At 44.2% G+C, this 72,089-nt stretch overlaps 1 protein-coding gene across 3 annotated transcripts; it reads right to left on the bottom strand.

The window, feature by feature from the left end:
• Positions 1 to 42,621: 42,621 nt before the first annotated feature.
• Positions 42,622 to 67,047, bottom strand: LOC125634711 (L-threonine 3-dehydrogenase, mitochondrial). 3 transcript variants are annotated; one of them, XM_048845794.2, is made up of 9 exons: positions 66,926 to 67,047; positions 56,678 to 56,880; positions 56,165 to 56,207; positions 52,252 to 52,322; positions 49,985 to 50,134; positions 49,699 to 49,871; positions 48,733 to 48,823; positions 47,501 to 47,770; positions 42,622 to 47,212 (listed from the first exon to the last, which is right to left on the bottom strand). In XM_048845794.2, exons 2-9 carry the CDS (start codon positions 56,859 to 56,861, stop codon positions 47,073 to 47,075), a joined length of 1,122 nt encoding a protein of 373 aa, XP_048701751.2. In that variant the 5' UTR covers positions 56,862 to 56,880; positions 66,926 to 67,047; the 3' UTR covers positions 42,622 to 47,072. The 3 variants fall into 3 exon arrangements, with proteins under 3 accessions (XP_048701751.2, XP_048701752.2, XP_074982438.1); XM_048845795.2 differs by lacking the exon at positions 66,926 to 67,047 and adding an exon at positions 66,765 to 66,895; XM_075126337.1 differs by lacking the exon at positions 66,926 to 67,047 and adding an exon at positions 60,327 to 60,647.
• Positions 67,048 to 72,089: the final 5,042 nt, after the last annotated feature.

The raw sequence follows: 72,089 nt of genomic DNA, 5'->3' as shown, positions 1-72,089 counted from the left end.
CTACCATATCCCCCTTAGTCATCTCTTTTCCAATCTGAAAAGTCCCAGTCTTATTCATCTCTCCTCATACAGAAGCCGTTCTATACTCCTAACATTTTTGTTGTCCTTTTCTGAACCTTTTCCAATTCCAATATATCTTTTTTGAGATGGGGCGACCACTGCACGCAGTATTCAAGATGTGGGCGTACCATGGATTTATACAGGGGCAATATGATATTTTCTGTCTTATTATCTATCCCTTTCTTAATGATTTCCAACATTCTGTTCACTTTTTTGGCAGTCGTTGCACATTGAGTGGATGTTTTCAGAGAAAATCTACAATGACTCCAAGATCTCTTTCTTGAGTGGTCACAGCTAATTTAGACCCCATCATTTTATATGTATAGTTGGGATTTATGTTTTCTAATGTGCATTACTTTGCATTTATCAACATTGAATTTCATCGCCCATTTTGTTGCCCAGTCACCCAGTTTTGAGAGATCCTTTTGTAGCTCTTCACAGTCTGCCTGGGACTTAACTATCTTGAGTAGTTTTGTTTCATCTGCAAATTTTGCCACCTCACTATTTACCCCTTTTTCCAAATCATTTATGAATATGTTGAATAGGACCGGACCCAGTACAGACCCCTGGGGGACACCACTATTTACCTCTCTCCATTTTGAAAACTGACCATTTATTCCCACCCTTTGTTTCCTATCTTGTAACCTGTTACCAATCCATGAGAGAATCTTCCCTCTTATCCCATGACAGCTTACTTTGCTTAAGAGCCTTTGGTGAGGGGCCTTGTCAAAGGCTTTCTGAAAATCTAAATACACTATATCCATGGGATCCCCCTTGTCCACATGCTTGTTGACCCAATCAAAGAATTCTAGTAGATTGGTGAGTCATGACTTCCCTTTACAAAAACCATGTTGACTATTCCCCACCAAATTATGTTCATCTATGTGTCTGACAGTTTTGTTCTTTGCAATAGTTTCAACCAGTTTGCCTGGTACTGAAGTCAGGCTTACCGCCCTGTAATTGCCGGGGTCCTCTGGAGCCCTTTTTAAAAATTGGCGTCACATTAGCTATCCTCCAGTCATTTGGTACAGAAGCTGATTTAAATGATAGGTTACAGACTACAGTTAGGAGTCCTGCAATTTCACATTTGAGTTCCTTCAGAACTCTTGGGTGAATACCATCAGGTCCTGGGGACTTATTACTGTTTAGTTTATCAATTTGTTCCAAGACCTCCTCTCAGGACACCTCAATCTGGGACAGTTTCTCAGATTTGTCACCTAAAAAGAATGGCTTCCTGCTTCTGATGTACTTAAAATCTTTTTTTGCTATTACTTTTTGAGTCTTTGGCTAGCTGTTCTTCAAATTCTTTTCTGGCCTTCCTAATTATATTTTTACACTTCATTTGCAGAAGTGAAGCTAATCAAATAAAAGGGGGGTAGGCCACAGCAGTCAGGCTACTCAGTCTAGGCAAGCAAGTGTCATGGTGGCTGTGTTATCTTAAGGATGGCGGCGGGAAGGTGAAGTCATCTCCGGGAGGCACTCCCGAAAGAGGTAACATTTTAGGAGAGCTCTTCATAAGGCCAGGGTAGTGGCTTGGGTGTGGGCAGATCGTTCTGTGTGTAGGGGTCAGCATGGATGAAAGCAGGAATGGGAATGGGAGAAGGAAGCCAAGGGGCCATGTACATTCCAACTCATCTGCAACTTTGTTAGCACTTTAAATTCAAAATCCCTGCTGTAGATTGGAGTGGGTTGGACCATTCTCCTACAGAGAAATTCACAGCAAGCCAATTCCTAGAAACACTCCTGTCTTTCGGCAAACTCGTAGATGTTTAGTACAGCCTCCTACATGTTCTTGTCTATCTCGGAGATCCCAGCTGCTCTGTGTGGTGGGCTGGGACTCACCTGCTTTGCTCAGTGCACAGTAACAGGTTAAGCTTGTTGCCAGCCAGAAGTCAGATGCGGCTCTAGCCAGCTGCCAGCACCTCTTCTTGCCCTGCCATGGCTGAACTAATTTCATCTCAATTCCAAAAATAATTGGGCGGGTTGGACTCTGCCAAAGTAAACTTGGTCACTGTGAGAGTTCATCAGCCATTTGCATCTCGCACTGAAGGGGTGCAAACTTTTCAAACAAACCGTTCTTTTTCGGGGGAAGAGAAGAGTTTTAAAAAGAGCCTTTTTTTCAAAGTTGTAAATTTTCACCCCAAGAATTAAAAAAAAAAAATGTTTTCTTTTTAGTAAAAATTATAAAAAATGGAAAAATTTAGTTGCTTTGTTTGGTTTATTGTTTTTCCCTTCCTTCCTTCTGGCTCCTTTTTTCAGTGGCAAACTAGAGAAAGCAGGTGGGTAATTGGGCACAGTGCGGGAAAAGGGAAGCCAAAGGGAGGTAGGAAAAATTCAAAAATGCATATTTTTTATTTAAAAACTGCATTCCCATTTTGGAATAAACACAAATGTGTTCCTTTTCTAAACCTGCGGAATGAAAATACCATCAATCCCCTCCTTGATCCCATCTAATCAAACAGTTCTTGGATCCCAGGGTGAAGAGCTTCTCTATAGAAGACCCTGAGCAGAAACCACGGATTGAACATTTCATCAAAATTTGAAAACCGTTGATCCGCTGTATGTGTGGGGTTATAATGTAATCCCAGTATTTACAAACGGCCAGCACTACCCCGCACATTCAAAAATCACGAGTCATCGTGCCCCCAATATCATGAGATTTTAAAAAATAATAAATTTGGGTTTCTTTTTATTTGCCTTCAGATATTTGAGCATTTAGGGTTTATAATTGTTTTTCCATCTTTTCTCTGCAATGATGGGGGTTGAAACCTTACTAAAAAAAAAAAGAAAGTCAAGATTCTCACATAATCACGAGACTCCAGCAGCTGGGACTTTAAGACAAACACCAGATCCCCCATGACTTCCATAAAAGTTGGCAACATTGATTATGCTATCAGAAATGTTGGTGAGTAGAGAAATGTTGACAGTTTGCTGGGACCTTGGCTGTTCCTCTCCTCTGATAAGGAATCTCCTAGTTTGTGCCATCCAGGACATTATTATTAATCAGGTTTATTAATCTAGGACCCAACCAAGATCAGGGCCCCACTGTGCTCAGCACTGTACAAACACAGGGGAGGAAGTCTCTGCCCAAAGAGCCTATGACATGCAGCAAGGCTCATCTCTGGCCCAAAATGATTAGCTGGCCAGGGACTTGTTTGCAATTTTTGCCTCTCATAGAGGTGAGCTCCATTTCCCCAGTCAGAAATCCAACCTTGAGATTCCTTTTCTGATGGAAAGTGACATAAAAGGATTCCTGGAACTCCTGCAACTGCCAGTCTGCCACTTGGGTCCACGAGACAATTCCCCGTGCTGTATTGATTTTGACAGGGAGACAGGCCCGTACATTCAGGCCTGCCAGGAGACCTAGACTGGAGGTGTGTGCTGCTGGAAACTCAGGTTTCAGAGGAACAGCCGTGTTAGTCTGTATTCGCAAAAAGAAAAGGAGTACTTGTGGCACCTTAGAGACTAACCAATTTATTTGAGCATGAGCTTTCGTGAGCTACAGCTCACTTCATCAGATGTATACCGTGGAAACTGCAGCAGACTTTATATACACACAGAGAATATGAAACAATACCTCCTCCCACCCCACTGTCCTGCTGGTAATAGCTTATCTAAAGTGATCAACAGGTGGGCCATTTCCAGCACAAATCCAGGTTTTCTCACCCTCCACCCCCCCACACAAATTCACTCTCCTGCTGGTGCTAGCCCATGACTGGAAACTCAGTCATTCATGCTTCCCAGAGTGAACTGCGGGCCTGGGAGGGACACTGTGCTGCTCTGCATGGCGAGAGGTAGAAGTGAAAGGGGGTGGGAATGGCAGGAGTGGAAGCAAAAAAACATTTCCCCATGCTCTGGGGGGGTCCCATGAAACTTGTCATCCCCTGGCACTCTGTGTGATTAGGATGCAGTGGCTCCTTCCCAGAAGCATGCATCAGCCACCCCGACCAGCACACTCCTCTCTGAAAGCATTGGTGACAGCAGGGGAATTCTTGCCGAAGGGGTGAATAGTGCAAGAGCAGCCAATAGGGGCCCAGGTCAGGCAATCCCCTCCCTTTGGGGGGGGGGGGGAAGGGGGCTGTCCTTCCCCACAGATCCCTGGGATCCCCAAGGGAGGGCAGGGTTGGGAGTCAACACCCCTGGTCCTCCATTCCTGAATCCTTTCCTCCCAAAGGCCAATGCGCGGGTGCTGTTTCCCATGCACAGAAGAGCAAGCCATGCGCCTCACATGGCTTTTCTTGTAGATTCAGGAAGAGAAAGAATGGAAGTCGAGCCTGCAGGAGACAGCGCGGGGCACATGTCACTTCTACCAACAATGAGGCTGCTGTTTCTGTAGCCGGGCAGTATTCTTAGAAACGTTTACAGGTGCAGCAGACAGAAAACAAAAGCATCAGAATTTCATAGCTCCCTTCATCGCGATGGAGAGCTCTGCAAAGGAAGCCTTGCGGAGTTTCTCTATCCATCTAAGATACTGAAGGCCACTTTCCAAGTCCTTCCTCCTCCACCCTATGGGACGTAAGAGAATGGCTGTATATCCCAGCTCCAGAATGATTAAAAAACCTATCAGACACCACACACTACTTTATCTCACAGGATGCTGTGGAATTTCAACAGAATGCTACCGGATTCATCCCTATTCAAATTCTATAGGTCTTTTCCTGTAAGGATTCTGCAGGAGAGTTAATCAACGGATGCAACGTGCTTTGAGATCCTCCAATGAAAGGCACCAGGGAAGATCTATGTATTATTGTATCTGTCCAAAAGGAGAGTCCTGGCAGGGAAAATGCTTTTGGCTGCCAAACCAGCCACAAGAGGCCACCTGGATCAAGGAGCGTTCTCTGGTCAGAGGATGAAAGAACTAGCACTGGAGAGGGGGGGTTGTGGTTACTCAGTGATCTCTGGATCATCAAGCTACATGGCGCGCGCTCTGAAGGCATGGCGCACTCCTCACCACCTTCGCTATTCCTGAACCAGCTCGGATGATCCCACATGCGGGGGTAGAGTGCCCCTTAGTGGTCACTCCCATAAGAGATCCCATAAGAGATGAAACCAAACAATTACGGGTTAAAACTGCTGCACTGAGATGGGTCTAACAGATCTTTAAGGCAAAAGACTCAGCAAGTGTTGATCAGTTACTTACAAGTAGGAAGCTCATCAGGATGATCTCATCGCAGTCGCCTCCAGCACCGGACAAGGCAGCTTCTACCTCCTTTTGTTACACACACTTAGTGATAACTTTTTAATCTTTTCATATATGTACGTTGGTCTTTCATTTCCCTGTTAACTCTCCTCCGTCAGGACAGATTTAATGTTAATTCAGACTGGTCTTTTCTAGCTTTTTAGTTACATCATCTTCTCTTTTCCTCACAAACATGATACTCAGCAATTTCTGATGCATGCGCAGTCCTACTTATGTTTACGCTGTTAAACGTTATCAGAACAGACTCTAAAACTTCAGAGCAGGTGTCTATGGGCCCTCAATATGCCTTTGCTCCCAGCTCCCCACCATAAAGCCATAGGATCCTTTCTAAAGTTCATGGATGCCTGTATGTCATGTACATCTCTTGTCTTTCCCACTGCCTTGCCAAGCTCCTAACCTTCCAAATCAATGCACTTACCACTATTAGTATGGCTTGCACAATTACAAAGCCCACTGATATCATGCATAGCCAGGGATGTTCCCCAATATTGTACACTAACCCCCACCAGGAGCATTTCCCATTGTATTTAGGTCACGTTGAGTATTTTGACTCTCCTGTTTTAAGGTCAACAAATGTTCTGGGTGTCTGCTCATTAAAGCCTGCACATTTAAATGCAATGGTGGCATGACTCAGCTTAGCTGTCCCACAGAGTCTTGGGCAGTGCCAGTGAGAAATGCATCAACTAATACACTGTGGATCACATGCTGGGGAATTGGAAAAATTACCTCATCCCCTATTTGGATAACCGTGCTTAGAACTAAACAGAACATTGGTCAGTCACAATTGCATGTTTGCGTCCCATATTGGAAGTGTCCGATCCATGAGGTTACCCAATATTTGCCTTCTCCAGCCTTTGCAGCTTTGGTTTGACTTTGTCCCCATTGCCTCAGCCGTACTGTGCAATTTTGGGTTTTATTCATCCAAGGTGAACCCACATGCCAGTAATGCACTTTGCAGCAGTCACAATGACGTAGCCAGGTGCCATGCCTCTTGGACCAACATGAAGTATCTGGGGCTCTCCAGACATTCCCCCTCTCCCCACCCCCATCCTTACCATGATCGGAGGATGAGTGACACATTCCTTTAAAATATAACCCATGATGCTAGGGTCCAACATGCCTGGATACTATACACTCTCATTGCCCCACTTAGTCCTGGTACTGCTAGGAAGGATCCATATTTCATCAAGCTTGCACCTTTTACCAGCATAATAGAGCCATGAGTAGTGCCCTGCACCAATCTACTCTTATTTTTGTCCATTGTCCAAGCATCTTATTGGTTATGAATCCAGGCATTTCCCTGCCTTGAATTTCCTTTAGTCCTACCAGTAGCTTCTGAATCAGGAAGCTGCCATACCACAAACAGGTAATTCACCTTTGCTATATTAGTGTAACACTTCAGCCAGGTGGAGCCAGGGTGGAGCTAGCAGCAACAAGGGCCGGGTTCAGTATCTAGGGTTCCTTTTCAACAATACAACACAAAACCAGCTCAAGCCCCAACCAGTGACTTGGGACAATTACACACCACTCCCTGGGTGCTTCTGAGAGGCAATACTTCCCCTCTGGCAAGCACAGAGTCTGAGTGTAGCAACACCTTTTAACAAAAGGAGGGAAGTAACTCAGCATTAATTTGGGAAAACACCGCAACTAGGGTTCATAAACACAAACCATGAGCAAAAGACCCACCCCCAAGTAAGTTGGGCGGTGTCCTTTCCCCCTCAGGTTCTTAAGTCCAGTAACCCAAAAGTCCCTTTAACGTGCCTGTCCCTTCTCTGTACTCACAGTTGCTGTCCTTGGTTAGTGCAGCCCCAGAGTTCAGAGGTTCATCCGCAGAGTTCACCTCCCACCCTGTGTGGAGGAACCTTACATGCTGCACTGCTGGGGCACTCGCTCGTCACCCCAAAGGCTGATTACCACACCTCTGTGGGGCTCAGCTCTGGCCCTCTCCACCAGCTTCTCTGCTGGCCACTTGCCATGCCTCTCCACCAGCCACCCTGCTGGCCACTTGTCATGCCTCTCCGCCAGCCATCCTGCTGGCCATTTGCTGTGCCTTTCTGCCAGGTGGCCACTCGCCAAGATGTCTTCAGGCCCCCCACACTTAATACAGCTCTCCATGATTGCAGCTGTTAGTGGAGGAGCCTCACTGCTGGTGCACACTGGGCAGTCTCTTGTAATAGAGACACTGTCCCAAAGTAGGTCTAAGTATTAGGTATCCGTGATTTCAGCTCTGCAGCATGTAACAAGACTCTCAGTTGAGTCTAAACTAGTTTTTTTATTATACCATGGAGAAAGGAAGGGTCAAATGGTGTCTAAGACCCTTAATCCAGTCCCATCCCACACCACCAGGTACAAGTACCTATCCACACCCGCTCTCAACCCATATCCCCTGCCTAGCAAGTCCATTCGGTTGAGGGTGAGTCCCTCCATCGGGGTATGCAAGGTACCATTCTGCTGCCCTTGGTTCACACAACAAGGATAACCACCCTTTACTACTCCTGCCCCAGTAACATGGAGACTGGGGATCCAACACCAGCCACAAGTGATCATTTGGGCAAGCAATCCCATCATGCTGAGCACCTAGGCAGGGTGGGTGTGTCCATGCAAACAAGATCAGCTTTTGAAGTCTTTTTCCACAGCTCACCACTAGATGTCAGTGGAGAGCTCATTCAGATTCTGCTTACATTAGGATTGTTCATGAGTTTTCCCATTTCATTGATTCCCTACACAGCTGTTTTGTTATCCTCTCATCCTGAACACCCTTTAAAACCTCTCCTATATCCTCATTCTGTTGCTTATTTAACTTTGTTAACAAGTTCCATAATTGATTTCTCATTTTTTTGGTTTTCCTCCCACAATACTGTGACATCCATATGATTCCATGCTGATGTTCCCAACACCCCAACTAGTACTGTTCCTACATCTCTTTTATCTCTCTTTCCCTTACTCTTTCCCTTCTCAGGCCACCAAATTTCCTCCAATTTGACCCCACCTACTGATTGTCTGAACTTCTGCACCACTTTTGCTAACATTTGCATATAGAAATGCACACATTTTGCAAGACAGAGCAGCTGCGGTAATGTAAAACTGGTTAAATTCACTACTACAGGTATCATTTTGGCCCTATACATTATTATACATAAACTGACATTCACAATTTATCACTAGTCCATTGTCAGGTCCTGCTTCCATTTCTTGGCATGGTTCATCATCTTGCTTCAATTCTGGAGCAGGAGGCATCATAGCTCCAATATGTTCAGGAGTGGGGGTACTCTGCCAGTCCTTAATTGCATTTAGAGAGAAGGTCCAAGTCTCAGGCACTTTCCTGGCATGATAGGTGGACTCATGGGCAATAGCTCAATGATATTCTAAAGTAATTGTAATATTTCCCTTGCTTTTATTTCATTTGACTGAATCTGACTTGTTATGCTTTGACTTATAATCACTTAAAATCTATCTTTGTAGTTAATAAATCTGTTTGTTTCTTCTACCTGAAGCAGTGCATTTGGTTTGAAGCATGACAGAGACTCCCCTTGGGATAACAAGCCCAGTACATATCAATTTTTTTGTTAAATTGACAAACTCATATAAGCTTGCAGTGTCCAGCGGGCATAATTGGACACTGCAAGATGAAGGTTCCTAGGGTTGTGTCTGGGACCGGAGATATTGACTAGTGCCATTTGGTTGCACAATCCAAGGAGCAGCTTACATGCCAGAGGCTGTGCGTGAACGGGCCGGGAGTGGGGGTTCTCTCTCACAGCAGAGCAGGGTAAGGCTGGCTCCCAGAGTCAAGGATTGGAGTGACCTAGCAGATCGCTGGTCCAGATAACACCAGAGGAATGTCACACCCTAAACTAAGCTGTGGGGGAGATTTAGGTTAGATATTAGGAAAAACTTTTTCACTAGGAGGGTGGTGAAACACTGGAATGCGTTACCTAGGGAGGTGGTGGAATCTCCTTCCTTAGAAGTTATTAAGGTCAGGCTTGACAAAGCCCTGGCTGGGATGATTTAATTGGGGATCGGTCCTGCTTTGAGCAGGGGGTTGGACTAGATGACCTCCTGAGGTCCCTTCCAACCCTGATATTCTATGATTCTAAGCTGCAATTTTATGTTCTATTTCAGCTCTGAATACATTTTTCACAGGTGAGAATTTATCTTATCTTATCTTATCTGATTGATTGCCTGGGCTCTGTTATATGCTGTATTTTAGCCATATTCCATGTTGCTGCTGCTTTCATTTCTTCATTCTTTTCTGAGGCCTGGTCTATACTACAAACGTAGGTCTACAAAAGCCACCTTAAGTTGGCCTAATAATGTACACTACTTTTCGCTGACCTAAGCTGCCTGTAACGTCGACTCCTGTACTCCACCTCTATGAGAGGTGTAGTGCTTAATTCAATGTTGATGGGTCAACATAGAGGTAGTGTAGATGCAGCATTGTGTAATTTGACTTAATTGGCCTCCCAGAGGTGTCCCACAGTGCTCCACTGTGACCGCTCTGGAGATTGTTTTGCAACCTTGTACACCAGAAACAGCCCCTCCTCTGATAAAGCCCCAGGAATGTTTGAATTCCCATTTCCTGTTTGATCTACGTGGGGAGCTCACCAACACAGCTGATCATGGAAAAAATCCCTGCTTGCAGCTTTCTGAACAGACCTGTGTTCCTAAAGATGTGATCATCATGCACCTTTCCTGACCATCCCTTGTTGATGTCAGTGAATTGCCCCCTGTGATCCACCAGAGCTTGAAAAGTAATACTTATAGTTTATGTTGATAAATGTAAAGTAATGTACATTGGAAAACATAATCCCAACTATACATATAAAATTGTGGGGTCTAAATGTTACCACTCAAGAAAGAGATCTTGGAGTCATTGTGGATAGTTCTCTGAAAACATCCACTCAGTGTGCAGCAGCAGTCAAAAAAGTAAACAGAATGTTGGGAATCATTAGGAAAGGAATAGATAATAAGACAGAAAATATCTTATTGCCTCTATATAAATCCATGGTATACCCATATCTTGAATACTGTGTGCAGATGTGGTCACCCCATCTCAAAAAAGATATATTGGAACAGATACAGAAAAGGGCAACAAAAATAAAAGGGATATGGAACAGCTTCCATATGAGGATGCTGGGCTAGATGGACCTTTGGTCTGACCCAGTCTGGCCGTTCTTATGTTCTTATGTCCCTTTGGGGCAGCCTTTATCCCCAGTATTGTCAAAGAGGCCAAGCTGGGGCTCTGTATCTCACAGGCTCTGACAAGCAGTAAAAAGGACTGTCCATTCCTTAGGGTCAAGTCATGACTGTATGTCATAGCACAGTTGAAACCTCATCAGAAACAAAGACTTTTTCCTCTCCAACTAATGTCCTAATTTCTCCCTCCACTAGAAGAACAAATTCCCGGGTAGATTGTCAGTGCAGTGGCTTGAAGTTTGAAGGTTTGAGTGTGGGACTCTGGATGTGTGTAACCAGGTTGAAGGACAGGATCCCCCTCCCCAGTAACAGCACCCTTACCCTAGAGAGGCAGTGGATGAGATAGATCTGTGTGGTTACTGACAGCCTGAGACAACAAAAAGCAGCTGTCCTTAACAGGTTGTATCTGGAGTACAGCTTTTACAGACCAGCTATGAAATGTGCTAAGCTGAAAAATGAGTATAAACGTCACAGAGATCAGCTTAAAGCTGCTGAGAACTGTGCCACTCTGGGCGAAAAAAGTTTATAATCTCAGAATTTAGTAGCTAGGGAGGCCTTGGGAACAGTCCTATTTGACTATGAAAAACAGAATGTGAGTGACGTAAGGCTAAGGAATGTGAAGTTAAAAGTAGTTTTGCACAGACTAAGGGTATGTCTACACTATGAAATTAGGTCAAATTTATAGAGGTTGGTTTTGTAGAAAGCATTTTTATACAGTTGATTGTGTGTGTCCCCACACAAATGCTCTAAGTGCATGTAGTCGGCGGAGTGTGTCCACAGTACTGAGGCAACCGTCGACTTCCGGAGTGTTGCACTGTGGGTGGCTATCCCACAGTTCCCGCAGTCTCCGCTGCCCATTTGAATTCTGGGTAGAAATCCTAGTGCCTGATGGGGCTAAAACATTGTTGCGGGTGGTTCTGGGTACATATCGTCAGGCCCCCGTTTCCTCCCTCCCTCCATGAAAGCAAGGGCAGACAATCATTTTGCACCTTTTTTCTTGAGTTACCTGTGCAGATGCCATACCAAGGCAAGCATGGAGCCCGCTCAGCTCACCATCACCGTATGTCTCCTGGGTGCTGGCAGACGTGGTACTGCATTGCTACACAGCAGCAGTTAATTGCCTTTTGGCAGAGGACAGTGCAGTATAACTGGTAGCTGTCATCAACGTAGTCCTGGGCGCTCTTTTAACCGGGAGCCTGGGCAAACATGGGAGTGACTCAGCCAGGTCATTTCTCTTGTTTCGTCTTGTGGCGATTCAGGCCTACCGGCAGTGCACTGTCTTTTAACCTGCAGCTAGCAGAAGATGATGGCTAGTCGTCATACTGCACTGTCTTCTGCTGATCACCCAGGTGTTGACGATGGCTAGCGGTCGTACTGCACAGTCTGCTGCCAGCAAGATGTATAAAGATAGATGAAGTGGCTCAAAACAAGAAATAGACCAGATTTGTTTTGCATTCATTTTCTCCTCCCTCCCTCCCTCTGTGAAATCAACGGCCTGCTAAACCCAGTTTTGAGTTCTATCCTTAAGGTTTTGAGTTCTATCCTTGAGGGGGCCATTCAGTTTCTCGCAAGCCACCCCCTTTGTTGATTTTAATTCCCTGTAAGCCAACCCTGTAAGCCATGTCGTCAGTCGCCCCTCCCTCCATCAGGGCAACGGCAGACAATCGTTCTGCACCTTTTTTCTGTGCAGACACAGTACCACGGCAAGCACGGAGCCCGCTCAGCTCACTTTGGCAATTAGGAGCACATTAAACACCACGCGCATTATCCAGCAGTATATGCAGCACCAGAACCTGGCAGAGCGATACCGGGCGAGTAGGCGACGTCAGCACGGTGACAAGAGTGATGAGGACATGGACACAGACTTCTCTCAAAGCACGGGCCCTGGCAATGTGGGAATCATGGTGCTAATGGGGCAGGTTCATGCGGTGGAACTCCAATTCTGGGGTCGGGAAACCAAACACAGACTGGTGGGACTGCATAGTGTTGCAGGTCTGGGACGATTCCCAGTGGCTGCGAAACTTTCGCATGCGTAAGGGCACTTTCATGGAACTTTGTGACTTGCTTTCCCCTGCCCTGAGGAGCAAGAATACCAAGATGAGAGCAGCCCTCACAGTTGAGAAGCGAGTGGCAATAGCCCTGTGGAAGCTTGCAACGCCAGACAGCTACCGGTCAGTCGGGAATCAATTTGGAGTGGGCAAATCTACTGTTGGGGCTGCTGTGATGCAAGTAGCCAACGCAATCAAAGATCTGCTGATAACAAGGGTAGTGACCCTAGGAAATGTGCAGGTCATAGTGGATGGCTTTGCTGCAATGGGATTCCCTAACTGTGGTGGGGCCATAGATGGAACCCATATCCCTATCTTGGCACCAGAGCACCAAGCCGGTGAGTACATAAACTGCAAGGGGTACTTTTCAATAGTGCTGCAAGCACAAGGGACGTTTCGCCAACATCAACGTGGGATGGACAGGAAAGGTACATGACGCTCGCATCTTCAGGAACTCTGGTCTGTTTCAAAAGCTGCAGGAAGGGACTTTATTCCCAGACCAGAAAATAACCGCTGGGGATGTTGAAATGCCTATAGTTATCCTTGGGGACTCAGCCTACCCCTTAATACCATGGCTCATGAAGCTATACACAGGCAGCCTGGACAGTGGTCAGGAGCTGTTCAACTACAGGCTGAGCAAGTGCAGAATGGTGGTAGAATGTGCATTTGGATGTTTAAAAGCACGCTGGTGCAGTTTACTGACTCGGTTAGACCTCAGCGAAACCAACATTCCCACTGTTATTACTGCTTGCTGTGCACTCCACAATATCTGTTAGAGTAAGGGGGAGACGTTTATGGTGGGGTGGGAGGTTGAGGCAAATCGCCTGGCTGCTGTTTACGCACAGCCAGACACCAGGGCAGTTAAAGAGCACAGGAGGGTGCAGTGCACATCAGAGAAGCTTTGAAAACCAGTTTCATGACTGGACAGGCTACGGTGTGAACCTTCTGTTTGTTTCTCCTTGATGAAACCCCATGCCCCTTGGTTCACTCTACTTCCCTGTAAGCTAACCACCCTCCCCTCCTCCCTTCGATCACCACTTGCAGAGGCAATAAAGTCATTGTTGTTTCACATTCATGCATTCTTTATTCATTCATCACACAAATAGAGGGATAACTACCAAGGTAGCCCAGGAAGGGTGGTGGAGGAGCGAAGGACAAGGCCACACAGCACTTTAAAAGTTTAAAAGTTTAAAACTTATTGAATGCCAGTCTTCTGTTGCTTGGGCAATCCTCTGGGGTGGAGTGGCTGGGTGGCCGGAGGCTCCCCCCACCGCGTTCTTGGGTGTCTGGGTGAGGAGGCTATGGAACTTGGGGAGGAGGGCGGTTGGTTACACAGGGGCTGTAGCGGTGGTCTGTGCTCCTGCTGCCTTTCCTGCAGCTCAGCCATACACTGGAGCATATTGGTTTGATCCTCCAGCAGCCTCAGCATTGAATCCTGCCTCCTGTCATCATGCTGCCACCACCTTTCAGCTTCAACCCTCTCTTCAGCCCGCCACTTACTCTCTTCAACCCAGCACCTCTTCTCCCAGTCATTTTGTGCTTTCCTGCACTCTGACATTGTCTGCCTCCACGTATTCATCTGTGCTCTGTCCGTGTGGGAGGACAGCAGGAGCTCCGGGAACATTTCATCACGAGTGCATTTTTTTTGCTTTCTAATCTTTGCTAGCCTCTGGGAAGGAGAAGATCCTGTGATCCTTGAAACACATGCAGCTGGTGGAGAGAAAAAAAGGGACAGCGGTATTTAAAAAGACACATGTCTACACTACAAAGCTAAGTCAACTTCATGTAAGTCGACATCAAGCCTCTGCATTAATTAAGTCCATCGTATGTGTCCACACTACATTCATTTTCCTCACTAGCAGTGCTTGCATCAATGCACAGAGCAGTGCACCATGGGTAGCTATCCCACAGTGCCATTATCCTCAGGGTGTTTTGGGACGGGCTTGCAATGCCTCATGGGACCAAAACATTGTTGCAGGCAGGAATGGGAACATGGCTTTGGCCTCCCATGGTGCATTTTCCTCCCTCCCTCCCCAATATCAATGGCAAATAACCCATCGTTTTTTGGCACCTTTTTTCAAAAGTCTGGCTTAGCCACGCATCCACCCGAGAAGCCTGGACCCTGCTCAGCTGTGCACTCTTGTTGTGAGCATTACAAACACCACACGCCTTCTCCTGCGGTTTTCCCAGAGCTGAGACAGGAGCTGCGGCGCGGAACATTGCGATGTCATGCAAGCAGCCCTGCTGCAAGCCACAGAACGAAGCTACTCCCGGTTGCTGCTGGGAGTCGCGCATCAGCTGAACGCAGTGGAGTGCTGTTTCTGGTCCTGGGAAACAAGCACTGATGGGTGGGACCGCACCATCATGCATCTGTGGGCTGAAGAGCCGTGGTTGCAGACCTTTCGAATGCAGAAGACCACTTTCCAGGAACTTTGTGCAGAGCTTTCCCCAGCACTGAGGCGCAGCAACACTAAAATGAAAGCTGCTCTGACAGTGGAGAAGTGAGTGACGATCGCTCTCTGGAAGCTTGCAAAGGCAGACTGTTACCGGTCAGTGGGGAATCAATTCAGACTTGGTAAATACACTGTGGGAGCTGTTGTGTGCAGGGCCATTAATCGACTACTGCTAAGAAGGGCAATGACACTGGAAAACGTGCAGGACATAGTGGATGGTTTTGCCACAATGGGGTTCCCTCACTGTGGTGGGGCGAGAGATGGCATGCATATCCCTATCTTGGCACCAGACCACCTTGCCAAAGAGTACATAAGAATGGCCATACTGGGTCAGACCATAGGTCCATTTAGCCCAGCATCCTGTAGCTCACGAAAGCTTATGCTCAAATAAATTGGTTAGTCTCTAAGGTGCCACAAGTCCTCCTGTTCTTTTTGTGGATACAGACTAACACAGCTGCTACTCTGAAACCTGTCTTCTGACAGTGGCCAATGCCAGGTCCCTCAGAGGGAATGAACAGAACACGTAATCATCAGGTGATCCATCCCCTGTTGCCCATTCCCAGCTTCTAGAAAACAGAGGTTAGGGACACCATCCCTGCCCATCCTGGCTAGTAGCCATTGATGGACCTATCCTCCATGAACTTATCTAGTTCTTTTTTGAACCCTGTTATAGTCTTGGCCTTCACAACATCCTCTGGCAAAAAGTTCCACAGGTTGACTCTGTGTTGTATGAAGAAATACTTCCTTTTGTTTGGTTAGAACCTGCTGCCTATTCATTTCATTTGGTGACCCCTAGTTCTTGTGTTATGACAAAGAGTAAATAAGACTTCCCTATTTCCTTTCTCCACACCACTCATGATTTTATAGACCTCTATCATATCCCCCCTTCGTCGTCTCTTTTCCAAGCTGAAAAGTCCCATTCTTATTCATCTCTCCTCATACAGAAGCCATTCTATACCCCTAATCATTTTTGTTGTCCTTTTCTGAACCTTTTCCAATTCCAATATATCTTTTTTGAGATGGTGCGACCACATCTGCATGCAGTATTCAAGATGTGGGCGTACCATGGATTTATACAGAGGCAACGTGATAGTTTCTGTCTTATTATCGATCCCTTTCTTAATGATTCCCAACATTCTGTTCGCTGCTCAAGAGATGTGGGCCACAAATGCTAACGCAAGGTCCCCAGCCCGTAGAGGTCACAGGAGCAGGCTATGGAAGAGGGCAAAGCCTCAGTGAGAAAATCTAACCCTGTGGTGCCTAGCATGTGTTATTTGGCCTCAGCACAGCTGTCTGATTTAAAAGCAATTTGTCTCCACTTAATTTTTCTCTGTACCATATTCTCTTTAATAGCTGTGCAGAGACACTGAAATGGCAGAGATGAGCCAGAGCACCCTGACCAAAGATAATGTGACTTCCAGAGCATCTTACGGGCCTGTACCACAGGGATTATGTTTACATCGCCCTGTCAATAGTATACACAGAGAAGCCCCTTGTCTGGGAAATCCATTCCTCTATAAGTCTGGCTGCTGTAAAACACACATGTGGTGCATGGCCACTTGGAATTTCACAGCGAACAGCAGGGCTAGAACTCAGATCAGATTCTCATGCTACAGTAACAAGTTGGCAAAAGGAGAATCACTGTGTGCAGTGTAGATCCTATGACACACAGCTGAGCAGACTGCATTGTCCCTGAGATCAAGGCACCAGCAGAGGGGATTGCATACAGATGTTCTGTTGATAGCTAGATCACCAAATAAATGCCAGAACGAACTGGTCAGTGTAGTCAGAGGGTGAGCACATGGCCAGGGTCTCCAGCCTGTGGATTTGCTTGCACTGATGAGATCTATGAAATGCTCAGCTGTGGCATTCATGTAAAATCCCCCTTGTAACAACACTCCGCCTTTCACAGTAATGAGACACCGGTGCTGTGGCTTCCTCCTGGAAAGCCCTGCTGACAACAAGCCATTCGGAGCTCTCAGTGAGACACTGATGGGCAGCTGGGTGTCTCGGCTCGTGTGTGTTTCATGTTCCAGGTCAGGAGGGGCATTGAAGAGCTGTGGGAGGTGAGGGAGGTCAGGAATCGAGCGGGGCTGCTGCCACAGCACAGGAATGGGATAGTTACCCAACCGCGGAACTGTCCTCAAATCGGAATGCTTTCCCCATCGGGCTGTGCTACTGGCAGACATGCTGTTTCCATCTTGGGCCCCACTATTTCGTTCGGATCTGGAAAAGAATCTAAGCAGCATTCACTAATCAGCTTTTACTCTGCAGGGCGTGCAAACAACACTTTGCCCAGGGGGTTTCAGACAAACAACATGAGAATAAAAACAGCCAAAACTGCCAACCCTGAGCTGATGGGCCCGGTGTCAAATAAAGGAGCAGTCTGACCCACCTTGCAAACATCTCTGCTCCGAGCTCCTTTTCTGAAAATAAAAACATCTCCAAGGGAAAATGTGCCTTAGGGGATTGCAAAGTCTCTGCAGAAAGACTAAACTCTGCAAATTGCACAGGGTTAATGGATGCATAGCAGCCCAGGTCCCAGCCTGATGGGCTCTCTTTAATAGCTCAGGAGGTGAATCACTGAAGGAGTAGGAATTAGGTGGGCTGGAAAGGGTGAAAAGTTTGCTGTCACCAGCCACATATTTCCCCCAAATCTGTCTGTAATCAACTCCCCGTGAAAGCCTCAGCTGTTTCCTGACCAGTTGTGGTGACAGAGAGTGTCATTCAAAAGCCAGTGACCTGGGGACATGTGTGCCTCTAAAGCTTGTCTCTCTCACCAACAGAAGTCGGTCCAATAAAAGACATTACCTCACCCACCTTGTCTCTTTCATATCCTGGGACCAATATGGCTACAACAACACTGCATAGACTGGGACAGTCTTTCGTAGCTTGACAGTAGTCCCTTGAGAGGTTACAAGCTGCCATACTTTGGCTACAAGGATGGTAAGAGTAGTAGTTAATAGTCAGTTTTAAACCTTAATTAGCTGGTCAATCTGCTGTAAGTTTGTGATTTTTGGAAGGACCTCATGTGTAATCAAGGAAGTGTAGATAAGAGACACATTCCAGGGCCAAAGGAGAGTAAAATAGCACCACCCAGCCTCTTCCCATTCCCAAAGTAACTCTTGGACGAGCCCTTTAAAGTTATCAATATAGCAAAGAATGAGCCCAAGTTTACAGAGATCAGCCGACTGATTGTCATGGCCACCTCCATATCAAACTTATGCTGATGTCATCTCTGAAAGGTGTGTGAAAAAAGAGGTGAAAGTTACTGCCACCAGCAGAGATGCAGAGCTCTTTTGCTGACTCACCCTGACAAACAATTCTAGAATCACACATACAGATGCAAGAGCTCTTCTCTTGGTGATCTTCGGATTTCCTACATCACCCATCACCCTAGCATCTCAGCCCTGTGCTAGACTAGGTAGCTCCTATTATCTCCAGGAATACATAAGGGGCTTAAGTGTCTGTCTAAAGCAGAGTTGAACTAGAGGGAAAATTGGGGGCCTGTAAACAAAAACTCAAGCAATGGCCAGGCGTAGATGAAATCTTAGTGAAAGGCTTCTGCTTTGTTATTTAATTAAGGCAAAGGGATAAGCTTGGACCATATCCAGAGTGTGTGATGGTAAGCTGTGTTGAGGGCAGGATTTGAATGGCACCTGTTTGCAAACTACTTTATAACACCTCTGATCTACATTCTGTCTTTCCACACACTACATTTGAAATGTGTGAGATAAAACTCAAGCTGTTCTGATCACTGACAGAAATGCTGAAAATATTTTTCCACCATCCTCTTGGCAGGAGTCTCTTAAATAGCACTGGATGTACTAGTACATTATGAAATTAAACTGTACGTGCAATCATCTTAAACATGATCTATGCTTATGATTTAATGCATGCAGATGGAGGAAATAGTTTTGAAAGGATCCATTTCAAGTTATGATATGATATGAATGTGCTAAGTCAGAAGCAGAAAAGGCCACTGTATAACAGGCATAAAAACAGTTACCTAGAAATTGATCAAATGGGTTGGATATTTGTTCCTCCAAGCTCATGTGATTTTTTTTTTAGAACCAATAATGCCCATGACTCCAGCTCCATCTGCAGTGACTTGTAAATATGCACCTTTCACAAAGAAACAGAGGAGTTCTGAAAGGATTATGGAGAAATGGCAGGGACACAAGAGTAGGCAGTCACGGGTCAGCCAGCTGAGCCTTATGTCCATGTATAACTGAGGCCCAACATGAACCCTGCAGCATGTGTGAGGGATTACCACCAGGTGGCTTAAGGGAAGGTCACCTAGATTGTTAGAATCTACCTGTAAGCATTTTGGGGGCAGGAGCTGTCCTTTTGTTCTGTGTTTGTACAGCACCTTGCACAATGGGGCCCTGATCCACGACTAGGGCTCCTAGGCACCTTGATAATACAAATAGTAAACAAAGTACTATAAATGTTATTTGGCTTGACTCTGTTCCCATTAACAGAGGAGGAGTTAGCCCCACTTCAATATCTATGGTATTTTTCACTTCCTGCCCTCAACTGCCAGATGACGTTGCAGTGCCCCATTCAATCCAAAAGGTTGGCTGGGCTTCAGCAGCCAAACACCACAGGAAAAGCCTCATCCCCAGAAGTTAACTGACATCCTGCTAAGAAAACCATTATAATTTTGTATTATGTCAGACGTTGTCAGTAGTTTAACCACCACATCTTTACTCATCATACACATTTTGACAGGTTTCCACACCCCCTTTTTATCCCACCCTACATTTTCTGTTTTGGGCATGTACACTTTTGGCGCAGTGGCCATTTTGAAAAAAAACTTTTTTTTTCATTACGGGGTGATGTAGACCTGCTTGTGTGTATGTTTTTACATGTTAAGGGAAGATTTTCAGAAGAAAACAGGTTTTTACACAGTTTGAATAAAGTTTAGTAAAGAGAGCTTAGGCCCTTTTAAAATTTACAAAAGAAAGGAAAAAAAGAGAGAAAGAGAAAGGTTTAAAAGAGCAGACAAGCCTCCCAGCTTGTTACAGAAAGTGAGAGAGAAAGGTTTAAAGGAGCAAAAAAGGAAAAAAGCACCTCACTCCAAGGGCTGTCCCAGGCAAATGCCAGAAAGTCCAGGGGGCTATAGGGGGAAGAGGTAGCCTCAGGCAAGCTGCGCCTCTTGGCTGAGCCAATCAGAAGAGGTTTTATAAAGCCATTGCCATGCATAGCTCTGTGCCAGGACCCAGCATTATGCTAAATCCCTGATCAGTCAGCCGTTTTCAAACAGCACCCCCGACCCCCTGTGTTAGAACTGGAGCGCTATACCTCAGTAACATTTTCTTTAAACAAGGGCTGTTTAGTAGCAATAGAGCTCTTTAAAGTATTGCCAGGGTGCAAAAGCAACCCCAAACTGCTCCAAAGTCTAACTTATGTAAAAGAGGTGATAACCCCTTTTACCAGAGATAAGAACCTGCTTTTTTTAAACAAAGTTTTTGACAAAAAAAACTTTTGAAACAGAGCATGGAAGCAGTTTTGCAGCTTTTAAAGGTACACTCCACATTTTACTTGTAGTGAAATAAAAACGTTTAAGATACACCACCCTCTCCTTAAAAAATAGTGTTTGCTTCTTTTTAAAGTGCCAAACAAAGGCTGCTCTACTTGGAAATTGTAAAGGAAGATTTAACATGTGGGGTACAGTGTAAAATCCCCAACTGATGGATTTTACAATAAAAACAGTAGAAATGTTAAAAAACAAAAGTCAGAGCTTTGCAACTGCATGAAGTTCAGAGAAGCCTCTGACACAGTTCTCTGCAGAAACAGCCTCACACACCCACTCAAGCTGACCACACCCTGCTCCTTTCGTGACTTTTTTTTTTAATTTAAAATTGTTACCTGCTTTCGCTGAAGAAATACACTTTTAAAAGTTGATCATGTAAAACAGGACATGGGGAAAAGAGAGCAGTCCTGCATTTTAGGGGAATATTGATCAATCTTTTTTGCTTGAGAAGGGGCAAGCATTTGTTATACAGAAACTTTACGAGGCATTACTTCCCAACAATCTAAGGAATAATACATAAATAAAACTAACAAAAATGTGGGAGGAATACATGCTTGGAGATATTTTGTACCAGTACCTGCAAAGCAACAATTACATTTTTGCTTTGTGTTTATTATTACATCCAAGGGCCCCTAAAGAATTATTATTTTGTTTCATACCTCAGTAAATAAGTTTTTATTGTCTTTGAATAAGGGCTATTTTGTAGAAATAAAGCTTTACCCAGGGTACAAAAGTAACCCCAAACTGCTCTGAAGACTAATTGCTGTAAAAGGAGCTGATAACATTTTTTTTTTACCAAAAATAAGACACTGCCTTTTAAAAAAAAAAAGCCTTGCTTCAAAGGTAAAATAACTAAAATGAATGATTTAGGACTAGAATAAAGAAATAAAATAAATAAAAAATAATGAATAAAAAAATGACATTTGTAAATTATGGAGAAAGAAAAGCCTTTTGCTAAAGCAGTGGTCCCTCGGCCCGCGCCGCTTCCCGCAGCTCCCACGAGCCTGGAGCAGCGAACTGCGGCCACTGGCAGCCGCAATCGGCCGAACCCGCGGACGCAGCAGGTAAACAAACCGGCCCGGCCCGCCAGGGGCTTTCCCTGCAGAAGCGGCGGAACAAGTTTGGGAACCACTGTGCTAAAGAATTTAACTTCAGTGAAGGAAACACAGTTCCTATATGAAGAAATATAATCCCTGCATGCCTCCCGTCTTTTAAAAAAAACTGTTATTGTCTGCAACAAAAGAATTCGTAATTACAGAATTGAAATGTAAAAAGCCTGTAAAATATAACATGAAAAAACAGCATTGATCATTTCTGACTGAGATGTAACATTACAAAAAGTTCTGTCTTAGGGTTGTTTTGTAGTGGTTTAATTAAATAAAACTGTTTAAGCTACACTATCCTATCCTTTCCCAATTGCATTAACTAGTTTGTAAAGTACCAAACAAAAACTGTTTTACTTATAATATGTAAAGAATGCCCGAGTGTAACATAAAAAATCCTCAGTGGATGGGGTGGACAATACAATTTTATTTAAAGCGAAGGGGGAAATGTCATGATTTACATATGTATTTTTTAAAAGAAATTAAAGTTTAAAGAGCAAAAGCCATGTGTCAGCATGAAGATTTGAGCAACTGCATGAAGGAGGGAAATGATGTAATGAAGCAGCGTGTTTCCTCACGCCCTGTCCTGCTTTTTAAAAAGCTGTTAACTTTGCAGTGAAATAATTTTAATCACAGGATTAAAATGAAATACGATTAAAAGCTATACTATCACAATTTTTTTAAAAAAATAATGTACATCCTGAAGAAATGCCAAGAACAGAAAATGTCTAAGTCAATTTCCATAACTAAATAATTATCTCTGTGACACTTAAATAAACATTTTAGTATTTTTTGTCTAAATGACTATATAGTAAGAAAAACTGTCAAAATACTTTACAGGAATGTAAACTGTGAAGAAATAAGTTCCCGAGGAACAGCAATATTACACAAAACCCTTCTGTAAAGAAGGGTTTTACAATAAAAAAAATGTAAAGACATGTCACAGCTTTCTAAATGTTTAAAGGAGCTCTTCAAAAAATAGGCTTAGTTTGCTTTTTTTAAGAGTTTTGCCTAAATGAATTGACACGAATACCAAACAAACAAGGAAACAAAACTGCTCTATTTATAAATTGTAAAGGAAGTTGTAAAATGTAGGGTACAGTAGAAAACCCACTATTGATGGGTTTTTATAATTAAAAAAAAATGGAAAATAAGTGACAAAGGCCATAGTTTTGTGAAGTTCAGAGAAACCTCTGACATGGTTATCTGAAGAAACTGCTCCAAGCCTAACCGCCAGCCTCTCTACCATTCCTACTTTCCTGACTTTTGGCAATTTAAAACTGATATAATCTTGTGCTAAACATATAATTTTTAATCATATCAAACTATCTTTTAAAAATTTAGCATGTAAAATAGAACATGGGGATTGTCCTGGGCGTTATGGCAAATGGTAGGTAGCCATTTGTTATTCGTTTTCATCCTTTAGCAGGAGCAAGCGTTATGAGGCATTATTTTCCCCTTACTAAATAGATATTCCCTAAAATGCAGGACCGCTAAATAAAACCAAGATTAACAAAAGCAATCTACCTAAACCAACATTTAGGGTGAGAATTTGCTACTAGTAACAAGTTTCTTTAGTATATTAAGCTTAGATTCATAGATTCATAGATATTTAGGCCAGAAGGGACCATTATGATCATCTAGTCTGACCTCCTGCACAATGCAGGCCACAGAATTTCACCCACCACTCCTAAAAAAGACCTCACACCTATATCTGTGCTATTGAAGTCCTCAAATTGTAGTTTGAAGACCTCAAGGAGCAGAGAATCCTCCAGCAAGTGACCCGTGCCCCATGCTACAGAGGAAGGCGAAAAACCTCCAGGGCCTTCCAATCTGCCCTGGAGGAAAATTCCTTCCCGACCCCAAATATGGCGATCAGCTAAACCCTGAGCATATGGGCAAGATTCATCAGCCAGATACTACAGAAAATTCTTTCCCGGGTAACTTGGATCTTACCCCATCTAAAAACCCATCACAGGCCATTGGGCCTATTTACCATGAATATTTAATTACCAAAACCATGTTATCCCATCATACCATCTCCTCCATAAACTTATCGAGTTTAATCTTAAAGCAAGATAGATCTTTTGCCCCCACTACTTCCCTCGGAAGGCTATTCCAAAACTTCACTCCTCTGATGGTTAGAAACCTTCGTCTAATTTCTAATCTAAATTTCCTAGTGGCCAGTTTATATCCATTTGTTCTTGTGTCCACATTGGTACTGAGTTTAAATAATTCCTCTCCCTCTCTGATATTTATCCCTCTGATATATTTATAGAGAGCAATCATATCTCCCCTCAACCTTCTTTTAGTTAGGCTAAACAAGCCAAGCTCCCTGAGTCTCCTTTCATAAGACAAGTTTTCCATTCCTCGGATCATCCCAGTAGCCCTTCTCTGTACCTGTTCCAGTTTGAATTCATCCTTCTTAAACATGGGAGACCAGAACTGCACACAGTATTCCAGGTGAGGTCTCACCAGTGCCTTATATAACGGTACTAAAACCTCCTTATCCCTACTGGAAATACCTCTCCTGATGCATCCCAAGATGACATTAGCTTTTTTCACAGCCATATCACATTGGCAGCTCATAGTCATCCTATGATCAACCAATACTCCAAGGTCCTTTTCCTCCTCCGTTACTTCTAGTTGATGTGTCCCTAGCTTATAACTAAAATTCTTGTTATTAATCCCTAAATGCATGACCTTACACTTCTCACTATTAAATTTCATCCTATTCCTATTACTCCAGTTTACAAGGTCATCCAGATCCTCCTGTTGGGTATCCCTGTCCTTCTCTAAATTAGCAATACCTCCCAGCTTTGTATCATCTGCAAACTTTATTAGCACACTCCCACTTTTTGTGCCCAGGTCAGTAATAAAAAGATTAAATAAGATTGGTCCCAAAACTGATCCTTGAGGAACTCCACTGGTAACCTCCCTCCAACTTGACAGTTCACCTTTCAGTAGGACCCGTTGTAGTCTCCCCTTTAACCAATTCCCTATCCACCTTTCAATTTTCCTATTGATGCCCATCTTATCCAATTTAACTAATAATTCCCCATGTGGCACAGTATCAAACGCCTTACTAAAATCTAAGTAAATTAGATCCACTGCGTTTCCTTTATCTAAAAAATCTGTTACTCTCTCAAAGAAGGAGATCAGGTTGGTTTGGCACGATCTACCTTTTGTAAAACCATGTTGTATTTTGTCCCATTTACCATTGACTTCAATGTCCTTAACTACCTTCTCCTTCAAAATTTTTTCCAAGACCTTGCATACTACAGATGTCAAACTAACAGGCCTATAATTACTTGGATCACTTTTTTTCCCTTTCTTAAAAATAGGAACTATGTTAGCAATTCTCCAATCATACGGTACAACCCCTGAGTTTACAGATTCATTAAAAATTCTTGCTAATGGGCTTGCAATTTCTTGTGCCAATTCTTTTAATATTCTTGGATGAAGATTATCTGGGCCCCCCGATTTAGTCCCATTAAGCTGTTTGAGTTTCGCTTCTACCTCAGATATGGTGATGTCTACCTCCATATCCTCATTCCCATTTATCATGCTACCATTATCCCTAAGATCCTCTTTAGTCTTATTAAAGACTGAGGCAAAGTATTTGTTTAGATATTGGGCCATGCCTAGATTATCCTTGACCTCCACTCCATCCTCAGTTTTTAGCGGTCCCACTTCTTCTTTCTTTGTTTTCTTCCTATTTATATGACTATAGAACCTTTTACTATTGGTTTTAATTCCCTTTGCAAGGTCCAACTCTACTTGACTTTTAGCCTGTCTCACTTTATCCCTACATATTCTGACCTCAATAAGGTAGCTTTCCTTACTGATCCCTCCCTTCTTCCACTCCCTATATGCTTTCTGCTTTTTCTTAATTACCTCTCTAAGATGCTTGCTCATCCAGCTTGGTCTACAACTCCTGCCTATGAATTTTTTCCCCTTTCTTGGGATGCAGGCTTCCGATAGCTTCTGCAGCTTTAATTTAAAATAATCCCAGGCCTCCTCTACCTTTAAACCCATAAATTCTTCAGTCCAATCCACTTCCCTAACTAATTTCCTTAATTTTTGAAAGTCAGCCCTTTTGAAATCAAAAACCCTAGTTGCAGATTTATTTTTGTTAATCCTTCCATTCAGTTTGAACTGAATTAGCTCATGATCACTTGAGCCAAGATTATCCCCTACAACCATTTCCTCTATGAGGTCCTCATTACTCACCAAGACCAAATCTAAAATGGCATCCCCTCTAGTCGGTTCAGCAACTACTTGCTGAAGGAATCCATCAGCTATCGCATCTAGGAAAATCTGAGCCCTATTATTATTACTAGCACTCGTCCTCCAGTCTATATCTGGGAAGTTAAAGTCTCCCATGATCACACAGTTTCCATTAGTATTTACTTTATTAAAAACATTAAAAAGGGCTCTATCCATATCCAAATTAGATCCCGGCGGTCTATAGCACACCCCAAGCACTATCCCAGGATTAGATTGCATGTTTGTTTTAATTTGCTAGATGATCTACTTGGATCTGTTTGCTAACCCTTATAATCGCTTAAAATTTATCTTTTGTGGTTAATAAAGTTGTTTTTGTTGTCTCTAAAATCAATTGGTGGAATTCCTAACTGGGGGTGGGCCAAAAAGCTGTGCATATCTTCCTCTACATTGAGGGAGGGGTGATTTTCATGGGCTGACGCTGTATAGTCTCTATGCAGGGTGAGACGGTACAATTTTGGGTTTACACTCCAGAGTTTGCACTTGAGTGCTGGGCAATTCCCATGCAGAGCTGATCTCAGCATGTGTGTGTATAGCTGCAGCTGGGTGTGTCCCCACCTGTGTGTGTGCTGGCAAAACGCAGTCTGAAGCCTGAGGGAGGGCTTGGCTGGCTTGCCTCAGCAGCACGGTGTAAATCACAGGGGGAACCTGTCACAATGTGAATTGTAAAATCAAAGATATTAGTAGCAATGTGTGCATGGGGAGTGTTTTAAATATCATTGTGATGGGATCCTTTTTTTAGTTCAGGAATATTTAACTCAGGAAGCAGAGCTGGTGGACAAAATGACAGAGGCAGAGGACCCAGATAGAGCACTGGCTGAAATAATCAAACTGACAGATGAAAGGTTAATGCGAAACACTGAACATCATCTTCGTTCAGCAAATTACAAAATCCTGGTGAGGAAAAAAACCCCTAAATGTTAGGGCACAGTTTGGGAACAAACCTGGGTGTATTGTAAAAATAAAATAAAAGCATGTGTGCTAAATAAAATGCCAACTGAAAATGACTATATATGGAGTCATTTTATATGGAGCTCCCTGTCGGGGGGGGGGGTGGTCCCTGGGTCACACAGACAGATCAACACACAGCAACTCAACTGCTCATTCAAAGCTTATCGAAGCACAGCCCCCACCAAGCTCACAGAATTGGTGTTGTTGCTGCACCCTTTAAATAAGCACCACACCCCAAGGTGCAAATCAGTACAGGAAACCATTGTCTGTAAATGATGGCAGTAACGCGCGCTGGCCACGCATTCCCATTCTGTGCTCTAGCTTTTAGGGTAATACAGCTTTTAATCCTTGTATTTAATTTTACCCCTGTGCTTAAAAATTGTTTCACTGCAAAAGTTAACAGATTTTTTAAAAGCAGGACAGCGTGTGAGGAAACATGCTGGCTTTGTTACATCATTTCTCTCCTTCATGCAATTGCTCAATCCTTCATGCTGACACATGGCTTTTGTCTTTTTTATTGTCAACCCCCTTCACTGATGGTTTTTTTTTATTGTCAATCCCTGGCATTCTTTACAGTTTACAAATAAAACAGTTTTTGTTAGGTACTTTACAAACAAATTCATGCACTTTGACAAGGATAGGGTAGTGTGTCCTAAACATTTTTATTTCATTAAACCTCTCTAAACTGGAGGGTAGGGATAGGATACAGAGGGACCTAGACAAATTGGGGGATTGGGCCAAAAGAAATCTGATGAGGTTCAACAAGGACAAGTGCAGAGTCCTGCACTTAGGATGGAAGAATCCCATGCACTGCTACAGACTAGGGACTGAACGGCTAGGCAACAGTTCTGCAGAAAAGGACCTAGGGGTTACAGTGGACGAGAAGCTGGATATGAGTCAACAGGGTGCCCTTGTTGCCAAGAAGGCTAACAACATTTTGGGCTGTATAAGTAGGGGCATTGCCAGCAGATCGAGGGATGTGATCATTCCCCTCTATTCGACATTGGTGAGGCCTCATCTGGAGTACTGTGTCCAGTTTTGGGCCCCACACTTCAAGAAGGATGTGGAAAAATTGGAGAGAGTCCAGCGAAGGGCAACAAAAATTATTAAGGGACTGGAACACATGACTTATGAGGAGAAGCTGAGGGAACTGGGATTGTTTAGTCTGCGGAAGAGAAGAATGAGGGGGGATTTGATAGCTGCTTTCAACTACCTGAAAGGGGGTTCCAAAGAGGATGGATCTAGACTGTTCTCAGTGGTAGCAGATGACAGAACAAGGACTAATGGTTTCCAAGTTGCAGTGAGGGAGGTTTAGGTTGGATATTAGCAAAAACTTTTTCAGTAGGAGAGTGGTGAAGCACTGGAATGGGTTCCCTAGGGAGGTGGTGGAATCTCCTTCCTTTGAGGTTTTAAGGTCAGGCTTGACAAAGCCCCGGCTGGGATGATTTAGTTGGGGATTGGTCCTGCTTTGAGCAGGGGGTTGGACTGGATGACCTCCTGAGGTCCCTTCCAACCCTGATATTCTATGATTCTATGATTCTCTACAAAACATCTCTGAGACAGATCTTTTTGTTATGTTACATCTCAGTCAGAAATAATCAATGCTGTTTTTTGCTGTTTAAAACTTTTAAAAATGTTTTTGTTAAAACTTTAGTTGGTTTAGCAGAAATGTTAAAAGTGTATGTGTGGGGCGGGGGAGATAAGCACTATTTTACAGGCTTTTCAAATTTTAATCCTGTGATCATAAATTCTTTTATTGCAAAAGCTGATAGTTTTTTTTTAAAAAGAAGAGGGGATGCAAGGGTTACGTTTCTTCATATAGGAACAGTCTCTCCCTCACTCAAGTTGTTCAGTCCTTTAGCAAAAGGCTTTGCGCGTCTCCATAATTTCTACCCTAAATCATGAACGTTGGTTATTTTACCTTTAAAAACTATAAAGCTGCTTCAGTGCTCTGCTTTAAAAGTTGATTTATTAAAACTTTTTTTAAAAGGCAGAGAACTTATCTCTGGTAGAAAGTGTTATCAGCTCTTTTTACAACAATTAGTTTTTAAAGCAGTTTGGAGTTACTTTTGCATCCAGGGCAAAGCTTTAAAAAGCAATATTTCTACACGATATCCCTTGTTTAAAGACAATGTTACTAAGGTAATGAAACAAGGTAATAATACTTTAGGGCTCTTGAATGTAATAATAAACAAAACCAAAAATTGTCATTGTTGCTTTGCAGGCACCGCTACAAAATATCTCCAAGCATATAACCCCGCCCAAAAGTTTTTCTTTATCTTACAGCAGGTCTACACTACAAATTTACTTTGGTGCAGCTGCACTGCTGTATCATATATGGTGAAGATGCTCTAAGCCAAGGGGAGAGAGCTTTCCCATTGGCTTAATAATTCCACCTCCATGAGAGTCGGTAGCTATGTTGGCGGGAGAAGCTCTCCCGCCAACATAGGACTGTCTACACCGGGGGGTAAGGACGGTATTACTGTGTTGCTAAGGGGTGTGGATTTCACACCCCTGAGCGACGTAGTTACACCAAACAATGCCTCAAAGTTTTTGTATAACAAATGATTGCCCTCACTAAAGCATAACCACTAAAAGAATGCCTACTTACAAAACTGTTTCACTAAGGGTATGTCTACACTACGGAATAAGGTCGAATTTATAGAAGTCGGTTTTTTAGAAATCGGTTTTATATATTCGAGTGTGTGTGTCCCCACAGAAAATGCTCTAAGTGCATTAAGTGCATTAACTCGGCGGAGCGCTTCCACAGTACCGAGGCTAGAGTCGACTTCCGGAGCGTTGCACTGTGGGTAGCTATCCCACAGTTCCCGCAGTCTCCGCTGCCCATTGGAATTCTGGGTTGAGATCCCAATGCCTGATGGGGCTAAAACATTGTCGCGGGTGGTTCTGGGTACATATCGTCAGGCCCCCGTTCCCTCCCTCCCTCCGTGAAAGCAAGGGCAGACAATCGTTTCGCGCCTTTTTTCCTGAGTTACCTGTGCAGACGCCATACCACGGCAAGCATGGAGCCCGCTCAGGTAACCGTCACCCTATGTCTCCTGGGTGCTGGCAGACGCGGTACGGCATTGCTACACAGTAGCAGCAACCCCTTGCCTTGTGGTAGCAGACGGTACAGTACGACTGGTAGCCGTCATCGTCATGTCCGAGGTGCTCCTGGCCACGTCGGCTGGGAGCGCCTGGGCAGACATGGGCGCAGGGACTAAATTTGGAGTGACTTGACCAGGTCATTCTCTTTAGTCCTGCAGTCAGTCCTATTGAACCGTCTTATGGTGAGCGGGCAGGCGATACGGACTGCTAGCAGTCGTACTGTACCATCTTCTGCCGAGCAGCCATGAGATGTGGATGGCATGCAGTCCTTCTGCACCGTCTGCTGCCAGCCAAAGATGTAAAAGATAGACGGAGTGGATCAAAACAAGAAATAGACCAGATTTGTTTTGTACTCATTTGCTTCCCCCCCCTCCCCTGTCTAGGGGACTCATTCTTCTAGGTCACACTGCAGTTACTCACAGAGAAGGTGCAGCGAGGTAAATCTAGCCATGTATCAATCAGAGGCCAGGCTAACCTTCTTGTTCCAATAAGAACGATAACTTAGGTGCACCATTTCTTATTGGAACCCTCCGTGAAGTCCTGCCTGAAATACTCCTTGATGTAAAGACACCCCCTTTGTTGATTTTAGCTCCCTGAAGCCAACCCTGTAAGCCGAGTCCTCAGTCGCCCCTCCCTGCGTCAGAGCAACGGCAAACAATCGGGCATCTGAGAGTGCTGTCCAGAGCAGTCACAATGGAGCACTCTGATGGGGCTAAAACATTGTCGAGGGTGGTTCTGGGTACGTATCGTCAGGCCCCCGTTCCCTCCCTCCCTCCGTGAAAGCAAGGGCAGACAATCATTTCGCGCCTTTTTTCCTGAGTTACCTGTGCAGACGCCATACCACGGCAAGCATGGAGCCCGCTCAGGTAACCGTCACCCTATGTCTCCTGGGTGCTGGCAGACGCGGTACGGCTTTGCTACACAGAAGCAGCAACCCATTGCCTTCTGGCAGCAGACGGTGCAATACGACTGGTAGTCGTCCTCATGGCGTCCGAGGTGCTCCTGGCCACGTCGGCTGGGAGCGCCTGGGCAGACATGGGCGCAGGGACTAAATTTGGAGTGACTTGACCAGGTCATTCTCTTTAGTCCTGCAGTCAGTCCTATTGAACCGTCTTATGGTGAGCGGGCAGGCGATACGGACTGCTAGCAGTCGTACTGTACCATCTTCTGCCAGGCAGGCAAGAGATGAGGATTGCTAGTAGTCGTATTGTACCATCTTCTGCCAGGCAGGCAAGAGATGAGGATGGCTAGCAGTCGTACTGTACCATCTTCTGCCGAGCAGCCATGAGATGTGGATGGCATGCAGTCCTTCTGCACCGTCTGCTACCAGCCAAAGATGTAAAAGATAGATGGAGTGGGTCAAAACAAGAAATAGACCAGATTTGTTTTGTACTCATTTGCCTCCTCCCCTGTCTAGGGGACTCATTCCTCTAGGTCACACTGCAGTCACTCACAGAGAAGGTGCAGCGAGGTAAATCTAGCCATGTATCAATCAGAGGCCAGGCTAACCTCCTTGTTCCAATAAGAACGATAACTTAGGTGCACCATTTCTTATTGGAACCCTCCGTGAAGTCCTGCCTGAAATACTCCTTGATGTAAAGACACCCCCTTTGTTGATTTTAGCTCCCTGAAGCCAACCCTGTAAGCCGTGTCGTCAGTCGCCCCTCCCTCCGTCAGAGCAACGGCAGACAATCGTTCCGCGCCTTTTTTCTGTGCGGACGCCATACCAAGGCAAGCATGGAGGCCGCTCAGCTCACTTTGGCAATTAGGAGCACATTAAACACCACATGCATTATCCAGCAGTATATGCAGCACCAGAACCTGGCAAAGCGATACCGGGCGAGGAGGCGACGTCAGTGCGGTCACGTGAGTGATCAGGGCATGGACACAGATTTCTCTGAAAGCATGGGCCCTGCCAATGCATGCATCATGGTGCTAATGGGGCAGGTTCATGCTGTGGAACGCCGATTCTGGGCTCGGGAAACAAGCACAGACTGGTGGGACCGCATAGTGTTGCAGGTCTGGGACAATTCCCAGTGGCTGCGAAACTTTCGCATGCGTAAGGGCACTTTCATGGAACTTTGTGACTTGCTTTCCCCTGCCCTGAGATGCATGAATACCAAGATGAGAGCAGCCCTCACAGTTGAGAAGCGAGTGGTGATAGCCCTGTGGAAGCTTGCAACGCCAGACAGCTACCGGTCAGTTGGGAATCAATTTGGAGTGGGCAAATCTACTGTGGGGGCTGCTGTGATGCAAGTAGCTAACGCAATCAAAGATCTGCTGATATCAAGGGTAGTGATCCTGGGAAATGTGCAGGTCATAGTGGATGGCTTTGCTGCAATGGGATTCCCTAACTGTGGTGGGGCCATAGACGGAACCCATATCCCTATCTTGGCACCGGAGCACCAAGCCGCCGAGTACATAAACCGCAAGGAGTACTTTTCGATAGTGCTGCAAGCTCTGGTGGATCACAAGGGACGTTTCACCAACATCAACGTGGGATGGCCGGGAAAGGTGCATGATGCTCGCATCTTCAGGAACTCTGGTCTGTTTCAAAAGCTTCAGGGAGGGACTTTATTCCCAGACCAGAAAATAACTGTTGGGGATGTTGAAATGCCTATATGTATCCTTGGGGACCCAGCCTACCCCTTAATGCCATGGCTCATGAAGCCGTACACAGACAGTCTGGACAGTGGTCAGGAGCTGTTCAACTACAGGCTGAGCAAGTGCAGAATGGTGGTAGAATGTGCATTTGGACGTTTAAAGGCGCGCTGGCGCAGTTTACTGACTCGCTTAGACCTCAGCGAAACCAATATTCCCACTGTTATTACTGCTTGCTGTGTGCTCCACAATATCTGTTAGAGTAAGGGGGAGACGTTTATGGCGGGGTGGGAGGTTGAGGCAAATCGCCTGGCTGCTGGTTACGCGCAGCCAGACACCAGGGCAGTTAGAAGAGCACAGGAGGGCGCGGTACGCATCAGAGAAGCTTTGAAAACCAGTTTCATGATTGGCCAGGCTACGGTGTGAAAGTTCTGTTTGTTTCTCCTTGATGAAGCCCCCCGCCCCTTGGTTCACTCTACTTCCCTGTAAGCTAACCACCCGCCCCTCCTCCCTTCAATCACCGCTTGCAGAGGCAATAAAGTCATTGTTGCTTCACATTCATGCATTCTTTATTCATTCATCACACAAATAGGGGGATGACTACCAAGGTAGCCCAGGAGGGGTGGTGGAGGAGGGAAGGAAAATGCCACACAACACTTTAAGCACAGCACTTTAAAAGTTTACAACTTTAAAATTTATTGAATGACAGCCTTCTTTTTTTTGGGCAATCCTCTGTGGTGGAGTGGCTGGTTGGCCGGAGGCCCCCCCACCGCGTTCTTGGGCGTCTGGGTGTGGAGGCTATGGAACTTGGGGAGGAGGGCGGTTGGTTACAGAGGGGCTGCAGTGGCAGTCTGTGCTCCAGCTGCCTTTGCTGCAGCTCAACCATACACTGGAGCATACTGGTTTGGTCCTGCAGCAGCCTCAGCATTGAATCCTGCCTCCTCTCATCACGCTGCCGCCACATTTGAGCTTCAGCCCTGTCTTCAGCCCGCCACTTACTCTCTTCAGCCCACCACCTCTCCTCCCGGTCATTTTGTGCTTTCCTGCACTCTGACATTATTTGCCTCCACGCATTCGTCTGTGCTCTGTCAGTGTGGGAGGACAGCATGAGCTCGAACATTTCATCGCGAGTGCGGTTTTTTTTCTTTCTAAGCTTCACTAGCCTCTGGGAAGGAGAAGATCCTGTGATCATTGAAACACATGCAGCTGGTGGAGAAAAAAAAAGGGACAGCGGTATTTAAAAAGACACATTTTATAAAACAGTGGCTACACTCTTTCAGGGTAAACCTTGCTGTTAACATTACATACATAGCACACGTGCTTTCGTTACAAGGTCGCATTTTGCCTCCTCCCACCGCGTGACTACCCCCTCAACCTTCCCCCCTCCCTGTGGCTAACAGCGGGGAACATTTCTGTTTAGCCACAGGCAAACAGCCCAGCAGGAATGGGCTCCTCTGAGTGTCCCCTGAAGAAAAGCACTCTATTTCAACCAGGTGACCATGAATTATATCTCACTCTCCTGAGGATAACACAGAGAGATAAAGAACGGATGTTGTTTGAATGCCAGCAAACATACACTGCAATGCTTTGTTCTACAATGATTCCCGAGTACGTGTTACTGGCCTGGAGTGGTAAAGTGTCCTACCATGAAGGACGCAATAAGGCTGCCCTCCCCAGAAACCTTTTGCAAAGGCTTTAGGACTACATCTAGGAGAATCACAAATGCCAGGGCAAAGTAATCCTTTCACATGCTTGCTTTTAAACCATGTATAGTATTTTAAAAGGTACACTCACCAGAGGTCCCTTCTCCGCCTGCTGGGTCCAGGAGGCAGCCTTGGGTGGGTTCGGGGGGTACTGGCTCCAGGTCTAGGGTGAGAAACAGTTCCTGGCTGTCGGGAAAACCGGTTTCTCCGCTTGCTTGCTGTGAGCTATCTACAACCTCCTCCTCCTCATCATCTTCTTCATCCCCAAAACCTGCTTCCGTATTGCCTCCATCTCCATTGAAGGAGTCAAACAACACGGCTGGGGTAGTGGTGGCTGAACCCCCTAAAATGGCATGCAGCTCATCATAGAAGCGGCATGTTTGGGGCTCTGACCCAGAGCGGCTGTTCGCCTCTCTGGTTTTCTGGTAGGCTTGCCTCAGCTCCTTCAGTTTCACGCGGCACTGCTTCGGGTCCCTGTTATGGCCTCTGTCCTTCATGCCCTGGGAGATTTTCACAAAGGTTTTGGCATTTCGAAAACTGGAACGGAGTTCTGATAGCACGGATTCCTCTCCCCAAACAGCGATCAGATCCCGTACCTCCCGTTCGGTCCATGCTGGAGCTCTTTTGCGATTCTGGGACTCCATCATGGTCACCTGTGCTGATGAGCTCTGCATGGTCACCTGCAGCTTGCCACGCTGGCCAAACAGGAAATGAGATTCAAAAGTTCGCGGTTCTTTTCCTGTCTACCTGGCCAGTGCATCTGAGTTGAGAGTGCTGTACAGAGCGGTCATAATGGAGCACTCTGGGATAGCTCCCGGAGGCCAATACCATCGAATTGTGTCCACAGTACCCCAAATTCGAGCCGGCAACGTCGATTTAAGCGCTAATCCACTTGTCAGGGGTGGAGTAAGGAAATCGATTTTAAGAAATAAATAAGAAATAAGAAATAAAGGGCTTCATTGTGTGGACGGGTGCAGGTTTACATCGATTTAACGCTGCTAAATTCGACCTAAAGTCCTAGTGTAGACCAGGGCTAAAAGAGATTTATCAATATTCCCCTAAAACCCAGGACAGCTCTCTTATCCCCATGTCCTGTTTTACATGTTCAACTTCTAAACATTTATTTAATATGATTACAAACTGTATGTTGAGCAAAAGAAGCTAACAGTTTTAAATTTTAAAAAGCCAGGAAAGGAGAAGGGGTGGAATGGGGCCTTGGATCTCTTTCTGCAGAGAACTGTCAAGGCCTCCTCTGACCTTCATGCAATCACAAAGCTCTGGCTTTTGACGTTTGACATTTTTTTAAATGGTAAAATCCATCAGTTGGGGATTTTATACGGTACCCAACATTTTAAAGCTTCCTTTACAATTTCCAAGTAGAGCAGCCTTTGTTTGGCACTTTAAAAACAAGCAAAACACTTATTTTTAAAAGGACAGGGTGCATCTTAAACATTTTCATTCCACTGAGCCTAAAATGTGGAGTTTGGTTATTTTACCTTTGAAAGCTACAAAACTGTTTCAGGGCTCTGTTTCAAAAGGGTATTTGTGAAAAGCTTTTTTTAAAAGGCAGGCTCTTATTTCCGCTAAAGAGGGTTATCAGCTCTTTTACGTAAATTAGTCATTAGAGCAGTTTGGGGTTGCTTTTGCATCCCGGCAATCAGAGGTGCTGACTTTCTAATTTCCCTAGGGGTGCTCGGCCCCCCAGGCCAAGTCCCCACTCCACCCCTTCCCCCAAGGCTCCACCCGCACCGCACCGCTTCCCACCCTATTCCAACCCCTCCCTTCTCTCTGCCCCCTCCCCTGATCCACAGTGGGTGGGAGGCAGAGCAGCTGATCTGCGGGGCTGTCTGTGGGTGCAAATTTTTCCCCCGGGGTGCTCTAGCCCCAGAGCACCCACGGAGTCTGTGCCTATGCTGGCAATACTTAGAGCACTATTGCTACTAAAGAGCAGGTTTAAAGAAAATGTTACTGAGGTATAGAGCTCCAGGTCTAACACAGGGAGCCGGCGGTGCTGTTTGAAAACGGCTGACTGATCAGGGGTTAGTGTGATGCTTGGTCCTGGCACAGAGCCATAAAAGGTCATGGCTCTGTAAAACCTCTTCGGATTGGCTCAGCCAAGAGGTGTGGCTTGCCTGTGGCTACCTGTCCCCAGAATTGCCGGCATTTGCCTGGGGACAGCCCATAGCGGGAGGTGCTTTCCCCCCACCCACTATTTTTTTGCTGCTTTAAACCTTTTCCTTTCCTGCAGTTTTAAAACTCTTGTCTTTTTTCCTTTCTTTGGTAAATTATTTTAAAAGGGCTTAATCTGCTAACCTTTATTTAAACTGTGTGAAAACCTGTTTTCCTCTGAAAATCTTCTAGCCTGGACATATACACACACACACACAAAGTCCTAATTCACCCCCTAAAGAAAAAATTAACATTTTTTTTCTAAGATGACTCACACACATCAAAAGGGCACACATCCAAAAATGAAACCAGAGGGCAGGACATAAAGCAAAAAAGGGGCATGAAAACTTGTCAACATGTCTATGATGAGTAAAGACATAGCAGTTAAACAACTCGCTTCATACAGAAAGTGTTAGAATCCAACTGTGTTAAGAATGGAGGAGAAACAAATGGTGAGGATAAAAATAGATGCATGATCAGTCTAATGCAGACCAGTCAGTTTTGAAAAGTAAAAAGACTCATGTATCCACCTTTTTAAAAGTCTGACACAACAGCATTCCCTGACCATTGCTGCCCTGTCATCTCAGAATAGCTGTATATTACAGTACCGCTTATTTTTAAAACCAGACTAAAGTAAAATGATAAATTCCTGCAGTGGCCACTTTCAGCTGAAGTTATCAGTGAATATTGTTCGGTAAAAATCAAAGATACTGTCTTTAGAATGCTACAGGCTGAGATCCCATCTTTAATACTATGACCTGCCCTCACAGCTTCTATAAAACTTCACTTCCCAAAGTGCTGTCCAAACTAGGAATCTATTTGCTCTTCGATTCATGTTTATTAGCTCCCAGTGGTACTAACTGGAGTTTACGTTTATAAGGGAAAGAAGACACTTCATGACCTAAACTGAAGCACGGATGTTTAAAGTAACTAAGGTTCAACACAGAATATTCATCTGACCATTACATGAATGAGAAAATCTCTCTTCTTCCCGCCGCCCGCACCCCCAGAGTTGACAGTCTCTCAAAGAAAAATAAGATGTCACTCAGTTCACGTAAATTATTCACATCTTGAAGAAGTGATGCAGGGTTGTAATAATGCATACGAAGATCTAACAGCATGGTCCACAGTGAGTTTCCCAAGCCAAAAGCTTTAATATGTAAGCAGAATGTATTTAAGGCAGTGGTGCACAAACTTTTTCAGTCCTACCCCCCCTTACCACTAATGGAATCTGTCTGCACCCCCTCAGCAGCAGAATTTGGGATGAAGGTGGAGCTGGGGGTTTTGGGGGAGGAGCTGGGGCTACAGACAGAGTGGGACCTGGGGGCGTACCTGGTTTGGAGGCAGTGCAGGGTGAAAGTAAGGTGGTACGGGTCGGTATGGCATACCGGTAAAAAGTGGCCGCCGGTATCGCCAACTTTAAAGGACCCTGCCTCTTTTGCCCACCCTCCCCCCCAGGGCTGCCGATGATGGCAGGGAGGAAAGGAGCAGCTACCCTGGGCCCTTTAAATCGCCGTTGGAGCCCCTGGCAGTGTGGGCGGGCGCTCAGGCTAGCTTGGGGACACTGACCCCCCCCCCCCAGCCCCACTCCACCCCTTCCCAGGTTGGGGACGCAAAGCTGCCCCTCCCATTCCGGTAAGAGAGAAATGTTACTTTCACCCCTGAGGCAGTGGTGCTGAAACCATTTTTGTAGCAGAGGTGCTAAAAGCCATTGAACAAAACTGTAAACCCTGTATATGAGGGAAACCACTTCAAGCTGCCGCATCCAGTTCCATTTTTGTATGGCCTCTTGAGACCAAGCCTTTTGTGGCTTGTACTTCCTGCACATTCACCTGTGGGTAATTAGGCCAGAGATCATTTTAGAGGAATTTTGCAAACTGAAGAAATGATGAAAAGTAAATGCAGTGAAATGAGTGGAGGCAGAGCTGGGTTTGGCAGAGCTGGTCTGCGGGCAGAGTGGGGCTGGAAGCATGGTGCTTTCTTCCCAGACCCCACCATGCAGCCCCCTGAATATTCCTCCATGCTCACCTATGGGGGTTGTGACGGGGCAAGGCCAGATGGCTATAGAAAAGTAGTGGGAGATAGCTATATTAGCTCCAGGTTAAACAAATCCCTGGTACCAGGATAAGTGAAATGGCAGCTGCTCCAGGTCAATTAAGACACCTGGGGCCAATTAAGAACTTTCCAGAAGGCAGGGAGACTGCTAGGTTGATTGGGACACCTGAAGTCAATCAGGGACTGGCTGAAAGTAGTTAAAAGCCTCCCAGTTAGTCAGGTGGGTGTGCATGTCAGGAGCTGTGGGAGGAAGTTGTGCTGTTGGAGAGGCTGAGCAGTACGCACCATATCAGGCACAAGGAAGGAGGCCCTGAGGTAAGGGTGAAGTGGAGCTTGAGGAAGTGAGGGCTGCTGTGGGGGAAGTAGCCCAGGGAATTGTATGTGTCATGTTTCTAAAAGGTCAGCTACCATAGCTGATACTATTAGGGTCCCTGGGCTGGAGCCTGGAGTAGAAGGTAGACCTGGGCTCCTCCCTTTTGCCCCCTCCTCCCCCACCGATTAATCACCGAGACTGGGAGACCACAGAGACTGTGCAAGGGAGGATAGCTTCTCCTCACCTCCCTTGCTGGCTTATGATGAAAATGGCTCAGTAGACTGTGACCCTTGTCTCTAGAGAGAGAAGGGTTACGTGGAGGGTCACAGTGAGCCTCTGAGGCTAGCAAAATCCACCAGGAAATGCAGGACCCACAGAGACAAGGACAGAGCTTTGTCACAGGGTGCACCCACAGTTTGGGGGCCACTGATTTAAGGGGTGGGTATATAGGTGTTTTGTACTAAAAATAGGACAATATGAAAATGAACCCACAGAGCTTAGGAAACTTCAGTGATTTTTGAAAAGGAGAAAAAAAAAGACATGACATGGATCTATTTTTCTTTGAAAAATGTTAATTAAGACCCCCAGATGCTGTACGTCAACATGTGTGATATTTCTACAGCAGCCAATAGCTCAGACTTACATCCACAGAGGCTGCCCTTTTGTGTAAAATGAATTTCCTTTCTCCCCAGTTTGCATCACTTCTTCATGGATAGGCAAAGCAGGCAACTTTGATTAAGGACAACCTGTTTTTGAGTATTGGCTCGATCTAACCCCTTGCTTTTGATAGCAAGGGATTAGGACAAAGTAAGACCACAGGTAGAGTGACCATATTTCCTGGTGCTGAATATGGGACACCTGGTAAAATTTCTTGTATTCAAGTGAGTTCAGCTGCAATCAATCAGAACTATGCAGTACAAATGTTCAAATTAACATCAAGTTGACTGAGCCCGTTAAAAAGAAATACTGTGTAGTTGGATTCTTTTTATTTACCTTCTTATCTTTAAGGCTGTAGGGTTCACATGGGGAGGGGTGACAAACACACCCCTACTCCCCCCCCCCCGGACAACATGGGGAGAGGTCACACATACACACACACTCCCATACACCTCTCTTACATGAGGGGCTGGGGATGACCAACTGACCCGACGCTCCCTGCCCGGAGTTCTCTGTCCTCCATGCCTGGCTGGACCCCCATGACGGACCTGCCTCTCCTGATACCTGGCATCATGTCTTCCCAAGGCAACATGTGGGGGGGCAAAGAGGGTCACCCCTCTGCCCCTGATTTCTGCCAGGGTTCACACCAGAATGTGGCCAGCAGCAACCTTTTGACACTGTGCACGAGGGAAGGGACAGGAGCTGCTTCCAGCCACAGAGGAGGGCCCCCCATGTGGCTAGAAGCAGCTTGTCCCTTCCTGCCTGCACAGTGTCGAAAGGCAGCTAACACCTCCAGGCTGCTGCTGGCCATCAATATAATCCAGCTGCCTCCTGTCCCCGGGCTGCAGCGCGGGCAGGAAGGTCTTAAGACTTAAAAGTTGCATTGTGCATCAGGGCCCAGGGAACCTGGCCAGAGAGGTGGCTCAGCACAGGAGGGTGCCTAGGGAACAGAGCAGCCCAATGGCTCCCTGTGGACAGGAGCCGGGTGGGGTAGGTGAAGAGGGTGCTAAGCCCCTGCCCTGGGGGCTACTGTGGAGCCTGCAGGTTTGGGGCAAGAACAAGCTGGACATCGCTTCCCTCCCTCCCCCCGTCCCACTCCAGAGCTTAGCTGAGGGGTGGAGAGGCTTCCCCGTGCCAGCACTGTGCGAGGCTTTGACACATGCAGGGCTTGGCTGGTGAGTCTTGGGCTTTCCCAGCCAAGCCAGAAGCAGTGGGGGAAAGCCAGAAGCCTTCTGGCCAGGCTGTTGATGAGCTGAGTGCTCCAATCAGGGTCTGGTTCTCTGCACAGCACTGGGAGGATATGGAGGAGCAGCGGGATGGGAGGGGGCCAAAGCAGGGAGAGGACAGCGAGAGGGGGAGCATGTAAAGGGCCGAAGGGTGGGCAGCAGAGGTGACAAGTAACCGGCCGCCATCTGCTCACACTCACCAGCCATCGCAGCTTGCAGCACGCAGCCAGTGCTGGCCAGAAACGGGATAGGGGGGTGGGGCCCTGCGGGGCAAGAGCCGGCATGCAACGGGGGTTGTACTGACAGACCAGCAGGGGGAGCAGTTGGCACCACACGCTGCATCTTCACCCCACCACCAACCTTGCATAATCACCCCCATTGTGGGCCATGGGACCCCCCCACTCACTGCTGGTGGGGAGGGGGGTGGCTGGCAAGCAGGGATCCGGCAAGCAGCAAGACCCACCCGTACTGATGTGGGGGTGGGGGGGGGAGAGAGACAGAAAATACGGGACAATTGACCCATTTTTAAGAAAGTCAGGATACCTGTAGTAGGGCTTAAATATGGGACTGTCCCTTTAAAAACAGGACATCTGGTCACCCTACCCTAGCCTCAAATGGCAGCCTTGAGGATTGCTGAATTCATTTAAATGGAATACAGGGCCAAAAGTGTTAACGTAACACCATCACTATCCAACATTAAACACCGTTAAAGAAGGTCCAGGCTTTGATATAGCAACCTCAGCCTTCCTAGTACCATGGCAAACTGTGATAGTCTATACTACTACAGTCACCACTTTTACAAGATTACAACTTTTGTACAAAACATGCCTTGTGAGGTGCCATTTGAAAACTCAGTGCGGTGAGCATTATTATCCTGATAAAATGTGTATCAACATTGTCTGTGAAGTTGTTTCTACTGTATAACATTGCTTTAACGTGTTCCAGAGTTAGAAAAGTAGGTCCACACCAGTTTTTCAGAGACAAAGACACACTAGTACCCCTGGACAGGTATTAACAAAGTCAAGTGGGCTATCGCTTACTTAGGCAGCCATTCTCCAGCAACAGGAAGGTGTGAATAAGTAGTTTACATTGCATCACAGGAACGTTTCAAACCTCACATCCACAATGGACTCCATAATTCAGCAAGGCTGTTTCTGGCACAAGAAACTGAGTTATAAAGAACAGGAGTATTTGTGGCACCTTAGAGACTAACAAATTTATTTGAGCATAAGCTTTTGTGAGCAACAGCTCACTTCATCGGATGCATTCAGTTATAAAGGGGGAGGAATATACTTGACTTTGCCTCTCCTCCTGTGTCTCTGCTTATGATAACAACTCTCAAAGAGCTGAACTAAGGGCGTTGTGGTCCCAGGCTGGAAGGGGACCCAGCCTATGAAATTTACAGCAGCATATGGTGACAAAACCTTTGCTTTTAAAGACATTCAGCTTGTTAAGTTAGGTATTAGCTTGCGCATTATTCTTTTATTTATTTTTTGTAACCAACGTTGACTTTTTTGCATTATCACTTGCAATCACTTAAAAATCTCTCTAGTTAATAAACTTATCTTCGTGTATTTGGATTAAAATGTGTGGGAAGCTCCAAATAGGATAAGCAAGGCTGGTGCATATATAATTTTCCTTTGATGAAATGACAGAGCTTACATTGTTCAGCAGTGTGTTGGACAGTACATGATGCACATTTCTGAGGGGAAAAGGCTGGGACTAAAAATTTGCGGGTGTTGCCTTGTCTGTAATTCATGAGTGACTGGTTAGAGTGCTCATGTATTGAACTGGGAGTGACTCTGCATGGTGAAGGCTGTGTGAGCAGGCCAGGAGTGGATGTTCTGACAGCATAACAGTGTCAAGGGCACCCTAAGCTAGAGAATTAAGGGGACACAGCTGTTCAACAGTCCAGATTGTACCCTGGGAATGTTAAACAAATATACTGTTAAAAATCCTTTTAACCTTTTTATTGAAGACACAGTAAAGAAAAACAGTTAAAGTATGTGAAATGTAAAGCATTAAATGAGGCCTCCATTTTTAACAGCATCCCTTCAGCTGGGGAGAGATTTTTAAGAAGAAAAACCCCCTTGGTTTGACCGTCTTAGATAATATCACAGATGGTAATAACAGTCCTTTGGGGAAAAGAGAAGAAGTTAGTTGAGAGGAGCTGCTGCTGCGAAGGTCCAATCCCGTTTCATCACAGGTGGTGTTTGGGATTCAGCTGGAGCTGGCAGAGCTGGCAATGTCATCTCAGTCCCGGTCAGGACATCTCTCAGGATTAGGATGGAGAAGGCTTGGGGTTCCAGGAGACGGTAGGGATGGCAGCCATAATGGTGAAGCTCGCTTCAGTAACCTCTGTCTGTTCTACATTCTTCCTCCCCACCCCAAAGTCTCTTTCTTTAACAACCCACAAAGGGAATGGTCGGTGGAATAGCCCATCCCCTCATTATTTTATCTACTAATTAGGTCTAATATAACAGTTTGGAGCCATTAATTTCCAGTTCTACATCTTCTGTTTTTACCAAGTATGATTTTAACATAGTCCTTGAGTTATATCACTGTGGCCTTTTTTGTTTGGACTAATTTAGTGGCTGTCTGGTTCTTTTGCACATATTTATAATGTTATAACATTATTGAAAGCAACTTGACATGCTTTCCATCAATGGGTATTATACGTTATTGTAACATTTTATGGACTTTCATATACTTTTCACAACTGAGCTTACAATGAGGGTAAATTGGCCACCCCAGTTATTACAACAGAATCTTAAAGTTGTTTGTTAAGTACAATTTAATTTTTAATAAAAACAATTTAGAGCTTTTAAAAGAAAATTAAATTCTTCTAGGTTTTGGTTGATTCTGTAATAAATTAGTGGAGTTCTCTCCATAAGGTCCAGTAGCAAAGGCCTGAATTCACAGAAGTAGTGATGCATTGTGAACATCACAATGCTTAACTGTTAAGCACCTAGAAAACCACTGTGCTTCACAAAGCCTGAAGTTAGACCTTAGACTGAAATTCATAAAAGCCAGCATGCTAGGTGGAGTTCTGCCTAAGATAGACAATGGGAAATGCTGATGACATGGGTGTGTGCTAAGTCCAGCCTCTGTCTCGGTGATAGGCACCTATGTCTGGGCTGCAGGGAGGCACATCTCTCTGCTTGGGATTCTCCATTACAAACCCTCTCTTGGTGTTAGGGGCCTATGCAGTTTTAGCAAGAAGCAGGGGAGATGAGGAGCTTCCTCATAACTTTTAGCTCAGTGGTTAGAGTATTCACCTGGGCTGTGGGAGACACTCCTCCCTGCGCTTTTCATATCGCCCAACTCCTCCATCTGATGGGGAGAAGGGATTTGAACTGGGATCTGCCTAACCATTGGGCAATGGGATAGTCTGACGAGGGACTCCCTCAGTCTCTCTTGTTGAAGCTGTTGCACTCTAGATAAACTAGAGTGATTGGAGAGCAGGTGGGAGACAGTATCCTGGTTCTCCTCCCACTCATCTGAGTGCTCTTATCAGGCAACAGTCATTCTTACACACACATGCTCTCTCACTCTTTCTCTGAGTTGTTTGAGCTTACCAGATCAGGCCACACATGCAACTTAAGTGAGCAAATGCCCATCTTCCCCTGGGCTGTGAATAGCTCTGGGGCTTAGGGAGGTGCCTCTAGGGAACTTTTACTGCAAAAACTTGGGTGCCAAGTGAGTTCAGGCACCTACAGGATTCAGCGTGAATTCTGTGCATTGCCTTGATGCTTGACTCCTTTTGTGCATTCAGGCTCAAGTGGCCGCCAGAAGTCTAGCTCTAATTACTGCGAAACTAGGTCAGTTATCTCATATGTGTAACAAACAGCAAGAGGAAAGGAGAGGAGCAGAGTCACCTACGGTAACAGTTTTCTCCAGTAAAAAAGAGAGGTAGACAAAGCCCAAAGGAACATGTGTCCTGCATGAGGAACCAGATTTCTTTGTCAGGAAAGACCAAGCTAGCAAGCATTAGAAGTGGGCCTTAACCTTTTGCCCCTATTAAAACTCATGTATCAGTCCCAGAAACTCCTATGTATGAAAATCAGATGTCAAGAATTATAACATTCATAAACCAGTCGGAGAACACTTCAATCTCTCTGGTCACGCAATCACAGACAAGAAGGTCGCTATCTTAAAACCAAAAAAACTTCAAATCCAGATTCCAGCGAGAAACTGCTGAATTGGAATTCATTTGCAAATTGGATACTATTAATTTAGGCTTAAATAAAGACTGGGAGTGGCTAAGTCATTATGCAAGGTAGCCTATTTCCCCTTGTTTTTTCCTACCTCCCCCCTCCCCCCCAGATGTTCTGGTTAAACTTGGATTTAAACTTGGAGAGTGGTCAGTTTGGATGAGCTATTGCCAGCAGGAGAGAGAGTTTGTGTGTGTGTGTGTCCCTGGGAAAAGGGCGGGGGGTGAGAGAGCCTGGATTTGTGCTGGAAATGGCCCACCTTGATTACCATGCACATTGTAGGGAGAGTGGTCACTTTGGATGAGCTATTACCAGCAGGAGAGTGAGTTTGTGTGTGTATGGGGGTGGGGGGGTGATAAAACCTGGATTTGTGCTGGAAATGGCCCACCTTGATTATCATGTACATTGTAGGGAGAGTGGTCACTTTGGATAAGCTATTACCAGCAGGAGAGTGAGTTTGTGTGTGGTTTTTGGAGGGGGGTGAGAGAACCTGGATTTGTGCAGGAAATGGCCCACCTTGATTATCATGCACATTGTGAACAGAGTTGTCACTTTGGATGGGCTATTACCAGCAGGAGAGTGAGTTTGTGTGGAGGGGCGGAGGGTGAGAAAACCTGGATTTGTGCTGGAAATGGCCCAACTTGATGATCACTTTAGATAAGCTATTACCAGCAGGACAGAGGAGGTATTGTTTCATGATCTCTGTGTGTATATAGTGTCTGCTGCAGTTTCCACAGTATGCATCCGATGAAGTGAGCTGTAGCTCACGAAAGCTCATGCTCAAATAAATTGGTTAGTCTCTAAGGTGCCACAAGTACTCCTTTTCTTTTTAAGTAAGTAGGATAGCCCTTATCAACTGTAGCTAGAATTTGGTGGCAAGGTGAGACTGTACACTTCCCCCACTCTTTTTATATAGATGATTATGGGACATCACTCACAACTCAATCCCATCAATTACAAACATTCAACCTTTCACATAACTCAGCAACTAGAGAAACTTGTACTTTCAAGTATTAGATTCAGATAAACTGAAGGCTGCCTTTGGCTCCATTTCTTGAACTTGTGAAATAAAGAAGTGCTGGCACAATCTCAACTTCTGGATTCCACTCCTCTGAAGCATACAAATTTATTATATCTACACATAAATAGTATCTACAAATACACATATACATAGCGCACACTGTACAGTGAATGGAACAGGTATTTTCAAGACTGGCTCAGCTTTACAACTGATTCAAGTCTCAACCTACCTTTAAAAACTTGCTCTCTGCAGCATATGATCACAATGGTGGAGTAAATGTGAATGGAAACAGGCCAAATGTGGTACTAATTAAAGGTGAGCTCATTCCTGGGCATTGCCTACTTTAAATAGGATAGCTATAGATTCAGATATGCAACATAGATTTTTAGTGTCCCAAATTCATCTTTACAACAAAACTGAAGTAAACAGAATTTCTAAAGAACACAAAAAAGCTTGTTTTGAAAACCCTGTATTTTTAAAAGTGTCATGAATTCAAGTCTTATTTTCCTTTACATTTATGGACATAAGATTAATGCTACAAACATTCTGAATCTCATCTGTAAACAAATTGCAGGTTTACCTAGCACTATACCTAGCTATAAGGTTGAACTATTAACTAAAAGGTTTCCCTTTAAAATGAATAACCTTTAATGACCATTGTCAAGTTTAAAAATAAAATGACTCTTCTGATCTCTTAACTGTTGGTGGGAGAGGGAAGGGACAATCCCACCTTCCTACAATCCACAATTAGCTACCTCCACTAAGGAAATGATTAATTAATGTATACTTTGTCAATCCTTCAGTATGTGTCTAAGCACAAGGCTTTGTAATGTTGCCATGTGTTGTTTTCAGAAGGATACTCAGGCAGTAGGAATGACTGCATAGCATTACCAGCCCTATAGTGAGATTTTTTTTTTCTAGCTTCTTAAATGCTAAAATTCAAGAATCCTATATGTTTCTCATTTAATGATGCTGTAGTTTTACTAAATAATTTGGTACTGTCTCAAATAACCACACTGAATTCAAACTATAGTATTTAAACCCCAACTCTATTGCAATATATGTAAAGTTTATAATTTACCTGCTATAAGACTTAGAGCATAATGAACTAATTCAGCAGTTTCTCCCTGGTCCTCTGTCGGAGTTTGGAAACCAGGTTTGAAAAGGAGTTTCAGTTAATGTGGGCTACCCGGGAGTCAGAGCCAAGGATGTTAAACATTGTGGTCACCAGTTCAGAAAGATCAAAGTCATGTTTCCATCCCCAATCTCTCCGGGCATTGCTGTCATCAAAGTTCATCGGCCAACTGTCAGCTACAAGGAAGGGAAGGGGGGGGAGAGGAGGAAAAAACCCAGAGCATGAGATTTATAGCAAAGATCTTTCAAAGGTTCATAAGTAAGTACCAGAGTAGAGTTTCAAATAGTACAGCAACACTTCCAGATGTCATCAAGATCAAAACAAACTGCAAGTGTCTAAGGAGAACACATAGGAGATGAGGGGGGGAAAAGGGAAATACTGTTCTGTCCCAGCATCTGACTTCACCCAGACAAGTTTGATACAGGATCACTGGAATGGAATGGAATGAAAAAGCAGATACTAACCAATGGCTTGCCTGACAGCATCCACATTGTAGGTCACCTGGAGCTCAGGAATATGCTTCTTGACCTCTTGCACCAGCTCCTCAGGAGAGAAGCTCATGGCACTGATGTTGTAAGTCCTCATGCTAAGTGAAGCGGCAGGCACTTCCATGACATCTAGCGTAGCCTTCAGGCAGTCATCGATATACATCATTGGGAGGTGTGTGTCTGATTTTAGGTTGCACTGGAATTTGCCATTCTTTATGGCATTATGGAAAATCTGGACTGCATAGTCTGAAGGAAAAAAAAGTTTCCTTGTACTCCCCCATCTGTACTCATCTGTCTTACACGTAGATCATAAGCTCATTGGGGCAGGGGCTGTCTTTGTTGTTCTGTGTTTGTACACCAGCATAATGGGGGTCTTGGTCTATGACTTGGGCTTCAACATGCTATGGTAATGCAAATAAATAAAATATTAAAAATTCTTTTCAGAATTCTAGAAATGCAGCCATCTCTGGGGTGGAATCATATTTCATTCCTGTTTCCTGGGGCCATTCAGCACCTCTCAGATTAGTTTCAGCAGAAGTATGCTTTGTATTTTCACCTGCATTTCAGGAGTTATTTAGATGAAGCAGTGTTTCATTTTACACAACCTTAGTCTCCTGAAAGTTCCACTTTTTCTCATGAGACCATTCTTTTAATTAGCAAAAATGTCCTCAAATGACTTTCACTGGACGATGTATGCAGGTGCACTCTAAGTTAGACATTGATAGGCACACTGTACAACACAGCACACAACATTTGGTATTAAAATACGATACAACAGATTTCTTGTCTGCAGGGCCGGCTCTACAGTTTTTGCTGCCCCAAGCAGTGAAAAATACTGCCACCACGGACGGCAAAAGAGAGAAGCTGCTGCCGATTTGCTGCCGTGGCTGGCGGAATAGAGAAGCTGCCGCCAAATTGCCACTGGCGCATTTAAACAGCCGCCCCTTTCAAGCTTCCGCCCCAAGCACCTGCTTAGAATGCTGGTGCCTGGAGCCGGCCCTGCTGGTCTGTGACTACACCTATATATGATGGCCATTATTCATTTATGTGACTGCATTTCAAAGTGACTGGTTAGTTGTTTCTTGGCAAATGAAGTCACCAGACAAATTACACCCTGATGTCCCTCTCATCTTTGCTATGTGGGGCAATCAGCTTGCACGCTAATGTTCTCACCTATAATACTGAGACATGGAAAAAGAGTTTCCTACCAGTTGTTCCCCCACCAGGCTGAGAGTCAGCAGAGATAATTCCAGGATACCTCAGACATCGGAAGTCTAGCCCATACCTGTAGTGGTAGTACTGTTGAAGAAGGAGACGAGCAAGACTTTAGACATGAAACAAGAGGGTTGCACACTTTGTTGCTTCTATAGACTAAACACACTGCATACACCAACAGTTCTTTGCATCCCTCCATTCCCCCCCGTCCCCCACACTCAAGCTCCTTTCCCTCTCTATTTCACAGATTTGCTATAAGCCCTCCATCACTCTTTTATCCTGCCAACAGCTCTGTATGCACCCATGTCCCCATGCCAGGGACTCTGTGCTACAACCCATTTCCACAAGCCAGGAGCTTTGTGTGACCCCCCGCCCCCATGTCCCGCTTCCTCATGCCATTGGTGTCATATGTCAGAGGCTCTGTGACCTCCATTCCCACATGGCGGGGCACACAGTGCCTCTGATACCATTCCTACCCTTTCCCTCCTCTACCATGCCAGAATATGCAACATGTAAATAACAAATATGAATTAAATAAGAACAGTCAGTTATTTTGATTTGATTTAATCCACTCTGATGATCGGTATCCATCCTGTCCCTGGAGTCATTAGAAAATATACTGTAGGAAGACTTTCCGGTACTAATGTGCCATTCCTCAGCTGTCCAAGCCATGCCGTGCTGGTAACTGAGGAACAGGGAGGCGAAATATTTTCCTAGGGTCACAAAGAGTCAGAAGCCAAAACAATACTAAAACTCAAGTGTTCATGAACTTCCAACTTCATGCTAATCCCTCACACAGAACTTATGATTTCCCCACCCCAAACCCCTCAGGCAAAGCATCAACAGTTGCCTCATACTACTAAGAAAATATGTCTGTAGGAAGAGAAGACAGGAAGAGGAAAGAACACCGCAGTGATCCACCTTCCATCGAGACTAACAATCCATAACAAAGTTCTTACTTCTCCCATGAGCTCAGCATGAACCTTGGAGACTCCATAGATCGTCCTGGGTCTCTGAATGCAGAGATCCGGAGTTGGGTTTCGGGGAGAGGTGGGTCCAAAGGCTCCAATTGTGCTAGGGACAAAGAGTCTCAAACTATGCTCAGCTGCAATATCGAGAACGTTGTGCAAACCTGGAACAAACAGAAATTATCAGAATTTAAACAAAATCTCCTCCAGAGATGTCATGTACTTGAAAGGCTAGTCAAACAGTGCTGTAATCACTTACTGTAATTACTGCACTTACCAGTAATGTTTACAGCTCTGGCCAAAGGAACATTTGCTTCTCCAACAGCACTGAGCAAAGCACTATAATGAAACAGCCAAGTAATTCGATTGTTCACCACTATTTCACGGAGATTCTTGTAGTCCAAGATATCAGAGTAGATAAAAGGACCTAAAAAAGTGGACCAAATAGAAAACTGGATGCTAAGATGACACTTTGAGACAAAATTCAATAAAAAAACAACACGAGGACCAATGAGTTCACAGGTTCTTGCCCATGTCTTTATTCAGAATCATAGAATCATAGAATATAAGGGTTGGAAGGGACCCCAGAAGGTAATCTAGTCCAACCCCTGCTCGAAGCAGGACCAATTCCCAGTTAAATCATCCCAGCCAGGGCTTTGTCAAGCCTGACCTTAAAAACCTCTAAGGAAATATCGTTCAGTCCACTTTATGCATCAGATTTCTGCCTTCTGTAGGCAGCAACCACTAGAGCACTCATACTCTCCCTCTCTCAAAGATTCGATCACAAAGGCTCTGCAAATTTTTTTCACAGCGTGGGTCACATCTTAATAAGGACACTTTCTCATGGACGTCTGCTCTTCCATGTGCAATCCCATAACATCCTTGTAGCAGCTTCGGCACTTCACAGAAGAGTATTTAATGTATTTTGTCTACATTTAGCATCTGAAGACTAGGATAGCTAACAATGTTTAATTAGCCATCTCTGCAGACCACAGGCCAGTTTGGGACCCTCTGTTCTATCAAATATACTCTATCAACTACTGGCATATACCGATAGCGCAGTGGTTACCAACCGGTCAATTGCATTTGATGGGACAATCCTAGAGGATCTCCCAGTCGGTCGCGATCTCGGCAGTACAGCGTGGCAGCCACGAAGACAGGTGCCCTGACTACCCTGGCCCCACACCACTCTTGGAAGTGACCAGTGGGGTCCGGGGCAGACCTCCCTTTGCACACTGCTCCTGCCTGCAAGCACCGCCCCCCACAGCCCAGGAACGGGGAACTGTGGCCAATGGGAGCTGCGGGGACAGTGCTTGCAGAGAGGGGCAATGCGCGGAGCCACGTGCCGCCCACCCCCAGAGGGGCCTTCTGGGAGCAGCGCGAGGCAGGGGTAGCCAGGGAGTCTGCCTTAGCAGCAGCCATGCTGCACCACCAACTGGGAGCCGCCGGAGGTAAGTGCTGCCCAGCAGGAGATTGCACCAACCCCCAGACCCCTCCTGGAGCCAGCATCCCGAACCCGCTTCTGGACCCCAAGCCAGCACCCCGTACCCCCTCCTACACACCAACCCTCTTGCACTCAAACTCCCTCCGATAGTCTGCACCCCAACACTCTGCCCCAGCCCGGAGCCCTCTCCTGCACACAAACTCCCTCCCAGAGCTTGCACCCCTCACCCCAAACCCCTGCCCCCGGCTCAGCCCAGATCCCTCTCCCACATTGCGAACCCCTCGGCCCCAGCCCAGAGTCCACACCCCCTCCTGAACCCCAACCTCCTACCCCAGCCGAATGAAAGTGAGCGAGGGTGGGGGACAGCGAGTGATGGTGTGTGTGTGTGGAATTAATAGGGTGGGGCCTTGGGGAAAGGGCGGGGCAGATCCTGGGTTGTCCTTAAATTCAAAAAGTGATCTTGGGCGTAAAAAGGTTGGAGACCATTGCTGTAGTATGAGGTCAGAGACCAGCTTACATAATATTATTGAAATGCCTCTAGACTCGTTCCTTTTATAGTTTATTATTTATGGCAAAAGGGAAGGAAAGGAGGCTAACCAAGTTCCAAGGCAGTACTGCCACTATGTGAATCCATACTGGCAATCTTGTATGAATTTCAGCATATACCGCATATAAGGAAGTGATTTCAGTATGTACAAAATGTGGATTTCATTTCCCAGTTCTTTTGGGAAAATTTAAATTGCATCAACACTTACAGCAGAAGCCAGAGGGTTAAACCAACTGGGATGAAAGCCATAGCCAATTTAACTTTAAGATGTATTTTGGTCAACAAAAATCAGAAGGGAAGAAGATTGGAAGGAGATATTCAAGACGTATGTTAATGCACCTTGCCCAAAGGAAAAAAAATCCAATTTCTGGGAAGATTTCACAGAAGTCAGAATGAAACACCCAGAATTTTCAAGATCATAAAAATACTTTGAAAAGTGGTTTGATTAATTTAAGAACTATACATAGTTCAAATGCCTGGCTGTGTCTTGCAGGGGATGAGCAACATCAGAGGCAATATGAAGATTTCTCTATATGCTAATCCAGTCACTTACCATTATAAAAGACATGATCTGGTGGTTTTCTAATGTCAGACAGGATCACGTTGTTTTTTCCAAAACGCTTCCTGAAAAGGAAGGCACATGGTACAATTAGCTTGTACTCTTCAAGATAATGTGTCACTCACTGTTCTGCTACATTAGTTTTAATAGGAACTAATTTGGAGAAGTCATTTGGGCAGAGTAAATTTTATGGTATGACTTTGTCTAGTGCAAGCACTCATGCCAATCTATCTTTTTAATTCTCGAGGTACGTCCACATTACAGCCGCTGCAGTGGTACAGCTATTACTCCTGGGGGAAGTCTGAGCCAAAAAATTCTGCAACAAAAAACTAAAATTTCTGTGACCAATATTTTAAAATTCTGCAAAATTCTGCATATTTTGTCAAAACAACACAATATAATCAAACCGGTTTCAATTTATTTTTGGTCATTTATTTCAAAATACCTGTCAGCAAGTATGTCTATAACAATACAGACAACAAAAAAGATTCAGGAAATGTTTTTTGACGAACAGATTCCTTACTAGGCATATTAATACAGAACTGTGAGTAATAATTCATTTAAACTACAGTACAGAACCGTATTTCCCGCACCCCTCAGTAGCAGTGCAAAGGCTTGTGGGAGTCAGGGGTAACCGAGGAGCTGAGGGAGAGGGAAGTTAAAATTGCTGGGAAGGAGCCTGGGTAGGAACTTGGAGGGTTGTTTGGTATGGGTGGAAAAAGTATGGAACAGGTTTTTTTGGGAGACGGGGAGGGATTTTTAGGGAGCTTCTCCCATGCAAACCCTGGCTGATCCCTAGCCTCTCCCATTCAGTCAGGTACATCTGCCCTTGTCCCTATGTGTTCCTGCACCTGTATGTGTTCCTCCATTCCCACTCAGACACCCACTCCCCCCAATCCCCATCGCTTCCCTTCCCGTCCCCATGTGTGTCTGTGCCTCCACCTAGCCACCCCCATCCCTATGTGTCCCTGTCCCCCCCATGTGTCTGTGCCCCCACTGTCCCTAACCCCCTCCTCCTGCCCCCATGTGTCCCTGTGCTCCCACTCAGCCATCTCCCAAGTAGCTCTGCACCCCCTCCTCCATCACCACATGGCCCTGCACCTCCCTCCCCCACTAGCCCTTCTGAGCTCCCGTCTGACCCCCAGCAGCCCCACGCTCTCTGCTTCCTATAGCCCCCCTCTCCTGACCTGGCCTGACAGACTCTCTTCCCTAGCTGCTTGGGTGCTGCTGCTGTGTTCTATCACCACAGCACCCTCTGGTGGGGAAAAGGCGGAATGGCAGCAACATTTCAGCAGAAGCTTTTTTCTGCACAAAAAAATAAAAAATGTGCACTGCTCATTAATTATGTGCATGCAGTAGTGCAGAATTCCCCCAGGAGTAAGCTACTGGGCTCCAGTTGTGTTGCTGTAGTAGAGTTGGTTCCTACTGTGACTAAGTGGGACAGTTCTTAATGTTTCCTCTGAATACTGTAGGGGTGTCTCAGTTTCCCCTATGCATTTCTTAAGTCTCTAGATGAGATAAGGGGGTGTAATTGTTGGAGAGCAAAGGCCCAGTGTACCTAAATGGCCGACACTCTGTCTACTGGCAACTGATGGCCTGGGTCCTTCCCCCTGCAAGGTGATAGCTAAAGGGTTGGAGAACAAAGGAATCAGGTGACCTCCAGGCCTGGGAAAGGGACAAACCCCAGAGGAAGAGGGGCTGGAGGGTGAGTCAGTTTGGGTCTGGCTGGGGACGAGGAGTTAAGTGCAGACATAGTTGTCTGACTCACTGCTCCCAAAATGGACCCAGCTGAGGGGTCCTGTTCTCTGTACCTACAAGCTCTGTTTTAGACCACGTTCCTGTCATCTAATAAACCTCTGTTTTACTGGCTGGCTAAGAGTCACATCTGACTGCGAAGTTGGGGTGCAGGACCCTCTGGCTTCCTCAGGAGCCCCGCCTGTGCAGACTTGCTGTGGGAAGTGCATGGAGGGGCAGAGGATGCTGAATGCTCCGAAGTCAAACCCAGGAAGGTGGAAGCCGTGTGAGCTTTTTGCCCTGAAGACAGTTTGCTCACTGAGAGGAGACCTCACGAGAGTCACGCCTGGCTTCCTAGGGAGCAGTTCCAGAGCATCACCTGGGGACTCCGTGACACCTATATCAGTAGGAGGCGTTTTTCCCACTGATGTAATTAATCTGCCTCTCCAAAAGCCAATAGTTAGGTTGACAGAAGACCCAGCCACGTCTACACATGAGGTTAGGTTGGCCTAACTGTATTGCACAAGGTGCAAAATTTTTCACAGCCCTGAACAACACAGCTAGGTTGATGTAATTCTTAAATGTAGACCAGGCTTCAGACTTGGTGCCAAAATTTCTCTCTTCTCGGAAAATTTGCAAACAAAAACTAGGTTTAGTAGCAGTTAAAAGTTGCAGCAGCACACACTGTCCATACATGTTACAAAAAAATGCCAGTAAGATGTTAAGGGGAAAGACGTGTACATTGCCTAAGATACTCTTGATATCATACTCCAACACTTCCTAAGGTTTGCATTTCCATCTCCAACAGATACCAGGAAGCAATATGTAATCCTGCTTTACCAAACTGACACTCTAACACACAACCTTAATAGTGACCTCATATGCTTTTATATCAACATATCAGCACATCTGACATTTGGAAAGTTACTCTGCCTTAACATTGCTGAGGTCAATGCTAAGGTTTTGCATTAGAGTGCAAGTTTGACAAAGCTGGGATACATATTGCTTTCTGTTATCTGTTGAAGATGGAAGCGAAAGCTGCTCCCTCTTGCCCCCAACAGCATTCATGCCGCCACACTGTCCTCATCAAATTTGGAGGATTTGTTTTGGTGCTCCCATTATGGCTACAATGCTCTATAGACAAATACTGCCTCTGTGTATAGCAGATATCTAGGAATCAGCACATTAGATCAAGAATGTGGATGAACAGCTCCTAGAGTGTTTTCTTGTGAAAGCAATACAAAGAAAAAAGTGAGATAATCCAGTGAAAAAGTGCCAGAAGGGATCATTTTATGCTCTTATTATTCTCTCTGCATCAATTCACTTTACATCAAACTATCATGAAAAATTCAAATATCGACGTTTCTATCTTATGGCTTTTTGCCCATTCAACTGCAAAATAAAATCTTAACATTCCTGTTATTCGTAACTACGATGCAGCTACTGCACTATAAGAGATAGAAAAAATTATCTTTTAAGTTACTATCACTGAAATTCTCTTCAAGAAACACCATCAATTATGGCAAGGTCCAAAAGTTTGTGTGTTTAGTAAGTTGGTGGGTTTTAGAAAACCCAAAGTGGGTTTCTAAAAAATGTAGTATCAACAGAATTCAAAAAAGATCATGAAAAGAGACATACAAATTAAACATTTGCTTGAGATATTGGGAACTCAAAGCCAGCAGCACTGTGATAGTGCATGAAAAACAAAAAGGGAAACTTACCACAAGCTAAGGCCTTAGATTCTCAAAATATATGCTTAACTTTATGCATCCAAGTAGTCTCACTGAACCCAATGACAAGTCACATGTACAAAATTACACACATTTGCAGGACTAAGGCCAAAAATACCAACAAAAGGAAGAATGACTGGTCATTTTTCAGCTCTAAAATGAGTGAAAGGTATAAGAATAAACAACACAAAAGGTGTAAAATTATGTTTTGAATCTTAATTACATCTTGGATTTCTGAAGTAATAGCAGGAGTTCTAAGGATATTTTAAAATATGGACTTTTAAATTTTAAATGTCCCATTCAGCATTCTAAGATTCTTAGCTTTCATAAGAAATTTTGGGTGCTCAACTTGAGACGTTCAAAATAACCAGTCACTTCTGAAAACCTTGGTTGTGGGATTTTTAACTTCTTAAGATGTATAAAATTACAAAATCAGAACATACCTCAAGAGTTTAGCAAGTCCCACCCCAAGTTGGCCCAGGCCCCCTAAAGAGGAAAACAGAGATTGTAAAAACAAAAGCCAAGTCAAAGAAAAGATAATGATATCGAAATATTTGACTGTTACTTATGTGTCCTTATAGACCAATAGAAGTTCAAAACGTAATACTTCAACTACATTGTTATGGGAACCAAAATAGAAGAGTTTTGTTTACACAGAAACAAGAAACTGAAGACGCTGTTTTAAGGGAAAGGGATGCTTTTACTATATCTCTAAAATAAACTGGCCCAAAAAGCCACAATATTCTGCTAATCCTAACTGGGGGCTACAGGTACTTCTGCAATACAAAATAATACATCATAATAATGATCTAGAGAGATGCTGAATACTCAAAACTCCTGGTTGTTTACATGGAATTTGTAGATGCTCAGCAATTCTCAGGATCAGGCCTCGATAGAAAAAATGACTGCCAACTGAGAAACAAAAATAAGAATGAAGTAATTAAATGATGACTAACCTGTAATTAACACTCGAGGATGATCAGTCTCTGAAAAAGATACTGAATGAAAGTTGGCATCTGAGGTCACCTGACGTGGTGAGACACCAATACATCTAACTGGCACAAGGGAAGTCTGACATCCACAACTGGGGCTCTGTAGCAACTGACTAAGAGTTCTGCTCAAGTTCTTTACAATTGCCATTTTTGTCTTTTAAATAAAGCTGTGAGAAGAGGGAAAGTATTAGTCACAAATTATTCTTTAAAAAAAAAAATACAGTCTCCCGACATTTAGAACTGTGTAGAATAGTCTGTGTTTAAGGAAAGTTTTATGCAACCCCAGTTTTGTCTGAAGTACCAAACCAGTGCCATGACCTGCTATATGCAGCTCATGAAATAGAATGAATAAGGATAGCATCACACGCATTAGCAGAAGAAAATATTCACAAGTATAAAGAGTCCAGTGTAGCAGACAGTTAGAACCCAAGGTGGTGTCATTTCAACATTCTGCCTAGTCCCTTTTGTGGTGAGTATCAGAAATCATGATACCTATGGCAAATGGAGGCACAAGCTTAAAAAGCAACAGTACCTACTATTATGATTGAAAGCTGTCACTACATGGGTTAAATGGATACATTCTAGAGACTACCTAAAGTCGAGTCAACAAACATTCTCATGGCCTAGTGAAGGGTTAAAATCCATTGCTGATGTAATAACCTGGTATATTGATTTGCGTACAGGCCTGTGGAAAATCCATATATTCCATTATAATCAATTGATTGACAGTGTCTCTGAGCCTAATAAGCGAGGTGACACTCAGTCAGTGCTGTATGTAATACACTCCTGTGCTTGACCCCTACACAGTGTGGATTTATGTCCTTCACCTAGCTTTTCTTAACATTGCATCAAGAAGAAGCAATTACATCACGGAAACTGCAGTAAATCATCTGTAGGACATCACTGTCCCCAAACAAACATTTTTTATATCTATATATATATCTATATATATATATAAACACAGAGCTGATTCTTTTACTTTTTCTTCATTTAAAATTCTTCTTTTAAGAACCCTAATTGTTTTTTCATTGTTCTTAAGATCCAAGGGTTTGGGTCTGTGTTCACCTATGCAAATTGGTGAGGATTTTTATCAAGTCTTCCCCAGGAAACGGGGTGTAGAGTTTGGGAGGATTTTGGGGGGAAAGACGTTTCCAAGTGGGCTCTTTCCCTGTTATATATTCGTTAGATGCTTGGTGGTGGCAGCAATAAAGTCCAAGGGCAAAAGGTAAAATAGTTTATACCTTGGGGAAGTTTTAACCTAAGCTGGTAAAAATAAGCTTAGGGGGTTTTTCATGCAGGTCCCCACATCTGTACCCTAGAGTTCAGAGTGGGGAAGGAACCTTGACATGGTTCCAATGCATCCGATGAAGTGAGCTGTAGCTCACGAAAGCTTATGCTCAAATAAATGTGTTGGTCTCTAAGGTGCCACAAGTACTCCTTTTCTTTTTACTATTTACAGGATGACTGGAACCAGAGAAGCAAGCAAAAAGCAGAACGATTTATTATACACAAGGTTGCTGTTTCCAGGGTTTTATTTTTTTAGCATCTTTTAGTTTTATGTAGATGTGCAAAAACTGGGGGCCTTGAGGGAGCTCCCTCTTTGAATATATGGTAATAAGTAACATACCCTCGTATGCTTTAACATAATATTGTTTCAAACAACACTACATTAAAGCACACTTGGGAGTCTTTAGTGCACACTAATAGGATCTACATGGACCAATTAGCATGCAACACATTAGTGAATTAGATATCACCCCCCACAGACCGCATTACTGCTCCCTGTAGACAAGTCCTTAGATACAAGTTACCATTTCTAGTATTTTTCTGGTGTTTAACAAATTTTTTTTTAATTAGGTTTTTATGTCTTTATTGGTTAAAGCCAAAACTCAGAAGCCCTATTTATAAAATCTAATCTACAAAATTGCTTTACAATCAAATACTGTTTCATATAAAAAATGGCACACAGTGCATGTAGTTCTTGCTCAGTTAGAGGCACTTCCGCAAGCCTCTGGATTGCTTTCCTCCCCCTGCCCACCCCGTCCATATATTTGGAGAGGAAACAGGAGGGAGGGAGACTGAGCATTGTAGCCTTCTTTATTTACTTGAATAGTTAATATTTACTTGATTAGTGTTCACCCCTAGACAAGTCACAATATGAGAGTTGTTAGATAGCAGACCCCCAAGAAATAACAAATCTTTATTACAGTCACTTGTGGTGAAACCCCTAATCAGGAGAATGGGCACATCCCAGTTTCTACTGTCTAGTCATCCAGTTCTTTTCAACTATGTTCTGGGTGTCACCCTCTCTTATATCACATTATGCTAACACCCATTTTATCCTATGCGTATTCATAATTAATTCACCCCTTTTCTCCTTATCTGAACTTCCACACTCCACTTATTTTAGGGTCCTCAGTTTTCAAAGGTTAATTATCCACCTGTTTCACAATCATTAGCATTTGTGTCACTAGTTGCTATGGCTTTACTGTGGTTAATATTTGAGACTGTCAGTTACATATGCTCCTTAAAAGTATCCTAAAATATCAATAACTTGTTTGCAGTTTCTTATTTCATCCTAATCCACTGACTTACTGAATTTGTTTATCATCAGTCTTGCGACTTGCAAGGTCACTTCCCTGTCATTTACTTATGTCAAGCTACACTTGAGCCTTTCCACTCATGCTTACTCTCAATATAGATACTTAGGCTAGGCCACTACTTGCATTGCAGCAGAAGCCACACCTTAAAGCATTACCTGAAATCCTACACATGCTACAGCAAGTATACATTACATATCCATTCTGAAATTATACTTTTTTGTTTTAATGAAAAATGTTGAGTTCAATCACTGAAGCCCTTCCCATCTCTCTCTCACACACCCCAATTCTCTGCCAGACAGGCTGACTCAGAGTAACCTCACAGATGGGTAAGTTGGTTTTATAGATGCTATTAAAGATGATTTCCTCCTCTCTCCTTCTCATATGAACTCTTAATGTTTGCACAGTAAGGAAAAAGGCTCCTGCTGGAAATTCAGACAGCAATCACTGTCCTAAAAACATTTCCAACACAACCAGTTTCCAGCAAAAGCTGCAGCATGACTCCAATATAAATTAGTAGCATCACTTAACAGAGAAGAGGCATAAAGCACAAACTCAGTTTTCTCAATATCCAGGCCTTAATTTGAAAAGGCAACTTTGAAATCCATTATATTCTGTTATTTTATAGTCACCCGCATCACTTTACCACTTATTAGCAGCTTTGAAGATGGAAGGTGCTAAGTATTATTACGAATATAACAAACTCCTTTTTTCAGGTAGCCTTCTCTTTCCTGACCACCCCAAAGAGAAAATATTCTTGTCTCATTTCAAATGTCAAACGTCTGTTGCCATCTAGATTCTCTGACAAGCTTCTCATCCATTATATTAGCTTGTGAGGGAAATTAACAAAAGAATCAACAATTTGTTCACTATCCTAATTAAATAAAACCAAAGAGTTTCTCCAAAGAAGTGTGTGTACTGAATGTTAACATTCATTTTTTATTAAAAATGAAATGATAAACATTTAAGATGATGCAATAAATCAGAGTTGTTTCTATTCTATCTGAGCTTACCTTTCTTTCTGTTGGTGATTTAGCAGAAGGGAAAGGGATGCCTGCGTTTGGAATTTATAGAGCCCTGCCTCTTTGCTTGGCCAATCAAAATCCTACAAAGAGTAGGAGTTGGCTGGTAGGTAAGAGGAAGAGGGAGGGAGAGATCAACAGCAGCCAGGAACATCTTAAATCAAACAAATGTGATTCTGTGAGGTCTTCACCAGGTGCCATACAGTGTTGTTGTAGCCTTGTTGGCCACGGAATATTAGAGAAACATGGTGGGTGAGGTAATATCTTGTATTGGACCCACCTCTTATGGTGAGAAAGACAAGCTTTCAAGCTCAAAGCTCATCTCTCTCTCTCTCTCCAACACAAGTAGGTCCAATAAAAGATATTACCTCACCCACCTTGTTTTACCAGCTGATAGGTAGAGAATACTGAAAATATGTAACAAGATTTCTTAGCTAAAGAGAGTACACAACATATGATTATTGCTAAAACCATTTAAAGAGAATAGCTTTTAAATAACTGATAGTGCAAAGCATTAATAAAAAGCAAACAGGCTTGTGTTAAAATGCAAAGCAGCAATTCAGTGCTGAATAGCCGGGAATTTCCAAGTTTTGTAATAAGCTTGTGAAAAAATTACGCAATACCCTCACAACTGACAAGCACTTAACAAGTTAATCTTTCAGTCGACTACCCTTTTTCTGGAGTCTGGCAAATGTTACATGTGCTGATAGGGTAACATGAGCACCTGTTGCTGATGTAAAAGAAAAAAACATGTTTATAAGTTAGCTGGCTGCTTTCCCCAGTATCAGTTTGGATTAGGGCTGTCAATTAACCAGAGTTGACTCAAGAGATTAACTCAAAAGAAATTAACTTGATTTAAAAAATTAATCGCTATTAATTGCACTGTTAAACAACAATAGAATACCAATTTACATTTATTATAAATATTTTGGATGTTTTTCTACATTTTCAAATATATTTATTTCAATTACAACACAGAACACAGTGCATGGTGCTCACGTTATATTATTTTTATTACAAATATCTGCACTGTAAAAAAGATAAATAGTATTTTTCAATTCACCTCATACAAATACAGTAGTGCAATCTCTATCATGAAAGTGCAACTTACAAATGTGGACTTGTAGGCTAAAGTTTTATAGTTTTATTTTTGAGTGCAGTGATGTAAAAATAATTCTACATTTGTAAATTGCACTTTCACGATAAAGAGATTGCATTACAATACTTGTATGAGGTGAATTGAAAAATACTATTTTTTCTATTTTTTTACAGTGCAAATATTTATAATAAAAATAATAATAAAGTGAGCACTGAACACTTTGTATTCTGGGTTTTAACTGAAATCAATACATTTGAAAAATGTAGAAAAAAAATCCAAAGTATTTAAATAAATGGTATTCAGTTCTTAACAGTGCGATTAAAAATTAATTCTTTTTAAAATCTCGGTATTAATCACAATTAATCTTTTTAATCGTTTGACAGCCTTAGTTTGGATATTAATGATTTTTATAGATCTTTAAAAAATAAGAAGATAAGGGAACTTATGAGTTTAATTTGTAATGAGTAAAGTTTTTGTAAGCTTCAGCAATAAATTAAACCGGAAATCAAGCCCAAGGCATAAAAAGAAAGGTCAAATCCCAGAATACAAAATCTCAGCTGTAGCTTCAGTGGTCTGGACAGCTGTTGTGTGACCCAGCTATGCTCATGCATACACTTATTTTTGAAGATGTTCATTTTACCAAGAATACACAGTGTCACTGGAGGAGTGGGTAGAAGAAACTTACCACAATCTGTGCTTTCACTATTAGAAAACATGAATATACTGAGAGAAAAGGGCGAAGCGATCTGGTGGGTTAAAGCAGGGAGTATGTGGGTGAACTCCAGTAGTCTATCCCTAGGGAAGAGAGGGGCAGTTCTCCACTACTCCTGCAACCTCAGGCAGGAGAAAGACTAAAAAGGGGGATTTTACTACCCTCACCCCAGCATCATTTTTTTAAATCCCCCTCTCCCATATGTAGCTCCCTGGTGCTTGCCTCTTCTGCTGCAGCAAGGGTGTGAAATGGACATGATTTCTATTTTCACTGCTGTACAAAGGGTTTGTAATAGTAGCCGTGAAAGAGACAGGAATCACAGTTCTAAATACACAGCAGTTTACAGCTTTCTTTGTCAACTGCAGAGGCACAATAATTCTTTCGACACACTTTGGAACACAGCTTTGAAGCATTAGGTCACATTCAGAAGTTTACCTTCATAACCACAGGGACCAGACACTGAATTATTTTAAAAGAACGTTTAAATTCTTCAGAAATTGATGGTTTAGTCTCTTTACTTACCTTGGTGAGATTATTCTTTTCTTGCTGGCTAATACTTATAAACTTGAGTTACAGCATTAGGCTTTATTCACTAGAGAAGTACCTACCTATTTTGGTATCTTTGTTAAGTTGCTTGAAGGTTATTGGGTTTTTTTTGTTTTTTTGTTTTTGGAGTGGGTGATGGGACATTTGGATAGAAGGGGTTTCAATGACCCATATCTAAAGTCTACTTCTGGCCAGACTGGAAATTAGTTGGACGGATTCATTCTATTCCAGAGGTGGGTAAACTACGGCCTGCGGGACCATCCTACCCGGCCCCTGAAACTCGCCCCTGAACCCTCCCCCACTGTTCCCCCTTCACTGCAGCCTCAGCTCGCTGCGCAAGCAGCGGGGCTGCAAGCTCCTGCCGCTGTGAGCAGCATGGTAAGGGGGTGGATTTCACTACACCACTCAGGGGTGTGCATTATTCACACCTCTGACAGACATAATTAAACTGACCTAATTTGCTAGCGTAGACCAGGCCTCAGTCTCTGTTCAAGAGTAGCTCCAGACTAGAATAGTAAGGGTGTTACTGGACTAAAGTGTGCTAGGGGACCCAGAGGAGGAAGCTTGCAAAGCACCTGCCTCCACTATGATAGGCTTGCGTCCATCACATTATTTCAAAAAGGTCAGGAAGCCACAATCAAGATTTTAGAATCTCTCTACCACAATCATAATATTGTGCAAACCAGGTAGGACAATGGGAAAAAAACACCTGCAAGCAAAGGAACCTCAAATGGGGGTAGCCAGCTCCTACAACTCCCTCCTTGCTGCACCAGCACAAGGAACAAGTCAGGGCAGGGAAGACGAGCGGCAGGAGTGCAATGCACTCTGGTTATGTCTATAGCCCATACACTAGTTAAAGTAACAGCTGTTAGATCAGCCTCTCCAAAACACATTCCCCCTGTTCTTTTCCCACTACCTGCCCCAACCAGTCTGAACCATCATGGATGACACAACATGCCACGTTGCTGCCTCTTCCCCACCCCCAGAGAGAGAGACTGAGGCTCAGTATGATTGCGTTTTAAAACAAAGAAAGACAGATCATATCTGAGTTACAAGTTACTAAAAATATTAAGAACAGGAGTACTTGTGGTACCTGAGAAACTAACAAATTTATTTGAGCATAAGCTTTTGTGAGCTACAGCCCACTTCATCGGATGCATAAAATGGAACATATAGTAAGAAGATATTTATACATACAGAGAACATGAAACAATGGATGTTACCATACACACTATAACGAGAGTGATCAGTGTGTATGGTAACACCCATTGTTTCATGTTCTCTGTATGTATAAATATCTTCTTACTATGTGTTCCATTCTGTGCATCTGATGAAGTGGGCTGTAGCCCCCGAAAGCTTATGCTCAAACAAATTTGTTAGTCTAAGGTGCCACAAGTACTCCTGTTCTTTTTGCGGATACAGACTAACACGGCTGCTACTCTGAAACCTAAAAATATTAAGCTCTTGAAGTGGGTGACCTGAGAAAGATCCTATCTCTACACTTGGACCTTCTTGGACCATGGTCTCTCCTGCCCCTCTGCAGTTCTTGCTTCCTTCCTACCCATAAAGGTAGTATAGGAGACTCCTACTGTACTTCTGCTCTGGAAGGATCTTTGAGTTGAGAGAGGTGATTACCATGGTTTCACCTACTCCTCTGCAGTCTTTTGCTCATCTGCTTGGGCTCTCTATAGCAGAGGTTCTCAAACTGTGGTCCGTGGACCACCAGTGGTCCGCAAGTTCCATTCAGGTGGTCCATGGATAGTTCCCTCTAAGGTGCATGCCTGGGTGGCCGCACATGAGAGAATGAAGAGCCACCCACCTAATTAGTGGAGCCACGCAGGTGTGGCTCCACTAATTAGGTGCCTGGAGCCTCGAGGAGACGCACATGTAAGGTGAGGAGGTAACCTTGGGGGGAATAGAGGGTAGGTGGGGTGGCAGTGGGGTGAGAATACGGGGTGGGGGAATTTGGGATGTGCAGGGCTGCCGTGGCCAGAGAAAGAGGTGACTTTTCCCAGCTCCAGGGCTGTGGCTGCCTGGGAGCGATAGCCTTTCTTCCCAGCCTCTGCTCTGTGGCTGCTGTGGTGGAAGAGAGACCCCCCTCCTTCCCAACCCCAGCTCAGGGGCTGCTGTGGCAGGGGAGAGAGGGCACATCCCTTGCATTAGAAAGGTAAGACTACTGATATTAAAATATAAGTTGTGTGCTTCTATTTGTAGAACAAAAAAAATTTATTATTAAGGGTTTTTTTTTATAGAGAGCTTTTATCCAATGCACTTTATAATAGTTAGCTAATGGTACAAACATTTGGAAAGATCATTAAGTGGTCCACCAAGTCCCCCAGCAATTTTTAAGTGGTCCATGTAAAAAAAAGTTTGAGAACCACTGCTCTACAGCATGCCCTCAGCATGGAAGGAACTACATGGGAAAGCAGCACTTGACCCAAAGTTGGTTGCTGAAAGCAAGGGGAAAAACTAGATTCCTTCAGTAATCAACTGAAGCATTATTTTTTTAAAAAAAACATGCTACAGTAAGGCAAAAAGAAAAGCTGTAATCATTTGCCATGTTTTTCATAAAAGCCTCACTGTCACTAAGGTCTGCTTAGTACACTTACAGTATACTTAAAGAATGCAAAAAAAAAAGAACAGGAGTACTTGTGGCACCTTAGAGACAAACAAATGTATTAGAACGAAAGCTTATGCTCTAATAAATTTGTTCGTCTCTAAGGTGCCACAAGTACTCCTTTTCTTTTTGCGAATACAGACTAACATGGCTGCTACTCTGAAACCTTAAAGAATACAGAAATAACAGAAACTTATTTCTGTTGTCATGATGATAGGTCTAAACTGACAATTTACAGAAAACAGGTATTCTTTAAAACTCAGAATTATTTCAGTCTAACCCATACAAGAAAACAGCATCAGACACAATGATTCACTAAACTAGGTAGGATTTTTTCCCCCAGGTTAAATTCTAGTAAATGGATGCTTCTAACTACCTTAATTATCAGAGACTATAAATGCAGTAACTGCATGGAGTATTAAATTCTTAACCAACAGGTTCGATTTTGCAAAATGCTTTTAGATACTTGGATGACAAGCACTAGAGAAATATTAAGTATTATTAATAATACTTATCTGTAAAGTCAAAATCTCTAGACTGCCAGTGGTGGCATTTAGAGTGACCCAAGTAGCTGTCAGAATTAATCTAACTGCTTTTTTCCCAGCTATTTGGCTACCTTCCTTGTCAAGACCGTGCCTCTTACATCAGTATGACGCCGCAAGCTTTTCACTTTAATTTTTAAAGCGACTGGATCTTCATAACGCATTGGCGTGGCGCATAAGAGCAAAGCGCTGAGTTAACACTCGCCTTGAGGAGGTGCATTTGGCAAGAGCCTCAGCTTATGCCGAGGATGCAATGCACAGCACACAGCACCCCAGTCACTGATTTATAGGTCTTGCTTCACCCTTTGAGCAGCTGCAGGACCCAACCGGGCGGGTGCAAGAACCTCAATCCCAGGCCAACCTGCCAACACAAACAAGATGTCCCCTTGACCCCTTGACCCCGGGCCATGGAAAAGTGGCCCCAGCTCAGCTCCTGGCCTCTCCTCACACCCTTAAAATGTTATAACCCCGAGCGCCTAGGGAGCACCAGTAAACCTCAAAGCACCTTATAAAGGAGGATCCTGCTAGAGCCCAGTTCACCCCAGAGCGAGCTATGAACACAGATCCCGCCGCCCCTCACAGCGCCCTCGGAGGAGCAGCCCCTGGACCTGGAGGGTTAATTCCCCCAAGACCACGCACCGACTGAGGGAACCCAGGCGTCCGGGCTCTCACTCCGCCGTGTTGCGGGGGGGGGGGGGTCTCTTCAATTCTCCCCCCCCCCCAGTCCCAGCGCGTGCCCCCCCGCCCGCCTGCCTTCAGCTCCCGGCCCCAGACACCCCCACCCCCGTTTCAGCCCCGCCCCCCTCCCCACCGCCGCTATTCGCGGGGAGGGAGAGTAGTTGCGGCGGCCAGGAAACGCCGGTAAAGCAGGGACGGGGGGGTTAGGAAGATGGGGGGGGGGGGGTCGACCAACCCAAAGCCGCGTCGGCTCCACTGGGGATGGGGAGGGGCGGACCCCAGGGCGCGGGGAGCCGGAGCTGAGGAGAATCAGCAGCGGGGGTCGCCCCGCCCCTCAGTCGGAGGCAGCTGCCCGGGGCCAGACCATCTTCTCTGCTCCCCCACAACGGTACTGACCCCTCCAGCAGGAAAGCGATTGGTTCCGCTCGCTCCGCCCGCTGCCTTGACCCCCGCCCCCACCACGCGCGGCAGCCCAACGGTACGTGGTCTAAGGGCTCGCGCGCGCCGCCACGACTCCTCTATCAAGCCGCTCGCGCTGCCCCTGAAGCCCCGCCCCCACCGGGCAGCCTGAGCCTCCTGATAGGCCTGCTGCTTGGGGAGGCGGGGCCAGAGTGCTACCATCACCTCCGCGGTAACCTTGGAAACCGGCCACACGGGGAAAGATTTAAAGGCGTCGGGCCAGCCTCTCCCTGCGCCTCAGCTTCGCACCCCCCGAGAGTGGGGAAGGCCGGGTCAGCCCAGGCACCCCTGGGCTCCAAAGTAACAGCAGGTGAGTGGTGATGTCATCGGGTGACGTCCTGCCGTGACATCACAGGGCCTTGAGGTGGTGCCAGAAGAGACATCATTTTGCGGCAGAAATGGGAAACACGTGGTCAGGGGCAGAGCAGGGGGAGTCAGGACTCCTGGGTTCTGGCCCCACGTCTGGAGAGGCTGGAGATCAGGGTGAGGGGGAGTCAGGACTCCTGGGTTCTGGCCCCACCTGTGGGGCAGACAGGGGGTCTGGGGAGGCTGGAGATCAGGGTGAGGGGGAGTCAGGACTCCTGGGTTCTGGCCCCACCTGTGGGGCAGACAGGGGGTCTGGGGAGTCTGGAGATCAGGGTGAGGGGGAGTCAGGACTCCTGGGTTCTGTCCCCACCTCTGGGGCAGACAGGGGATCTGGGGAGGCTAGAGATCAGGGTGAGGGGGAGTCAGGACTCCTGGGTTCTGTCCCCACCTCTGGGGCAGATAGGTGGTGCAGTCACTAGAGCATGGGGTGATGAAGAGCCAGGACTCCCGAGTTCTTTCCCTGACTTTAGCAGGGATAGTCATTGGAGACAGAGGATCCTGGTTCCCTGTCAGTGATTTTACTCACCTGTTCTAACCCTGACACACAGATAGGACTGGAACATAGCTTTTTGAAAATATATGCTGTTTAGGAGAGAGAGGAATAAACAGAAAGATGGCAGGGTAGCTTTGTACATCAACAAAGTGGTAAACTAAAGAAATAAGAAGTGGTAGTATGGTCAAAACAGAATCTATTGAGGTAAAAATCACTGTGGGGAAGTATGGTAAAAGAGGATCTGTCTGTTTGGATAGTGTTAGAGGTCTGCTATAGACCCAAGGGGCAGACTTAGATATGGATAGAAATTTTTATAACAGTATTAGAAAAATACTTTTGGAAATTGTGTCATAAATGAAAACTTTAACTTCCCAGATATAGATTAGCAAACAAATGCTACTAATAGTAGTAGGGCCCAGTTGTTCTTGGAGGTGATAGATGGCAGTTTTCTTCATCAGTCACCAAAGGAACAAGAGGTGATCATAGAATCATAGAATATCAGGGTTGGAAGGGACCTCAGGAGATCATCTAGTCCAACCCCCTGCTCAAAGCAGGACCAATCTCTAACTAAATCATCCCAGCCAGGGCTTTGTCAAGCCTGACCTTAAACTCAAAGGAAGGAGATTCCACCACCTCCCTAGGTAACACATTCCAGTGCTTCACCACCCTCTTAGTGAAAAAGTTTTTCCTAGAATCCAACCTAAACCTCCCCCACTGCAACTTGAGACCATTAGTCCTTGTTCTGTCATCTGCTACCACTGAGAACAGTCTAGAGCCATCCTCTTTGGAACCCCCTTTCAGATAGTTGAAAGCAGCTATCAAATACCCCCTCAGTCTTTTCTTCTGCAGACTAAATAATCCCAGTTCCCTCAGCCTCTCCTCATAAGTCATGTGTTCCAGTCCCCTAATCATTTTTGTTGCCCTCCGCCAGACGCTTTCCAATTTTTTCACATCATTCCCGTAGTGTGGGGCCCAAAACTGGACACAGTACTCCAGATGAGGCCTCACCAATGTCGAATAGAGGGGAACGATCACGTCCCTCGATCTGCTGGCAATGTCCCTATTATACAGCCCAAAATGCTGTTAGCCTTCTTTGCAACAAGGGCACACTGTTCTCATATCCAGCTTCTCATCCACTGTAACCCCTAGGTCCTTTTCTGCAGAACTGCTGCCTAGCCATTAGGTCCCTAGTCTGTAGCGGTGCATGGGATTTTTCCTTCGTAAGTACAGGACTCTGCACTTGTCCTTGTTGAACCTCATCAGATTTCTTTTGGCCTAATCCTCTAATTTTTCTAGGTCCTTCTGTATCCTATGATGCAATTTTAGATTTGTTTTGTATATATAGTAAGGAAATCATAGAAGAGCTAATCATAGGAAATAACCTTGGGCTGAGTGATCACAAGTTGATTCAGTTTAAATTAAATGGAAGGATAATCAAAGTTATTACTACCTGTTAGTAAATATTAACATTTTTTCCTGCATATTAAATTCATTTGCATATTAACTATTCCCCCCAGAATCTTATACAACATTAACAAAGAGTTTGTCTGCATTCTAAGGCCCAGAGTATTGGCTCTTAACATCTGAGTGACCTATATACAGGAACTTTGTGTGATCATTTATTGGGCTGTACTGCATTATTGTGGGTTTCTCCAAGTCTGTGGGAATATAGATATCTAAAGGAAAGACCCCTCAAACGAATAAAAGTATCTACAAAAGTATTGTTATAAACAAAATTGGGTGATTAATAAGGGATACTTATTATTGAAGATGGGTTCTGAAATGGAGGAAATCCCATTGAAAAATGTTTTTAATTCATTAAGAACTGGTGATTGTCACAGCTGTCAGTAATAATGACTGGGTTAGGGATTCCTTTTTAATCATCTTTAAAAATCCATCAGTAATTAGAAAAACAAATCACACAGTAAATTAATCATGGGAAAGTATTTTCCCTCAAAAAGGAGGTTTTGTTTGTCTCACCCTACGAAAGAAAAGAGGGTTGAAAAGTTAGTTTGGGGATGAACGCTGTCAGCATTCCATAACCATCTGCAGGAATGGGCAGGTACCTATTCTTTCTGTATAGTGCTGTATTCATCTTTGAGATTAAGAAATGTTTGCCAACAAAGGAAAAACTCAAGAATTTAATAAACTATGTTATTAAACAAGGGACTACTGTATTTGCACTAAAGAGCAATTAATAAAAGCAATTTTTGGAAATACGTTTGCAAGTTGTTTAAAAAGGAAGCAGAGAAACAGTACAAATATGTATCTACCCATAGGAATATTTCATTTGCCCAGGCTGCAAAGTGTAAAAATAATTCTTGGGGTTCTGCTTGTCTGAATACATGAGAACCGGAGAACAAAGATTAAAAAGTCAGGCTGCACAAAACCAACTTCTTCCTGACAGCCAGAAAATTACTGTAAAACACTCCAAGGACAGAGAGGAAAGAGAAACAAACACAAAGAGCAAAGGAAGGAGTTAAGACAACAATTGGAAGGTGTAAGTAAATGCCTCCTTGTCTTGTAATTCGCAAGAGGCAAGAAATAAAATTGGAGGAGTTCAGGAACAAATTAGAAAGCTTAAGAGAAGCCGAGGTGGAAAAACTAGGCTAGGAATCTCAAAAACACAACACAGGAGTACAATGTCCCGTTACAGCAGTGGCAAGGCTGGAAAGTAAAATTAAATAAAAATATTGGAGGAACAGGTCAGAATGTTCAGAGGACAAACAGCCTCTAAATCCTTCTCCTCCCCTCAAGTTGTTCTTTTCCCTCTCTCAAACTTATTTTCAGCTGTGGTTGATGCAGCTACTCCTTCTGTGCTAATCTTGCTTGCTTTTTTCTTCTCTGGGTTGTGTAATGACCAAAGAGATTCCTTACTTTCTAAACTTCTTCTTTAATGAGTACCCACTTGGCTTATGTATTCTTGTCTTATATTTATTTCTATTGCCTTAAAGCAGCCTTACAATGTAATATGTTATCTGAAAAATCATAATTGAACTATGTTATAGGATTTAAATCCAGCACCTTGTCATCTGTTTTTTTTTTTTTAAAAAGCACTGTAATTGTAAGAAAATCATGTTTGCATTTGTGTATGTTAAGGCTGATTTAACAGTTATTAGCCGCTGACTCTACTTTGGTTTTTAATTAAGACTAATCTTTGTGTATTTTTTTTAAATGGTTAATTTTTGTTTTGTTTAAATTTAAGAGATAATAAGAACTATCAATTTTGTTAACACATAGGACAGAGCTGAATACTGATTTACATGCTCACTTCATAGTGGCTGAACTGTCTTTGTGTACATGGGCAGGGGGAGTGGGGAGTTCTTTAAGTGTTTTTTCTTTGTATCATGACACTGTCTAGTTTATCTTGTTATCTTAAATACTAGAGAAACTGTGTTAATTTAGATTATATTTATATTTTATATTTATAAGAATGTTTTGCGGTAAAAGTTTCTCTTGTCTCTACCTACCTTTTCCCCCCTCCCTCTGTTTTTAAAGAAAAGGTTACACATCTGGTTTTGCAAAGAGTTGAAGGAGAGAGGAAAGAAGAAACCCTTTAGCCATAAATTGTAAGCTTATGTCTAATGTCTGGCAGTCAGCACTGTAAAAAACAGAATACTTACTTTTTATGACGCTATTTTTAGAAATTAATAAAGCAGGTTCAAGTAAAAACAAAGTACCAAAAATGCTAAAACTAACAGTTAACAATTTTTAAATCCAAAGGTCAAACATGTAATATGATTTTCAAGCAGCAAAATTAACTTTTTGTTTTTAGTAATCCTAGCATAACTACTAAACTCTTGTCCCTTTTTTCTGCACAGCAGTGCTCACAAGGTAAGAGTAAAGTAAATTGCTTTATCAGTTAAATGAATATAATTAAAGTCTCAAACAAAAAAATACTTTTTTGAACATTTCCTGAAAGTTTTAAATAAAAGGTAAGCTGCCTAAATCAATTTGTTTAATTTTTGTTGTTGTTTAATTTTGGTTTCCTAACATGCACTGTTTTAATTAATTTCAATTGTAATGTTTTGTCTTGTATGTGACACAACATTGGTCTTGTGCTCTCTCTCTCTCTCTCTCTCTCTCTCTCTCTGTGTCTGACATAATTATTTTGTTTTTTATGTTGGTTCTTTTTGCAACTTTATATACATCTGCCACAAAGAGTTTCACAATTGCCATTCTCTCTTCCATGGACAAGTGAAACATGCACTGTTATTTTCTAAACCATCTAGGTTCCCCCCG

Source organism: Caretta caretta, chromosome 3, assembly GCF_965140235.1.
Source record: "Caretta caretta isolate rCarCar2 chromosome 3, rCarCar1.hap1, whole genome shotgun sequence".
Taxonomy (NCBI): Eukaryota; Metazoa; Chordata; order Testudines; family Cheloniidae; genus Caretta; species Caretta caretta.
This window is presented reverse-complemented; position numbering and strand designations above follow the sequence as displayed.

Coding starts and splice junctions, on each gene's coding strand:
- LOC125634711 (XM_048845794.2), bottom strand. CDS start 56,861: ATGGCAATTGTAAAGAACTTGAGCAGAACTCTTAGTCAGTTGCTACAG. Junction 56,208..56,677: donor TCCTCGAGTGTTAATTACAG/GTTAGTCATCAT, acceptor TTTCCTCTTTAG/GGGGCCTGGGCCAACTTGGG. Junction 47,213..47,500: donor TGCTGTCAGGCAAGCCATTG/GTTAGTATCTGC, acceptor CCTTCCTTGTAG/CTGACAGTTGGCCGATGAAC.